This window comes from Miniopterus natalensis, chromosome 3 (genome assembly GCF_054644295.1).
Source record: "Miniopterus natalensis isolate mMinNat1 chromosome 3, mMinNat1.hap1, whole genome shotgun sequence".
NCBI classification, from domain to species: Eukaryota; Metazoa; Chordata; class Mammalia; order Chiroptera; family Miniopteridae; genus Miniopterus; species Miniopterus natalensis.
The window spans coordinates 74,211,999-74,272,946 of NC_142083.1; the positions used below are offsets into that span (position 1 = coordinate 74,211,999).

The following is a 60,948-nucleotide window of genomic DNA, read 5'->3' on the forward strand; positions in this document are numbered from 1 at the left end:
GCCCCCTGCCCGCAACACCCGGTTTCGGGAGTCTCTGCTGCCCGCAAAACCCTTCCTCCAGGACCAACCCCCCGAGCGTGGTCCCCTTTCTCCGACCTCCAGACGACAGGTAAGAGCCTCCGGAAAAGGACCCGGAGCTGGCGGCCCTGGGGACCGGGTCCGAGAAACTGATAGAGGAAACTGGAAACCCTTGAAGTTCGGGAAGGGAAGAAACACCACGAGGCTGAAGAAACATGGAGGCTGAAAAGGAGCAGAGCGAGGCCAAGACGGGTCGAACGGGTCCCGGTTCCCCCGGGCGCAGATCAGCCTTGTCCCCCAGGTGCACACGTTGGCTCAGCTCACACTCAGCCGCTCGCGTCCCAGGGGACAGGAGGCAGCAAGGCTCCCGCGGGGCAGCGCGCAGAAGGGAAGCCTCTCGGGTGCATCCGTGTGCACCAAGCACGTGCACACACACCTCTGCGCACACGCGCGCGCGGGGATCTTAGCCCGCGGGGCTCGGCACCCGGGGCCCACCCAGGTGGTGACAGGAAGGATGGGAGGGAAAGTGTGGACCTGGAATCCGACAGGCAGCACTGCCCCTGACTCTAAGAAGCGGTCGCCCAGCCTCTTAACTCTTGAGCCCCCCCTCCCCCCCCATCAAGTTAGATAAATACGCCTCCAGTTGTACCCTGTAAAGAGCCAAGAAAGTGATGGATGTGAAAGCCCTTTAGTAACTGTAGAGCTCTGTAGGGGGTATTAAGGTCAGCTGAGGATGGGACCCCCTCCTGTGTCCTCCTTCTAGGGCCTGCCCAGCTCCCATGCTCCCCACTTCCCACCAAAGTTGATCCCTCCCCTATCTCATTCCATTTTTATGCTTCCCAATGTGGTGACTCCATGACCTGGTAAACTGATCCCATTGATTGCATGTGATAAGATGGTGGATCATGTTCCTTCACTCCCACCCACTGCCTGGTTAAAGGGATGAATCTCATCTCTTGAATTCTAGCTCCAGGTCAGCCAATAAAGTAATTGACAAATCACTCAACAGTTTTTTTAATTCTCACCCAAGAATATTTTTTCAATTTCCATCACAGAGTGGAAGGGAGAGAGATAGGAAGAGAGAAACATCAGTGTGAGAGATACACATCGATCGGTTGTTGGGGATGGAGCCTGCAACTGAGGCACATGCCCTTGCTCGGAATCGAATCCAAGACCCTTCAGTCCACCGACTGACGCTCTAACCACTGAGCCAAACCAGCTAGGGCTCAACTTTTTTTTCTTTTTTTTTTTTTTTAATAGAACACCGCCCTCCCACCCCCCATTTCTGATTCTTGAAACTGCTAACATGGTGCACATCTCACAAAGCATCTCAGTCAAGGTAGATATGCTCAGTTGTGTGAAAGAACCTCAAAAAGTTAAAGGTATTGAAGGAAATAGTCACTAGTGACAGAACAGAGATGCAATCACATTCCAATCCCTCCCCTTTCACCAGAAGCTTCACCTTCTGCCATCAGAAACTCTTGGACTGGTCCAACATTCATGTACTTCCAGTTTCCTCAATCAGACTTGAAAGTTTCCCAAAGTCCCAATTCCCTCATATCCATTAGTCAAAGCAAGATGTCACTGCTCACTAGCCAGTCAAAAGCATCTGGTTCTAGTCTAGTCTCAGAGTGTTGGCCTGTGGACTAAAGGGTTTTGGGTTTGATTCCAGCCAAGGGCATGTACACAGTGGTTGCAGGCTCGATCCCGACCCTGGTAGGGGCTCATGCCAGAGGCAACCAATCGATATGTCTCTCTTTCCCTTCCACTCTCTCTGAAAAGCAATGGAAAAAATATCCTCAGGTGAGGATGGAAAAAAAAAAAAGCCATCTGGTTCTAAAACCACCGTGCTCAGATTTCTCCATCTTGACTGTCCTGGAAATAGGGGGCAGTGGTGGTAAGAAGTTGAAAGATGACTGATTAATCTGGCTGCCTCCCCAGCAAGAGAGAACCAAAGGCATTCAGCATCCTTGTCAAAAATATATATATTTTATTGTTATTAATTTTAGAGAGAGAGGAAGAAAGAGGGAGAGAGAAACATTGGTGTGAGAGGGTAACATTGATTGATTGGCTGCCTCCTGCTGAAGATGGAACCCGCAACCCAGGCATGTGCCCTGACCAGGAATTGAACCAGAGACCTTTCAGTGCATAAGATGATGCTCAACCAACTGAGCCACACCTGCCACGGCAGCATTCAGCATCCTTAAATGCTCTGCAGATGCAGGGACGAGGGCCATCACCCTGTGCTACAAGTTTTGAAATCTGCCAAGGTCAAGGCCATTATGGAGTGGAAGAATGATCTGCTAGTTGAAAGGCATCTCAGGCCTGGGTTCCAGGGCCACCCTGTACTCACTACTGGTTTTAATATGTGTGAGCCACAGAACCATTTAGCATATTTGCAAAGCACTGTGGCTTAATCCTCACAACACTGTAGGATGGGTGGGATTGTTTTGTTTTTGTTTTTTTGTTTTTTTTATCTTTAAATATGTCTTTATTGAGTTCAGAGAGAGGAAAGGAGAGGGAGAGAGAGAGATAGAAACATCAATGATGAGAGAGTCATTGATGGGCTGCCTCCTGCACACCCCCGACTGGGAATCGAGCCCGCAACCCGGGCATGTGCCCTGACAGGGAATCAAACCTTGATCGCCTGGATCCTAGGTCGACACTCAACTGCTGAGCCACACCCGGCTGGGCCTGGTGGGATTGTTTACAAATGAAGAAAGTGGGTCTTGAGAGGTTCCATGACTTGGGCTAGGTACCATAGCTAGCAAGGGACACTATCAGTTCCTCTGACTGTAAACTCACACCCTACTGACCACTCACCCCTCAGAAATCAAGTGTCCTTTGTAAAAGCATGAAATCACTTTGCAAACTATAAAGCACAAAACAAATGCCAGTACCATTAATGCTGGAGATTTCCATTAGTCACTCTGATTTTGTAAACACCTTGGGCTCCTGCGTATTGGCTGTAACCCTCATGCTGGGCTTGTTTATTTGGGTCTTTTACTTGGAGAGCTTATTGTTTGTCTTCCCTCTGGGCCAGGTATGTCTTACTGTCAGTAGGGTGCTACCTTTGATCTGTGTCGTTTGAGTTGGGTCCATTTTCTACTGCAGGGCCCTCCCCATCCCCCCTTTACTCTCCCATCCTTTCCCCACAATAGATCACCTGGATCTTCTTCCCAGGTTTTCTGAGCATTGCTGCCTCTTGGTATTCTAGAGACTAGGACTTCTTCCTCCAGCTTTGTGAGTACTGACTGTTCTCTCTGACCCCTCTCCTCCCAAGGCTCAGTCCCCTGCCCTCCCCCTGATACAGTGACCACAACTCCCTCTACATGGGCAATTCCCCAATCCTTATTGATTGGGGAATTGTCTTAACTTTCCAGGGCTTCTGCAGTTGTCTGTGGAACCTCTGCACTTGGATGAGAACAGTGAAATAAAATACATAAAAGTGCTTTACAGGAACTGAGCTAGATACCTCATATACTTTATGTTGTACAACCTTCATGCAAAGCTCTTTTTTCTGATAGGAAGGAGACCAAAGATCAAAGGGTTAAGTAATTGGCCCACAGTCACAGAGCCAGTGAGTGCCTAAAAGCCTTGCTCAGAATTATAGCACTGAAGAATCATCCGGTATTACAGATGCCACGTACTCACTGGTGACTTGTGGTTTCCTCATCTTTCAAAAGGACATAGTAGCTAACTTCCAATAAGGATTGAATAAGATAATGTTTGTAAAATGTCTGGCATAGCATAGAAATTCAATTAATGGTAGGTATTATGATCTAGCCAACTGGAGAAGTAATTCTCAAATGGGGTGTATTACAGCTTGTACACTGGAATTCAGATATAACCAAAGACTCTTGTTTATTATTCTTACAGGACTGTCAAATGCTAGGAACTTCATGAATCAGGGAACAGAAAGATGGGAAACTATTGAGCGTGACTATAAATTCTTTTAGAACAAGATTGACATCACAGTTATCTTTATATTGAAGTAAGTTATCTGGTACTTAGTTCAGGTCTTGGCACATAGTAGACAATAAGTATGTTACAAACGGATGAATGAATGATTTCAGTCTATTTCTGCAGTTGGGGAGAGTAAGACCAGACTGATTATTTATTAAAGGTCACTCAATTGGGGATAGCAGGGTTTTGGTCAAGATGACAATAAGACACTGTACTTACCTCCTCCTATGACCAAGTCAAAATTACAACTAAATTATAGAACAATCAACCTGGATAACCATCTGAAGATTAGCAGAACAGAAGTCCTATAACTAAGGCTATAAAGAAGAAGCCACATCAAGACTGGTAGAAAGGTCCAGCCGGCATGGCTCAGCGGATGAGCATAGACCTATGATCCAGGAGACAGAGGTTCAATTCCCGGTCAGGGCACATACTCAGTTTCGGACTCAATCTCCACCAGGGGGCATGCAGAAGGCAGCTGATCAATGACTCTCTCATCACTGATGTTTCTTTTTTTTTATATGTCTTTATTGATTTCAGAGAGAAGAAGGGAGAGGGAGAGGGAGAGATAGAAACATCAATGATGTCTCCTTAAAGAGTCTGCACACAAACTCATTTGCAGGCACTCACCCTGGGCTCCAGAGAAAGGACAGTACAAGGGGGGAGGGGGTGTGCCAGAGACCTACAAGGAAAAACTGAGTTTTGTGGCTTCAGGGAGAGGTCTGGAGGGATGGCCACCACTGTCCCTGTGTGAAGCCCTCCTCCAGAGTGGCTGAAAGACCCCATCTTTCCTGTGTTGAGCCCTCCCCACTCCCACATGCCCAAATCTAAATCTGCATTAACCTAGAGATCTCCACTTCCTCCACTCTGATGACTCCCTGGGACTCAACCCCACCCCATCCAACTCATCCATAATCCAAGGCTTTTTCAGTGGCAGCAGGCTGGGCCTGTTGCAGTCTTTTGTTAAAAACAAATAAAACACACAACAAAACAAAAAACAACTCTCAAGGAATTCTGGTCAAGATTGTGGGACAGGGGTGGGGGTGGGCTGCCAGAGACATACAGGGAGAAACTAAATTGTGTGGTTTCAATGGGAGGGCTAGAGGGATGGCTACCATTGTACCTGTGCTGAACCTTCCTACTGCAAGGCCAAATCTGAATCTGCATTAGCCTGGTGTATTTCACAAGCTCCACCCTAAAGGTCTGCAGGCCCCAGGCAGGTGGGGGCTGGCCTCAGCGTACCATGAGACTTTTGCCAAGTGGTCTCAATATTAGCACTGGCACCAAATCTGAACCTGCATTAACCTGGTGAATACCACTCGTCCTATCCTGGTGACTCCCTGGGACCCTGACTCACCAAACTCACATACTGAGGCTTTTTCAGTGCTAAGCCTTATAGGCAGCTGGCAGGTGGTGGCAGGTCTTGGGTGCCTTGTGTTTTTGCTAACCTGCCTTTGACCTGACCTGGGGTGGGTAAGAACATAAGTATGAATAATAAAATGCCAATGACTATGTACCATCTACAATCACTTTAAGTATAAATTAATTAAATGCTCAATTGAAAGATATAGAGTAGCTGAATGGATAAGAAAACAAGACTCAAACAAATGCTATTCACAAGAGACCGACTTCAGATTGAAAGACACACAGAATCTGAAAGCAAAGGGATGGAAAAGGGTATTTAATGCAGCTGTAAGCCAAGGATTAATGGCCAACTCCAGGAGCTAAAAGAAGAAAAGAAAGATTTCTCCTACAGATTTCATGGAAAGCATGGCCCTGCCAACACCTTCATTTGACCTCCAAAACTGTGAGACAATAAATTTTTGTTGTTTTAAGTCTCCAAGTGAGTGGTATTTTTTTTATGGCAGCCCTAGGAAACTAATTTAGCACCCTTTCTTCCCAAGATGGATCCAGCCCCATTTCTAGATCTGTGAAGGAAACCTCCATTCACTCCCACCCCCAGCTGGGTATCTGATACAGGGCACAACCTGCAAATTACATGGCTGATTCCCTCTCACTAGATCTACTGGACTCATTTCATTCGTTCAGCACTCACCGCACACCAGGCATCATGATCACCAAGACATGGTCAAAACACAAAAATGAACAAGACACACTTCCTGCCCTTAACACTGGCATTTAATAATATAAGATAGAAGATAACAAACAAGCCATATGTTGGTGTAGCAAAACAATGGTTTGCATAATGTGATAATTCACACAATGCAATCACATAATGTAATTCTTGTGATGTGGTTGTGGTAAAAAAAAAAAGATTTTGTGGAAGAGCTGGGTGAGATAATATTGAAAGTAGCTAACATTTATTGAGCACCCTGCCAGGCACTGTGCTAAGTATTTAATTAAATTAATTTAATTAATTAATTTTAAAAATGTATCTTTATTGTTGAAAGTACTACAGATATCACCCTTTTTTCCCCATTGATCCCCTCCACCCCGAATCTGCCCCCCCAGGACTTCACTATACTATTGTCTGTGTCCATGCGTTATGCATATATGCATATAAGGTCTTTGATTAATCTCTCCCCACCCACTCCCCCACTCCTGCCTTCCCACTGAGATTCATCAGTCTGGATCTATTTTGTTCCTCAGTCTATTTTGTTTATTAGATTCCATATATGAGTGAGATAATGTAAAACTGAATCAGGAAGAATCAGAAAACCTGAATAGGCTAATAACTGATGAAATCGAAGTAGCAATAAAAAAGTCTCCCAGCAAACAAAAGCCCTGATCTGGAGAGCTTCACAAGGGAGCTTTCTAATTCTTTAAGCTGTAAGGTTAGATAGTTTACTAAAAATTTTTCTTGCTTTTTAAGGTAGGCCTGTAGTGCTATGAACTTCCCCTCTTAGGACTGCTTTCTCTGTGTCCATAGATTTGGGGTTGTTGTGTGGTCCTTTTCATTTGTTTCCAGGAAGTTTTTGATTTCTTTCTTGATCTTATTGGTAACCCATTAATTGTTTAATAACATGCTATTTAGCCTCTATGTGTTTGAATTTTTTTGAGTGTTTTTACTGTAGTTGATTTCTAATTTCATGCAATTGTAATATGAGATGCTTGATATGATTTCAGTCTTCTTGAGCTTGTAGAGACTTGTTTTGTGTCCTAACATGTGGTCTCTCTTTGTGAATGACCCATGTGCACTTGAGAGGAATGTATATTCTGAAGATTTGGGGTGAAATGTTCTGTAAATACCAATTAAATCCATCTGATCTAGTGTGCCATTTAGAGTCACTGTTTCTGTGCTGACTTTTTGTCTGGAAGATCTATCCAGTAAAGTCAGTGGGGTGTTAAAGTTCACGACTATGACTTTATTGCTGTTGATCTCTCCCTTAAAGTCCTTAAGGTTATTATTGATAGGTCCTTACTTATGCCTTTTTAATTCTTTATGCCTATGTTTCGCTCTCTATTTCTTCTTGTTATTACAGCAGTCCCTTTAACATTTCTTGCAATGCTGGTTTAGTGGTGATAAACAACTTTAGCCCCGTTTTTTTTGTTGTTTTTTTTTTTTTTGGTCTGGGAAGCTCTTTATTTCACCATCTATTTTGAATGATAGCCTTGCTGGACAGAGTAGTCTTGGTTTCAGATCCTTGTTTTGCATTACCTTGAATACTTCATGCCATTCCCTTCTGGCCTGTAGAGTTTCTGATGAGAAGTCAGCTGACAACCTTATGGGAGCTCCTTTGTAGGTAACAGATTGCTTTTCTCTTGCTGCCTTTAAGATTCTTTCTTTGTCTTGAATTTTTGCCATTTTAATTATGATGTGTCTGGGCCTGGGCTTCTTTGGTTTTTTCTTACTTGGGACTCTCTGTGCCTCCTGAACTTGTGTAACTTTTTCTTTCACCAGGTTAGGGAAGTTTTCTGCCATTATTTCTTCAAACAGGTTCTCTGACCCTTGCTTACTTTCAACCTCTTCTGGCACTCCTATGATGTGAATATTGTTATGTTTCATATTGTCCCACAGCTCCCTTAGACTGTCCTGTTTTTTAATTGTTTTTTTCTTTTTGAATCTCTGATTGAGTGATTTTTTTTTTACCCTGTCTTCTAATTAGCTGATCTGATCCTCAGCTTCCTCTAATCTGCTGTTTATTCCTTCCAATGTATTCTTTATTTCTGCTGTGTCATTCTTCATTTCTGACTGGTCATTTTTCATAGTTTCCATATCTTTTTTCATGCTGTTGAGCATCCTTATAATCAGTATTCTGAGCTCTATATCTGATAGATAATCTCCATTTTATTTATCTTTTTTTCTGGAGACTTGTTCTTTCATTTGGGGCTTGTTTTTTGTCTCCCCATTTTGGTTGCCTATTTGGATTTATTTCTATGTATTAGGTAGGGCTTCTAGGACTCTCAGTCTTTTTGGAAGGTTTCTGGTTCAGGCCAATGTCAGACAATGTTTGTGACTGGCCCAGAGTACCCTGTTTGGAGCTATCAACAACCCACAGCTTGAGGTCTCCTCTGTTGGGGCTGGGTGCATTTGGACAGGACCAAGATGCACACCAAATCTGCTTTCCAAGGCCCAGGTCCAGAAGCAGATCAGGCAAAGACTCAAAGCACTCTAAGGTCTGCCTCTGCCTGCAGGCTGATTAATCTGATTCTCTTAATGGGCCTCAAGCTGTAGAAACTCCACAGGGTGAAGTGGCTGATTGTTATCAGTCTTTTAATGAGTCTCAGGGCTTAGGAGAAGAGGTTTTCCAGCAGGGTGGGTCAGTTGCTTCCCCCTCAGGCAAAAGCTGCTTGGAAGGTAAATGTCTGCCTGTGAAAGATGTCCTCTGCAGTATGGGGGAATGATTCAGCACAGGAATCCATAGGGGTGCCCTCTGAGCTCTATCTCCAGAGCCCACAACTCTAGATTCTCCTCACACAGTTCCAGTCCACTTTGCCCTCCCTTTGCTGGAGCCCAAGGTGAGTGGCTGCACATGAAACTGTGCATCGGCCCTTTAAGAGGGTGCCTGCATTTCCAGCCATTTCTCCCTGGTAGACAGAAACCCAGCTGCTTTTCACAGCCAGATGTTATGTGGGCACCTTTCTCAGTCTGGTGCTCTGGGCTGGGAAGCCCAGGTTGGGGTTTAGGCCCCAGAGTCCTCATGGGAACCCCACACAGCTGAGGTATCCCTCCAGACCTCCACCTGCTGCCTATGGGAGCCCAGCTAGCCCTCTCCCACCTCTGCACTTCCTACCAGTCTCTATGTGGTCTCCACTTTTCCTCCTTGCTTATGAGGGTACTCTCCAGCTCATCTTTACTTGCAGTTGATTATTTAGGATGGTTTTTCTATGTTTTAGTTGTAATTCCAGTTTGGTCCTGGGAGAGTGTCACTGTAGCTTCCACTCAATCTGCTGCCTGTGCTAAGTATTTTACATACACATCTCATATAAAGCTCATGATGTAGGTGAATAAGGCTTAGAGAAGTCAAGTAAGTCTAACAAGGTCTACACCTCTTAAGCGCTATATACTGGAGTCAAGCTGTGACTTGATGGTCGGAGTTCCAAGGATGGTAGGCAGAACTCCAGTTAGGAAGGAGAGTCAAGTTAAGGATGGATAGGAAACTGGGCTGGGCTCTGGTTGTGGGATACCTTAAATGCTGTGCTGAGGAGTTTACACCTTCTAATAATGAAGATCCAGTGACAGTGAGTAGGAAGAATGACATGATGAAAACTGTTTTAAGGAAGAGCACCTTGACAGCATGAAAAGGTGTTAGCTAGCAGATGAGAAGCAAGGTCTCTGATCTCTGAAGAGTGGTCCCAGAGGGAGTCCATGGGAGGACTGGGAGGGGAGAAGCTAAAAATAGAAGAAAAACAGAAGAGACCAGGAAGTCTGAGTGGGGTTCTGGAAGGTGAGGAGAGAGGAAGGAAACAAAGGTGATTCTAGCATCTCCAGTGTGTAACTAGGCAATAATAAACTCTGGTGGCAGAAGGCAGCTCAGGATATAGAGCTCATTGGATACACAGATGAGATAAGATGACCTTTCAGAGCCAGAGGGGTGAGCAGGTGGGGAGGACTCACAGGGGTGGAGATCAGGAGGAAGGACCAGCAGAAGGACTGGAGAGGAGCCCACCTCTGAGACATTATGGCCAGAGTCCCAAAGCACATTAGGGTCTGCATAGGCGGCAGGTGAACAGGGATAGCACAGGGATAAATCTTCCAAAACAGTTGCAGTGAGGCCTAACCTACCCTAACTTCTTCCAGCCTGCTGGGTCGACTCCCCTACCAGTTCTGAGGGCTCCTCCCTACCCCAGCCCTCTGCAGTGCTGTACTTTCTCCTTTCTCCAGAAAGATCTCCAAATGTTTTCTCCCAACTGCATTTGGGTGACTGGGCACCCAGCAGAGAAATTCAGGGTAGAAAGTGGTGGGAAGCCAGTGGATGACAGTTTTCCTCAACCTTAACACAAAGACATTTGTGCAGTTGTCCCATGAGCTTTCATGCATCTTATTCACTTCCCAAAATAACCCTGTGTGTGTTCCATTGGTGAAAATTGGAGCTGTGTCCTATGATTTGTGCACTTGTCTGTGTTGTATTTCAATAAAAAGTTTTTTTAAAAAAACAACCACCACAACTCTGAAGTAGATAACCCCATGTTACTAGGGGGAATCTGAAACTTGAAAAGATTAAATGACTTGGCCAAGGTCAGGGTCAGTAGCTGAGATTCAAAGCCAGGTATGTGGGACTCAGAGATGGATGTTCTTCCCCTTGTAACCACTCATTGGACCCTTCTCACTGCTGCTCCTCTGAGGTGCTAAGATAGCCATTGTCAACTTTGACTTTTCAAACCCCGATTTTGTGTCAAGTCTCCCTGTGAAATGTGTGCCTTCCAACTCTGTCCTATTTCTGTTCCCAATAAATGGCCATTGTTACAGCACCAGGGCAGCCCTTTGGCACATTTCTCAGTCAGGACCTAGGATCTGGAGGAAGGAACTGAAAGGGACAGGCCCTCTGCTCTTAGGGCCTGGGCTTGAGCTCCTGAGACTTGATTCCTATTAGGAGCTCCAGTGTTGGTCAGGGTCTAGGCCTGACCCCATCAGCCAAGCTCAGCCCAATGGCCAAGTTGACAGTTGAATTTTGGGGACTTAGTTCTAGTATGGGATTTATTTGGAACCCATATAACAGCAGCTGCTGGGAGATAGTTGATTGATGTGCAAAAGGCCCTTCCAAGTGTTTCACCTGGTATCTCAGTCTAGCAGGCCGTACCCATTGTCTGGACATTGTGATCTGGGGTCTGCACAGATTGGTGGCAATTGTGTGACATGGACATGGCACCTGGACTCTGTTCTTCTCCGTATGAGGCTCCAGCCTCTTAGACCAAGACCTGCCCAAGACAAATGTTTGATGAGGGAAGGCTAGAAAGCCAGATGACGGGAGGAAAATGGGGACCAGAGGACCTTTGCCTCAGTGAGGCTAGGACCTGAGCATGACAGCAGAGGTCACCTGGGGAGGCCCAGTAAAGGATGGGAGTCATGCAGGGACTTCTGAACCCTAGGATTTCCTCTCAGTCTGGGCTGGCTTCCTGGAGAGGACATCATACTCAGAAGATGGATGCTGGTGGAGGGAGCCTGCCTGTGGCCTGTCACAGTGGACAGGAAGATGCCAAGCTAGCATGATGAACAGGGAATGGCATCTCGCCTAATGGACTCTGGAAGGGTATCAACGGAGGGGCACTCCTGTCATTGTCCAGGGGTATCATTTCTGTCTGTCTCCTGCCCTGCAAACCTTTCCACAACCCCGAGCAGTAACAACACATTCTACTTTCCTCATTTCACCCCCAACACTCCCATATGGATGCCAAGACTCTCTCCCAGAGACAGAAACCTGATCGTGATCTTCCTGTATATTTCTGGTTTGTGTTGTGGTCTTTCTCCCAATCCAGATGTTTCCACGTGGAAGATAATGTCCCTTCCCAATTCTTCCTCTAATATCAGACCTGGCACCTTCCTTGAGAACCTTGCCTTACTTTCTTCACAGGCACAGAGAGCACTTTGTCCTTTTAATCATATCTCTGGCTCTTGGGCCAGACCCATTTCTTAACTGGGCTTCTTGGCTATTCTTATTTCTCTCCAGCCTCAGGCCAATCTGCTTCCCTGACCATGAATTCATTGATCTTGGATTTCAGACAGAGGCCTTATGGAGAATTAAGTCTCCTTTTCCCTGCCCCCAAGTCCCACACAAAGGTCTCATTCCTCACCTACCACCCAGCCCAAGCCCACCACCTTAAAGAGAGGTACCCACTGCTCACCAGGAAGCAGAAGAGCAGGGGACTTCTTGGTGGAAGGCCCAGAGTGACCTAATCCCCACACCCCCAGCTCTTGGTGGCCAGTTGGTGCTTTTGCTTCTCAAGGGAAGAACCCAGAGAAAAACACACATGATGCTAACACTGAAGTTTGGGCTGAGGTACAAAGATACAATAAATAGGTTCTCCATTCCAAAAGGGGCCAGACCAGACCACATGCCATTTTTTCAAGCAAATGGTTGAAAAGTGACTCTTGAGCCCCTCACCCACAGCAAGAATCTGTTTGGGGATGGAGAGGGGGGTTGGGGAGGACTTTTATTTATTTTTATCTTTATGGAATTTTTTTCTTTATTTTGATTGTTGATGCTATTACAGATGTTCCCATTTCCCCTCTTTTGTCCCTCTCCACCCACCACCCACCCCCCCTTCCTTCTGGCCATCACCGCACTCTTGTCTGTGTCTATGGGTTATGCATATATGTTCTTTATCTAACCCCTTCACCTACTTTCATCCATTCCCCACCTCCTCTTTGGGGCAGAACTTTTAGATTGCTGCAAGCCCTGCCCCTAGACAGGGAGGCTCACTTCAACAAGATCTGTGAAAAAAGCTTCAAGACACAAAGAGCTTGGTATGTCCCAGCTCTTGGGGGATGTGCCCACTGGAGAAATCTAGTGGCCAGATTGTGGCTGACTGGACATTCCATCCAGGATAGAAGGAAAACAAGTGGCTGCATTGAGGCTGGCCTGCACTCCAAGGGTATAGGGGCCAAGGGTGTTCAAGGCTGGAGCTGGTTTTCTCCATCTCTCTCTCCAGCCCCTCACTCCCCAAACTAGAAGAGTGAAGGAACTCCTACAGAGAAACCTATGTCGAGTGCATGGGCAGAAAAGTATGGACAGGTGATAAGGTAGGGAAAGTACAGAAGCTGCCAGAGGGGCCTTAAAGGGAAAACTCCGAAGAATCCATGAAAGTGCCACGGAGGGAGACTTTGAAGATCTGGAGGCCCAGAGAACACATTGTTACCTTATAGTGTAGTCAAGAACTTTTGGGCCCCCTTTCTCCTCTTCTGCCCACACTCAGTAACAGCAGCTAGCAAGGGAGGGGAAAGAAAGGTTAAACCCCATCCCTTTCTACTTCACCTTCCCCAACTGCCACTTCTGGGCAAGCAGGCAGCCCATTTGCAACCACCCCTTGCTGGAAGGGGACAATTCCTACCCCTAGATGAAGATCTAAGTGTTGATTATGAACTAAACATTTCTATGTACTAACTTAAAGTGAATAGAAATTAGCACCTGAGAACAACCCAGATAAGTCATGGGACTGCCCAGGTTTTCATCCGGAGACAAGAGAAAATTCTTCCACTGAATAAATTTAATAGGAAAGTGGGAAACAAATATAGTTGCATTCCAATTACATTCCAACAAGTTATTCTTATTTAAATCCTGGATACAGACACAAAGCCAGTCAACAAATAGGACTGACTAAAGACCACATAAGGACCCTTAGGCTGTTTAATCTGACCCTTTCATTTGACGGATGCCATGCCTATACTAAGACAATGATGATGATGATAGCAAACTCTCATTGGCTCATGCTTTGCCAATTTCTGTTCTAAGCCCCTAAATCTTAATTCTTTAATCTTCACAATAGTCCTATGCTTATTAAGCAAATGAGTAAATGGTGACCTAATACTGGGCTTTGCAGTAGGGCTTAATGATGGTAAGACAAATCCTTGCTTTCTCTGATCTCCCAGCCCCAAGGAAACAATCTATGTATTTAACTGTCTTTTCTAATACTGGGGATTATTCCACTCTCCATACTTGGTCAGGTACCCTTGACCAAGCTCAGTTTTTACTCAGAGTATTCCACTATCCACACTTTCTTCTCCACTCACCTAAATCCTGCTTACCCTTCAAAGTCTAACCCACCTGCAGCCACCTTCCCCAACTCAGTCTGAATGTCCTACAGCTCTTAGCTAAGCAGATGCCTTCATTTTCAGAGGGAGAAGGGGCCCAGAAAAGGGAAGAGACTTATGCAAGTTCATGCAACAGAACTAATTCTTGCTGGAAGGAGAATTTAGGGTCCTGATACCTAGTCTAAGGCAGCAACTCTGTAGCACGTTAGGATGGGGGCTGACTATGCCTAGGCATGTAACTCCCAGAGCCAGAGCCTCAGCACTGCAGACATCTGATTCTACAAAGTAGTGGTTGGAGAGAACTAGCTTTTATTGGAGGACTAGACACGGCAGTGGGGGCCGGGGTCTCAGTGCACTGGGATTAGCAGCTTGGGAGGTGGGTGGCAGGGCAAGGCCAAGGCTATGTGATGATGAGGTGAGTAGAAGCAGGAACATCACAGCTTTCCTGTGCTCCTCAGTTGTTCCAGAGCCTTCATGTAGAGCGTGTGGTAGGGGTCAACTTCCTCGTTGGTAGGGTGGAGGCACTGGGGCACCAGGACGGGGTGGCCCACTGTAGGAAGAGGAAAGACAGGCGAGGAGAGGCCTCTGCTGCCCACGCAGCTGATGGCAGCTTTCTTCCCTGGAGGTGAAGACTCACCCACAGTGGTGATGCGCACAGGGAAGGGCAGCAGGACCCAGGATTTGGCTGAGAAGAGACTGCGGCCCCAGAAGATGCAAGGAGCAAAGCCCAGGAGTTTCTTGATGATGGTCTGCCACAGATACTGCCAGGAGTCTGTGGCAAAAACCTTATGTCTGTAGATATCATTCTCCCCAAAGGAGTACACAGGCACCAGGGAGGCCATGGGAAGGAGAAGCAAGAGAAGAGGGGTGGTCAGGCCAGCGGCTCTTGGAGTACCCCAAGATGGAAGCCCCAGAGAACAGCATCACTCTCCCCACACCACATAATTCCACTTCCCAAGGCTTTTAAAGCAAATGACAATGGCTACAAAGAAAAATCTGGAAGAAAGTTCTCATATTTCATGAGAAATGATTGTGTACTGAATCTTCAAGTATACATTTCCTCATCTAGTCTTTACAACCAAGTCATCGCAAGGCAGGCATTAACCCTTTCACAGGTAAAGAAACATGCCTAGGTCTTGCTTTTGAAATAGTGTCAGAGAAGGGTTCGAACCCTGCTATTTGCACTATGACCCTGACTCTCTTGGAGTGAAAGGAAGCCTGGAAGGTGGACACAGTGCTTGGCACAGAGTAAACACTCAAGTACTGATGTGAGTGCCTTCCAGGTATAGGACCCAGTGTGGATTCTGGGCCCAGAACCACCTACAGGGATCCGGGTGTGTAGGGACGGAGAGTGTGCACCAGCGGGTGCACTGTGAAGTTCTGACCATTAAGAGCTGCCTCCGACTGGGCACTAGCACCCCACTCACCCATGCCTCAACACCAAGCGTGTAAAGCCTTTGTGATTCTTGAGAATGAGGTGATGCTCCCCTGGGAGTGCATACAAGGATTCTTGGGCACCCCCAACCACGATGACAATGGCCTTCCCAAGCTGGGGCTGCGACAGAATAAAGTCCAGGCTCTGGTGCCTCACAGAACACAGCCCTACAGGCATGAGGAAGTGAGGAGCAGTCACCACCCCCTCCTTGGCTCCCAGCCCCTCATCCTACCCTTTAGTATCTAAAGGGTAAGCCCCATATCTCATTCCTTCCAACCCTCCCCCCCCCATGCCCATGTCTCTGTGCCCTATAGTGTCTGTTCCAGCAAGGACACCATAGGACACTTGCTCCAAAGCTCTTCACTGATGCCCACTATGAGCCTGGCCAGTTTTTAGGCCAGGTCCCTGAGCTAGGTGAGTGGAGGTCACCTGGCCAGAGAGCACCTTTCCCACTCAGCTGGAGGCTCACCTGTGGACATGAAGTAGTCTCGATAGACTGGGAGGTGGAAGAGTCCATCCAGTGTGATTACTGAGGGCCCAGGGAACTGCTGGGAGAAGCTGGTGCTCTTGGTGGAGAAATTACAGAAGGTTCCGATGCCCATGATCCCATGTGGGTGAGAACCGAACACATAGTTCCGGTCAGGGGGCAGCTCTGCTGTTTTCACCAGCTTTGGGGTGTTGAGCAAGATGAGGAAAAAAAGGCATATAAGTCAGGACATCGGCTCAAATGTTGCCCCCACCCTAACAGACTTCAGAGTTTAAGGTCCTAGGATGAGGTCAAGGGCACAGGGGGCCCACTCTTGAACACCACTCCACCCCCTGCCCCATCGCCTTAGCTTAGGCAGCTGCAGCTCAGGCTCCAGCACAAGGAGAGGTAAATGGGGGAGGGGGGGAAGAGAAAGGAGGCAGAGTCTCTCTGGAGGGTAAACAGTCACCTTGATAGGATAAAAATCCCTTAGGTGTTTCCAAATGGCCCAGTCCCTCACCCACTCAGACCCCTTTCCACCTTAGGGTAGAGAGACAAGGGTGGAAAAGGCCTTGGAGGCACCCAGCTGCCATGGCTCACTACATGGGCCCCTTTCCAACACCCACCTTGTCTGGGTTTGTCCCAATCTGGGAAGAGCCATGCCAAGCAGAGAACAGACAATGACCAGAGGGGTGTGGAGAGAAGGGAGAGGTCAAGAAGGAATGAGAAAAGGCCTATGTGAAAGGTGAGAAAGAAAAACAAACTCAGTCATTTCACACGGGGGGCTCCTCTGGGCCCTCACAGATCCTATTCTCCAGCCACCTCCCAGCCCCAGCCAGCCCTCTCTCCCTCTGCCCTTGGGCATCCAGGTAAGTGGTGCTCCGGCCTTTCTCCCCCCAGTCCTTTCTCCCCCTGCTGACCCCAGGCACCCATGCGTCTCCCACTTCTCTCACCCACGAAAAGGAAAATGAACCCGTGTACGTGGGCACACACTGCTTCCAGCCACTGCTTCTGCAGGGTCTCCATGGTGCAGGCGGGCGGCAGGAGGGTGGAGACCCCTATCCCAGTGGCTGCTCTCTGCCAGCAGGGCTCCAGGACCCCGAGAAGCGATGAAAGTTTCCGCAGGTGCCCGGGAAGGCTTTCTGGCCCGAGGGGCCGAGCCTTTGCGACCCCCGGGATTGCGTGTGGGGCGGGTGGGGCGGGACGGGGGACTGAGGACCCCAACATCCTAGGACTCGGACGTCTCCGGGCTGTTCTCAGGCTGATCTTTGAGTGTCCTGAGTCAGTCGGTCCGGGCCGGCTGCAGGGCGGCTCCGCGAGGAGCGAGGGTCTGCGAGAGGGAGGTGAGGCCCCTACTGTGCGAAGAGACAGAGAAGACGCTGGGGCGCCCGCGGACTGGGCCCCACGAGCTGGCGGAACCCAGAAGCCCAACTGAGGCCGTCTGAACTCGAGGGCGCCGTTGCAGGCCCCTGACGCGTGCCCGGGATCTGTTTGTAGGTCTCGGGCAGTGTCAAGGCCACCGGGAGCCCCAGCCAGGCCGGGAGGGAGGGGTCAGGGGGTGGAGCTGAGCTGAGTCCCGGGCGCAGACCTCCCCTCTGGGCACAAACACACACGCACCCAAACACCGCAGCCCCCCCACCCACAGCCGCCGAGGGGGCGGGGACCACGGGGAGGCGGTGGCGCGCCTAGGTGAGCACGAGGTGCGGGTCTGCAGGGACCGCGTAGCGCCCCTGTGCTCTGGGAACAGCTGTAGAGCGCGTGCCGCGGGGCCACCTGCGTCCGGCTGGGCCTTGGGCTCCGCGGCACCGCGATTGGGGCCCCTACTGTGCGCGGAGTGGGAAGCGAGGGAGCGGTCGCTGGGACTCCCCGTCTCCTTCCCTCCCCGCGCTGCGAGCGTCCGGAACAGAGGTCACAGCCCGGGTTGTCAAAGGCCAGCTTTGGGGGGTGAGGCCGGCGTGTCCCACACGTGGCCGGCAGTTAGGATTTCAGGCCCCAACCGGCGACCTTCACCGCCCGGGCGGGAAGCAGGCGCGGGACTGAGCCCCGAGGAGCGGGCGGCCCGGGCTCACCGGCGGCGCAGACGGGCCGCGGAGGGGCGGCGGCAGCGCCTCTCTCCGCGGCCACCGCGGCGCTTCCTGAGCCCTGCGCAGAGGACACCAAACCTGGAGGGGGAGGCAAAGGCTGGGGGGGGGGGGGGGCTGGCGCCCGGGTCTTCTGGAGGAGAAGGGAGGGAGGAGAGCACCGGGAAGGTAGAGCTGGGTCCCCAGACGGGAGGAAGGCAGGTAAGAGGTGATAGCAGGGACGGGGCTCCTGAGGCCGGGCTCCCCACACACACCGCCCCGCTCCACACGAGGTAGTCCCTGAAGAGAGGAAGGTGAAACCAACCGGGCAGCAGGAGCAGGCGGGGGCAGAGGCCAGGGAAGATGCGGGGGAAGCCTGTGGCCTCTGCAAAAGTTGCTGAAGGCCCCGATGACCCGGACGCCATGAGGATGGAAGCCGAAGAGATAGTTGTGGGAGGGATCCAAGCAGCTGAGGGGCAGAGGGTGCGCACCCCACGCTGGCGGTGAGATTGGACTTTTGGGGGAGATTATCTGAAGCGGCTATTCTGTATTACTGTCCCCAACGCAGCAGGCGGTTCCTGGGGCCCTCACCGAGATGGGGAAGTAGTCCCAGAAATGTCTTTAGGTGGCACAGTTTCTGACCCAGGCAAATTGGCGACTCCTGTCCGTGGGGTGTCCCTGTCTCCATAGAGCCAGAGCAGGTAGAGGACAGCTAGTATCCAGGCTCGGCCTAGGAGTGCAAGGATCACCACAGCCAGGCACACCTGGGCTGGAGAATGGGGGAGGGGGGTCTCAGGACCCAGGCGTTTAAGTTCCAGGTCTCCCCTTTGCCCCCACCCCCTTCCCTGTCCCACCTAATTCCTTCTCACTCCTTCAAGGACCAGGGAGGTCTCTTCCCCACCCCCCTCCCTTGTGGTAATGGGGGAGCAGAGCCACAGGTGTGTGTGAGGAGGTTAGGTCCAGGGCTTCAGGGACTCACCCAGCCCCAAGAAGGAGAAGACCCATTGCAGGACAACAAACACTTGGAGACACCTGTGGAAGCGGCTGGAAGAGGCCGGCATTCTGTAGAGGGGCGTTAGGGGAGTCGTACAGGGGTCACCCTGGCTCTTAAACACACACCCTTTTGGCCCAACCCATTGGCCCTGACCCCTGGCCCTGGTTCCAACCCATTTTTGGTTCTTTTGCTGACTTGCACACTAGGCTCTGCTGAGCCTAGGCAAGGAAGTGTTATGGGTGTTGGGGGTGGTGAGGAAGGTGTTTGGACTTTGTGTTTGTCTGGATCTCCCACCTCTGTGAAGACCGGGGTAGCAGAGGTCTGGGAAAGTGGGGATTTTGCCAGAGTGGTGTGCCCCAGGAGTGGCAGGGCTCTCAACATGAGTAAGAACAGCTCGAAAAAGCCTTAGTCAGCCTAGGACTCTGTGGAGCTGCTCCAGAATGAAGGGCTTTGTGGGAAATGCTAAGGATTGGGGAGCTCCTCAAGAAAGGGCCCACTATGCAGTGGGCACACCCTCCAAGTGGGCTGGGGCCAGTCCTCACTGTCACCATGGCCCTACCCAACAGTGACCAGAGAGGCCTGTGGGAACTGGCACCTTCTTTAGGTCAGGGAATGTCACTTGTTTTATTTTTTTATTCCAGGTGTGCTAATGCCCACATCACTACTATATCTGAATCTGGTTATGGTGCTTGCTGTGTCTTTTCAAACTGTGCTTTTTGCCTTTTAATATGCCTTGCAAATTTTTGTTGAAGGCCAAGCATGATGTACTGGGTAAAAGGAACTATATAGTAAATAGGTCTTTAGTGATTTGGTGGCAAGATGCGGGGAAGGGGAAGCACTCTATAGTCCCGTGACTAAGGTCTCAGTCTTTTAGTGAGCCTGTATCCCTGGACTGTGAACTCCACACATGCTTCTCAGTCTCCTCCAGGTGGAACAGGATGGCCAGAGGGGGCCGAGTTGTACATTTCCCTTTCTCCATGTTTGTCAAGCTCTGATAAAACTCCAATATGTTAGACTCTGGTAAAATAGCTTCTTTTGAGGTCAGGCCTTGTTAAGGACAAAATGCGCTGGCATAGGGGGTGTCACTTCTTTAGGAAAGTCTGACACATATCCCATCAAGTGCCTCTGTCACATGCTCTCTTCCATTATGGTAATTTTGTGATTAAGGTCTCCCCTAAACTGTAAGCAACAGAGGCAGGTAATGTACTCATCACTGCAGCCCTTTTGGTAGGTGGCTGCCAGATGGGAGATGCTTTGTAAATGAATGGACCCACTGTAGGAGACAGCTTCCAATGCCCAGGACCCGAGGACTGATGGCTCAGGCTGGCACACCCTTTCTGTCCCATTCTTGTGCAGGTTTCCTCATCCAGGGACCTTACCAGGAGGTATTTTCTTCTGTCCCTGCTCAGCCCACTTCCATCCACGGAGCATGTGATGAAGGTGGTGGGGACCAGGATGAGATGAGCTTAAAAGTCTGGCTAGAGAAATGCTCAGTCCACATGATAAAACGACCTATCCACTCAGGTAACCTGTCCCACCCCCTAAGAAGGAAGGCTTCATAGGGAATTTTTCCTGGGAGTCTGGACAGGAGGCAGGAATAAAGTGTGGATGGCAAGTGAGGTATAGGAGGCAGGAAATTTCCTGGGACAGGTGAACAGGCCTGTTTGGTTTTTAAAAGCCTCCTTCTGCAAGGGAACAGTAGGGAGATAAATTCAGAAGGTAGGCTGTTGCAAGGCTGGGAAAGACCAAGCTGAAGGGACATGGCTGGCTGCCCTCAGGGTTCCTGTGTAAAGGGGTCTTGGCAAGGGCTTAATGGTCCCCTAGAGGCTGGAAGCAAGACCTGCTCACAGGAGGTCTCTTCCAAGGCTGCTTCATATTCCTCTTCCAGGAAGCTTTCCTTGAAATGACCCACCAGGGCTTTCCCTTTCCTCAACTCCCCCTCCCACACACACACTCACTATAAGCTTAGGTCCCAGCAGCGACAGTAAAGCCCCTGCCTGCCCTCCCTCATAGGACACGTGCCTCCAGGGAGCCTTCTTTCTCTGAGCACTGTCCCTGGAGCCCAGCTCAGAAATATGCCACCCCACCCTTCACATAAAGGAGAAGATGCCATCAAGTGATGAAGGATGCCATCAGGGAGAAGAGTGTGGGGCTGGCTTTCAACTTTACAGTGAAGTCCTTTTGGTTTGGCCCTTCTAAAGCACTCCTCCAGCTCAGGCAATAAAGGGCAGTGAGAAATGGGATCCAGTGAAGCAACTAGGTTCCCACACATTCTACTTCTGCCTTTTCCTCTTCTCTGTTCTTTTTCTTTGGAGGAACTCCAGTCTCTCTCTACTCTGGGTGGCAGGAGGGGTACAAGGTCAATAAGTAGATGAAAGACAATAAATGGACTCAAGAATTAAAAATCCTCCTTTATTGGGAATGAGGCTAAGAAACAATAAGTTATCACATGGGGAACCCCCAGAAGATCTCTCCCCATGAAACTTTAGGGGCTAAGGAGAGGGACAAGGGGGCTCTAGGAGCTTCTTGAAAGGGCTCTGTGTGTTAGGGGTGGTGGTGAGGTGAGACATCCAGTCCCAGACACACCAAACACACTCAGTAGGTGAGGAGCCAGATTGACCCCCTCCAAGGAGTAGGGCACAAGAAGGCACAATGGCAGAAGAGGTTTGGTAGAGTGGTTGAGTGTCAGGGGTCGACAAAGGACACCATGATGTAGCGCGTGCCCCTTGTGGTAGGCAGCCCCTCATGGTAGTGAGTTAGACGGCCAGGGTGCAGGAGCCCCCAGCCCTTCCGCGGAGCTGAGATCACACAGTCATAGCGCAGGAAGCGGCAGCCACCTCCCTGGGAAGGGGACAGAGGGGACAGTGAGCAGACACTGGGTTGGGGGCAGACCAAAGGGATAAAGGAGGGGAAATGAAGGGGGTTGGGGTGTTAGCAGATGGGGAAACACAGGAAGAAGGGGGAGGTAGCCAGCCTGGAAGTGATCCAGGAGAGGACACCAGCAAAGTAACCGGGAAATGTGCAGAGGGCAGGCTGTAGGCAGGAAGGGCGACTGAGGGCTGTGTGCAAGGGTTGTAAGGGGGTGGACACAGGGTTCCAGTGGAAGAGTGTGTGTGTGTGTGTGTGTGTATGTGTCTGTGTGTGTGTAGGGGTCCTGGTGGTGCCCTGAAGTAGGAAGATGCTAGGGACTCACCTCATAATCTAGGCCCTTGTGGTTGAGAGCAACATTGAGAGTAAAGGTGGATGAATCGTGATGTGGCCGCAGAGAGGGCTGTTCATCTGGCCGATAGCGGACCACAAAGTTCATCACTGCCCGGGTCTGTGGAAACAAGAGAAAAGAGTCTGAAGGTGCCTGGCCAGGGTGGATCAGTGGTTGAGAGTCAACCCATGAACCAGGAGATCACCGGTTCAATTCCCAGTCAGGACACATGCCCCAGTTGTGGGCTCAATCCCCAGTAGGGGATGTGTAGGAGGCAGCTGAAGTTTGTATTTCTCTAACCCTCTCCCTTCTCCTCTCTCTAAAATCAATAAAAACATATTTAAAAAGGAAGGGAGGAAGGGAGGAAGGGAGGGGAGGGAGGGAGGGAGGGAGGGAGGGAGGGAGGGAGGGAGGGAGGGAGGGAGGAAGGAAGGAAGGAAGGAAGGAAGGAAGGAAGGAAGGAAGGAAGGAAGGAAGGAAGGAAGGAAGGAAGGAAGGAAGGAAGGAAGAAAAGTGGCCGGAGGGATGACCCTTAGGTCCTGGGGCTCTTCCAAGGAAGTGATAGCTCCTGTCCAGGGAGTGGGAGTGACCACAAGGGTCAAGCAGGCTCCCCCCAGGGCTGCACTCCTGTATCTCTTTCCATGGGGCCCCAAATGCTACAGGGGCTGAAAAGGTGCTGTGTCGAAACTTCCAGTTGGTACTGGGGTGTGGGAAGGTCAAGGGAGCAGGGGTGGAAGGAGCAGTGGCCCACCTTGGTGTGGTAGCCTGGGAACAGGTTCTCGGTCATGGGCCCCACATACGTCCTCAGCAGCTGCAGCCACTGGTCCTCATAGCCCACCTGCTTCATGTGGATGTCCACGGTGGGCACGTTCTCGTAGCCTCCAGCCAGTCTTGAGTCCTGTGGACAGTGGGCACTTAGCCCCTGACAGAACAGTGCCAGCCTCCCCTCTCCTCTTGCTGCCAGGCCTTAAAGCCTGTGTTCCCTTATCTGGAACAGCCTCAACCAATTCTTAGCTTGACTAACTCTTATTGTCCCTTTAAGTCTCAGCTAAGATGGCACCTCCTCTGTGAGGTCCCTTGGTCCCCGCAAGTCTGGGCCAAGGGGCCCTCCTGTGGCTTCCATAGCACCTGGACTGCTGCTGCTACTGACAGCGCAGGTGAGAGGGCAGAGTTTGGCCTGCATAGCTCATCAGTGCACCTGCACCGCCTAGGTCAGTGCCTGGCATTGAGGACCTGCCCAGCAAGGATTTCTTGAATGAATAAATGAATAAGTAAATGCAGTTGTGACCCTGCCGGCCCCATCTCCTTGGGGACTCCTCTCTGTTCCCACTCTCCTGATACTATTTTCCCTCCAGACCCAGCACCTCCCTCTTCGTGGAAGGGGTCCTCCCTCCTCCCCTGCCCTAGCCCCCTCACCTCATGTCGGCCTCCTGACCACTGACCATAGTGCTCCATTTCCTCCACCAGCTCATCACACATTTGGTCTGACAGCAGAGGGAACCAGTATACATCTGGGCATGGCTGAGGACAGGGCAGGGGAAGAACAACAGGGCTGGGCGACACCCGGCGGGGAGGACAGGCAGCCAATGAACGAGAGAAAAAGCAGGGAGAAGAAAGGGAAGCCAGGAAAAGAGGGAAGCTAGGAGAATGGGGATCTGAGCGAGGGGATGGGCCACAGCAAGGGCTCGGCCAGGAGAGGCTGGGCCAGAGGCAATGGGAGCAGCACTGAGAACACAACACAAATGGCAGGAGTCCTGGAGCCCCAGATTCTGAGACAGTGCTTTTCAAACTTCTCTACAAAAATGTCATTTTGCCTATAACACTAATATACCCAAAGACAAGAGAGGCTCACTGACTAATGCTGGGGTAGGACGCTGAAAGCCTGTCTGATCAGCCTTTGCCTTCATCTTGCCCAAGCAGAAAACCCTAAGGCACCTGGGGGAAGTCAGTTTGAAAACCACTAATCCAGATGGTGGACCCCAGGGGTGACGGCCATCAGAGCAGTCAGGGATCCTGAGTGGGGCTCACCTGTTCCACGAATCCCTCCCCTTCAAGGGCCCGGCTGTAGTTCTCATGAATATACTGCTCCTTCCAGTCCTGGGGAGGAAGCAGGAGAGCCCACCGTGATGTGTGTCCACTTCATCTGGTCCCACCCATAAGCCCCAGCACTTGGATGGCCCTCCCTGGGCAGCAGCAGGTCCTGCAAGGGTGTGCATCCCCCTGTGCGTCCTTCTATAGTGAAAGGCATTCACACTCTTTGAGCGAGGGGCCCCCTACTCACCAGGGGATTGTCAAAGATCTGCCAGAGGTCGGGATGCAGGTGGTCTGTGTCATACCGGGAAGTGGCCAGGAGGCGGCCAAATTCATGTTGATTGCTGAGATGGAGGAAGATGCCCTGGAGTGGGGAAGAGTGTGTGAGAAGGAGACACAAGGTGGCTGCCTCCCAGCACCCCAGCATTGGGTCCTACTGCCCTGCTCACCTTCTCCCTCAGGCTCTTACAGAAGGCCATGTCTGGGTCAGTGTCGCTGCTGGAGAATACTTCCCTCTGGGGCAGCTCTGTCCTTAGGGTCTCCCCCCGGATCACATACGCCTGGGAAATGTAGGGCACATTCCACACGCCCCTGGAGGTACCCACACTTGGGTCAGCCAGGTGGGTGGCCCCCCAAATTCTGCTCAGTTCAGCCTGAGAGCCCCTTCCCTCAGAGCACCCCATTTTCTGAGCTGGGAGGCCTCACTTCCTCTGTCAAGCACTGCTGGTCACAACCCACTAGTATCCTGCTCCACAGTCAGTTTCTACCCCACAACTGTGCCAGAAGATCTCTGAGACTGAGGCTTTGGGAGAGGATGTGGGCATCCGTTCAGGCCCAGGTGGGAGGAGGAGAGGGGCTGCAGCCCTGGGAGGACTCACACTCGCTTCCGCTGCACCAACTCCACGTAGTCCTCGGAGCGTGCGTAGTACTCGTCAGGGCTCAGGGCTCCCCAGAAGTTGGACCACAGCTTCCCATGGCGGGACAGCATGGGTGCTATGACCTTCCTATAAATAGGTGGATGTGAGAACTGGGCAGAGGCAAGCCCTGTGCCCAGGGAAGGAGCTGTGGGTCCCCAGGAGACTACTTGGAGGCCCTCTGGGTGAGCCAGGCAAGCAACCTGTTCTCTTCAATGAGGATGCGCAGGGCCTGCGGGTTGGTGATGACGGCATCAGCATCCAGACTGAAGTAGAATTCACACTTGGGGTCCTGCCGACACTTGTCCCTGGAGATGACAGGCCAACAGACAAAGGAGCTGAAACTAAAGCAGGTAGGAGGAGAAGGGTACTGCAGAGTGGGTGAAACTCCCCCTCACTCTGGGACCCCCAGGTTGTCCAGTGTGTGAGAGAGGGGCAACGGAGGGACAGCACATATGGTGGCTGGAAAGTCAGCACTGTGGAGGCCATGGAGTAGCTGAATGGTGGATGGAGAGGGAAGGGTGGTGTAGTGGGCGGCATCCTCACCACCTCCCACCCCTTTACTTCCACCAGTCCTCCCTGCTCAGGTCTCACTCACATGGCCATGTCCCTGGCCTCGCCTGGGGTCAGGGCCTCCTCTGGCCCCACCAGCTTCACAGCTGAGAAGTGATCCTGGAGCTGGGGCCAGGAGTCTGCAATGTGGGGCTCATGGTAGACCTCCTGGAGATGGGAGGAAATGGGGGAGGGTGCTGAGAGTGCAGAAAAGATGGCACCTGAGAGGTGGGATGGAAGGGGTCAATGGGAGAAAAAAGGGAACATCTGTAATACTTTCAACAATAAAGATAAATTAAAAAAAATAAAAGATGGCACCTGAGGGATGGGATGGGAAAGGTAGTAAGGGAACAGGGTGTAGGAAGCAGTCTAGGGGTGGGGCGGACTTCTGATCAGGGCAGATCACTTGGAAGGGCCCACACAGAGAGGCTGCCAGGGTGTCTCACGTTGTTATGCAAGAAGAGGGTGATCCTGTCGGGCGGATAGTCCAGGAGCATCAGCCGTTGCAGGAAGCGGGGTAGGAACGGGGTAGGTTGTTCCACAAACACAGCCAGAAGCACCCGGGGGGGAGGCTGGAAATACATGACAGGGCTCAGAGGAAAGCCTGTCCTCTACAACCCAGCCAGGTTTGGGAGTTCCCAGGAGCTCTGCCCCCTACTACTGCCCAGCATGCTCTCCCTGTACCCCGTTTAGTGTGCTCTCCTGCCCTTCCCCGCCTCACCTGCCCCCCCGGGAGTGTCCTCCGGTCCTGGTCACAGAACCCACAGCCTCCCTCAGGAGTCCAGCCATTGGGGACATAGTTTCCCAGGTAATTCAGCTGGAGCTGTTGGGAGAGACAGGGAGAGAGGCTGAGGCAGAGGAGCCCAGGACCAGAGATGAGGGTGGTCAGGCAGACAAACAGGAACAAGGAAGGGAGCAGTGGACACTTAGAACCTCTCCTAGTACTTCTGCTACTGGGGCTGGGAAGGACCAACTGCTCAGAAGGGCTGGGGGTACCCAGAGGCTGGGACTAGGTCTGGGGCAGGGACAGAGGTTGTGGGGCCAAGCCTGGGACAGGGGTAAGGGGCTAGGGCTGGGGCTGGGGCCAGGTATGGGGCAGGAGCTGGCGCCAGGCCTGAGGCCAGGCCTGACTGGGGCTGAGGGTATGAGCCTTTGGGGTACCTTAGTGGGTCCATTCCCATGCACCACAACAGGAAGTGTGTCATAGGCCACGTTCCGTATACGCACATGATTCCGATCAAATTTTAAAACCACCTCATCTGGGGAAGAAAGACCAGAATTTAGACTTGCTTTCTCTTGAAGCTGCCAAGCAACAGGTGTTTCTAAATATGAGGGTATCTAGCTACTCTGATGCCACCCTGGGGATCTCCTCCAGTGTGACCTGGGCAAGTCACTAGCCCCTCAGAGGCAGTTTCCTCATGTGTAACACGTAGGTAACCACAGATCCCAGTCCTCCTATGTAGGATTATTGTGTTAATGAAATTACAGAAGTAAAGCCCCTGGCCAAAGGCCTTGGCACATAATATATTCCACAGATGTTAGGTATGACAGCCACTACTTTTACTACTGTTAGCACCATGCAACTTTATCAGCCATTCAGACATTTGATGAAGTTAACATGAAGGTGAGTTGAAGACAACTCCAGTTCCCCCAGAAGCCCCTCTCTAATTCAGGACCTTCAGCAGCCTCTCTCATCTCCCCTTCTGATTGCCTTTCTCCTCACCTAAAGCCCCGTTGAGGTTCTGAAAGATCCGGGACTTATGATCCAGATTAAGGCTGAGTTTCTCCTGGATGGGATAAGATGGAGCAGTTAATTCAAGAAGGGGTGGGACATCATTTTTCACTCTTTTCTCTTTACATCTTCCCCAAAGCCTCTTTATCCCTTTTCTCCCATTCAGCTAAGGCCTGCCATCCCCACAGAGTTGCGGGCGCTCACCCCTCCTCTTCCCCTCCCTACCCTCAGTCCTGGGTCCAGGTAGAGTCGAGTGTAGAAGAGCTGATCATCATCATCATCCTTGTACTTCCACTGGCGGACAATTTGGTGGATGGTGGGGGCAAATCCAATGAATCCTGTGCGGGGAGGGGAGGAGCTGACTCCAAGACTCCCTGGATCCCATGAGCCTGTCTCCACTCCCTCTCTGGCCCCCAGGCACCTGGAACACTCCGTACCCCACCACTCTTGGCCCCTCTGCCTCAGGCACTCTGCCACTCACCACCAGAGTTGAGGAAGCGCTTCCCCGTGCCCACCTCAGGGTACTGCTCTGCCAGCCCCCACTCAGGCCAGCAGAAGCTCTCTGCAGAGAACAGCAGGCGGCTGCCACTCTGGACGAACTTCTTCAGCAGTTCTGAGGGGCTGCCAGCCAAAATCACATCATAGCTGGCAAGGAAGGGGAAAAGAAACAGGACAGCGGCTAGGAACCTTAGTATCCTCACCCTCTTCCTCTTGTTTGCCCCAGCCCTCTCTCCCCGCCCCCAGCCTCTTTACCTGTCCACAAACATGACGACCATATCCTCTCGGTCTGCATATTTCTCCATTTCCTTCTTTAGCCACCTGACCTTCTGTCCTCCACCAACTGTTCTGGCCACATCACCCCCTCGCCACTCCTCTCTCAGACCCAGGGTCTGTGGGGGAGATCATCCACGCCAGGGAGGGATTCAGCTGGCCAGGCTCACCGTGGGGCCCCAGGCATCCAGTCCTCAGCCCACCCCTCCGGCTGGAAAGCCCACCACCTCCTCCTAGCGGCCAGGAGGGCATTCCTCTCCTCACCCGCACTGTGTAGTTGAAGAACTCCGCGGATCTCAGGAAACGCCGGTATCCCTCCGTCTCGGCCGTGGCCACGGTGATCACCAGCAACTTCTCTGTTACCAGTCGGGAATTAGCACTCCGGACCCACTCATCCAGCTCACTGCCCCACGTGCTCCACTCACCTCGGGCCCCCTTCCCCTCCTTCAAACTCTGCTGACGTCCCTTACTTTTTGTTTCCCCATTCCCTCTTAAAATCTTCCCCCAAAGAAACTTCGACCCCAGTGAGAGCGGTATGGGAGTGACACCCAGGAATTCGGGGTCAGCTAGCATGGGGAAGCTGGAAACCTTAGTTCAGGGTGGAGAGTGAGCGGTACCGTCCCAAGGAGCACGCCGGTGCGAGGGGGAGACCCCCACCCCCACCCCTCCCCCTTGGCCCCTGCGGGCAGACACGCCAGCCCGGAGCTCACTCGGCTCTCCCTGGGGTTTCACCTGGGTTGACCGGGTTACCGACGAGGGGACGGTCGGAAGCCGAGGCTACAGGAGGCGGCAGCAGCAGCAGCAGTCGTAGCAGCAGGAGCCGGAGTCCCGCGCCCCAGGAGGCCATCGCCCGGAGCTGGAACTCGGGCCCGCACCGGGCTCCGGCTGCGCACCCGGATCTCAACTACCGAGCGGGGGGCTCTAGGAAGGCGACCGGGGCTGCCGTGCGGCCAACCGCGAGTAGGAGCAGGGCTGGGGGCTCCGCCCTGGAAAAAAGGCGTATCCGGAGGTTACAGAAAACTCTAGACGCCGGCGCTCCAGACAAGGCGAGGATTGTCCCTGGGCGCGGGCGCGCGGGCGCGCGGGCTGCGCGGAGCGAGCAGAGGGGCTGCTGGGCCGCGGGGCGAAAGAGGGGTGGGGGCTCGGGCTGGCGATCCTGGGCCGAGGACTTCAGTCGAGACAGCCCAGTCCAGTGCTCGCCAGACATGTGAGAAAACTGAAACCCGGAGAGAGGAAGTGACCCCTTGCGAGTCCGACCAGACGCGGAGGCGGGCCTGCCACAGCCGTGCCCCAGCGGCGGGGCGGAAGACTGGAGAGCGAGGCTGTGAGGCCCGCAGAGCTGGGACGAGCGGAGGAAGAGGGGAAGGGAGGGAGGAGACGGGGACGTCTGAAGCCCGGGAGGAGCTAGGGGTTGAAGTGTCTGCGGAGGGTCATCAGGGGCCTCTCGGGTTGCCCACTCAAGCCTGCTCACAGCCTTTGGAGCCCCTTCTGTCTTCTCTACTTCCCCGGGTAAAGCTCTACGGGCTGCCTTTGGGACAACGGCATCTAAAGAAAGACCGAAGGAGCCCGGCCGGGCGTGGCTTCTCGGTTGAGCATTGACCTAGGATCCAGGCGATCGGGGTTCGATTCCCGGTCAGGGCGCATGCCCGGGTTGCGGGCTGGATCCCCAGTCGGGGGCGTGCAGGAAGCAGCCCATCAATGACTCTCTCATCATTGATGTTTCTATCTGTCTCTCTCCCTCTCCCTTCCTCACTCTCTGAAATAAATAAAGATATATTTGAAAGAAAGAAAGAAAGAAAGAAAGAAAGAAAGAAAGAAAGAAAGAAAGAAAGAAAGAAAGAAAGAAAGAAAGAAAGAAAGAAAGAACCGAAGGAAAATAACGTTTCTCGAAAAGACACTGGCACCACATCTTTAAAACGACCCATTTCAGGGTTCCCACAAAATACAAAACTACACTGAGGCCGGAAGTACTTTTGCCCCCATGAAATATGTCAGAAAGCTTGCTCGTCTCCAAGGGAACATTACGTAATTAGGCAAAGCGTAGTATTGCGCACGCGCAGAAGCAAACACCGCCGGAAGTGACGGTGCCCTTACCAAGGCGGATGGTTAGCACGCGTGCGCAATAGGCTCTTCAGTTCGCTGTGTTGTGGAAATGGTGGAGAAGAAAACTTCGGGTATGTGAGCCCCCGGGGGTTAGCTCCCTTCCTCCTCTCAGATCCGAACCTGGCCTAAGATTTTCTCACCCAGTTATTAGTCTCAAGTCCCTTCCCCTGCCCTTGGGTCCTGGCGTGGGGCAGCTCCCAAACCATCCATTCACGTTTTATTGATGCCTGCTCCAAGCCGGGCGCAGGGGATGGAGAAGGGAAAAAAGGTTTTTATCTTCTTAGAACTGGCCTTTTGGGAAGGGGGCACACTTGCATACGTGCTATGGCAGAGGGATGCACAGCTTCTGGAAAGGAGGGGGCCCTGAAGGGTTGGCGGGGAAGAACGCCTCAAAGTCGAGTTAGGTTTCTCTCGGTGCAGATGCGCTGGGGCTCATTCCCCGCAGCGGGAACCGCACTTGCCAAGGCAAGAAAGCAAGAAAAAGCAAGCCGCTTAGGAAGCCAAGTTCACAGTTCGGGGTTTGCGGAGGAATAGTAAAAGAGGGCCAGGGAAAGGAACAGTTGAAAGGCATTATATACCCTGCCTAAGAATTTTAACTTAGGGCAGTGGCGAGCCATCAGGGGCCTTTAAGCCAGGGAAGTGACCCAAGCAAACTTATCTTTTGGGAAGCGCAGTTCTGGCTTCATTGCAGAGCATGGGTTGGAGGGACTAGAGCAGCGCTGTCCGGTAGAATTTTCTGGGATGATGGGAATGTTCTTAATCAGCACTGTACGTCGTGGCAGCCATTAGCTACTTGTGGCTGTTGAGCCCTTGAAATGTGGCTAGTGCAATCAAGGAACCGAATTTAAAATTTTATCTTAATCCACATCTAACTTTAACCACATGTGACTAGTGGCTACTTTACTGTATTGCACAGGGAGAGAGGTTGGAAGGCCAGTTAGGAAGTTACTAAGTAGTCCAAGTAAAAAGAGATGAGGGTCAGAACACCTCCAGATTGACTTGTAATAAATCCAGTTATGTCACTCCTTTCTTAAAGCCCCTCACTGGGTTTCTATCACCCTCATCATAAAATCCCCAAATCTAAATTCCTATAGGTACCTGACTTCATATCCCCCCACACACACACACTTTATACACCAGCCATAGATAACTTTTAATTTATTGAAGGCACCACAGTCTCCCACCCAGGTCTTCTCTCATGCTGGTACCAAGACCTGAGACGCCCTCCCCTCTTCCCCAACCAAATTAACTTCTATTCATCAGTCAGGCCTCAACCTGGACTCACTTTCCTCCCAAAAATCTTCCTAACTACTCCAGGCCAGGCTAGGTGTTTCTGTCGTGTGCTCTGTAGCACTTTGTACTTCCTTATGCTAACATATACTATGCTTTACCATTTTTGTTTTATTGTTTATTTTCCCCACTAGAATGTAGGCCCTGGTTGTATTCCAAGAGCCTAGGGCATAACCTGGCACTTGGAAGGGAGGCAGTATGCGCAGTGATCAAGAGCATATTTTTTGATGCTGGGCAGTTGGGGGTTTGAATTCTGACCTAGCCACTTACCAGCTATGCAAACTTCAGTAAGCTGGGGATGATAATGATACCTGTCCCACAGGGTTGTTGTAAAGGTTAAAGGATTTCTTAATTAATTAATTAATTATATTTAATTAAATTTATTGGGGTGACAATGGTTAATATGAACATATAGGTTTCAGGTGTGGATTTCTGTGCTACAAGATCTGTATATTGCTCTGTGTGCCCACCACCCAAAGTCTTCTCTTGTCACCATATATTAAGACTCCCTTCACCCCCACTCCTTTCCCTCTGGCAACCACCACACTGCTGTTTGTGTCCCTGAGTTTCAGTTTTATATCCCACATATGAGTGAAATCATATGGTTCTTGGCTTTTTGTGGCTGACTTATTTCACTTAGCATAATGTTCTCAAGGCCTACCCATGTTGTTGTGAATGGCAGTGTTTCATCCTTTCTTATGGCTGAGTAGTGTTCCATTGTGTACATGTACTACATCTTTTTCATCCAGTCCTCTATCACAGGACACTTTGGTTGTTTCCATGTCTTGGCCACCATGAATAATGCTGCAGTGAACATAGGGGCGCACATATCTCTGTGAATACATGTTTTCGAGTTTTTCAGGTTTATACCCAGGAGAGGGATTGCTGGGTTGTATGGTAGCTCTATTTTTAATTTTTTGAAGTATCGCCAGACTGCTTTCCATAGTGGTTGTACCAGTCTACATTCCCTCCAGCAATGAATGAGGGTTCCCTTTTCTCCACAACCTCTCCAACACTTGTTATTATTTGTCTTGTTGATAGTAGCCACTCTAACAGGTGTGAGGTGGTATCTCATTGTAGTTTTGATTTGCATTTCCCTAACTGCTAGTGAGGGTGAACATCTTTTCATATATCTATTGACTGTTCATATGTCTTCTTGGGAGAGGAGGCTGTTCAGGTCCTCTGCCCACTTTTGGATTGGGTTGTTTGTTTGGTGTTGAGTTTTATGAGTTCTTTATATATTTTGGATATTAAACCTTTGTCAGAGCTACTGTTTACAAATATCATCTCCCATCTGGTTGGCTGCCCCTTTATTTTGTTGTCAGTTTCTTTTGCTGTGCAGAAGCTTTTTAGTTTGATATAGTCTCATTCACTTATTTTTCCCTTTACTTCCCTTGCCTTTGGGGTCAAGTTCATAAAATGCTCTCTATGACTAAGGTCCATAAGTTTGGCACTTATGTTTTCTTCTATGTAACTTATTGTTTTGGGTCTCACATTTAGGTCTTTGATCCATTTTGAGTTAATTTTTGTACATGGGGACAAACTGTAATTCAGCTTCATTCTTTTGTATGTGGTTTTCCAGTTTTCCTAGCACCATTTATTGAAGAGACTACCTTTACTCCACTGTGTGTTTCTGGCTCCTTTGTTGAAAATTATTTGCCCATATACATTTGGTTTTATATCTGGGCTCTCTATTCTATTCCATTGATCTTTGTGTCTGTTTCTGTGTCAATAGCATGCTGTTTTGATTATCGTAGCTCTGTAGTATAATTGGAAGTCTTTTCAACATAATTTGGGGTCTTATGTGGTTTCATACAAATCTGATGATTTCTTATTCTATTTCTTTAAAAAGTGACATTGATATTTTGACAGGGATTGCATTAAATCTGTATATTGCTTTGGGTAATATGGCCATTTAAACTATGTTGATTCTTTAAAGGATTCCATTTATGCAGAGCTTAGTGTACTGCCTGACTCTTAGTACGTAAGTGCTAGCCACCGGCACTGATGCTATTATTATGGTTACAGGCACTCAATCAATATTTGTTTAATGAATAAAGAAGCATTTTGTGTAGAATTATCAGAACCTGGTGAACAGCTGATATAGTAATGAAGAGAGAGGTTTAAAATAACTGCTAGATTTCTGGTTTGGATGTCTATGTAGATGGTTCCATTCAGTTAAAGAAAGTCTACAGGAGGAGAAGCAGTCTTAGGTGGGAAGATTTTTTATTTTGAGTTACAGCGTCAATGGGGTCAGCAGGTAATTTCCTGCAGTCAGTTGAGTAGTCAGTTTTGGAGCTCAAGAGAAGGCTCTGGATTGAGAGAATCACTTTTGGAGTCATTTGCTAGTGGGTGAGAAAGCTCTGTGTTTGGATTAGAAATCTCAGGAAGAGTTTATAGACTGAGAAAGAGAACAGGGACAGCCATCTCCTTAGAGGAAGAGAGAGAAAGCAAGGTTGGAAATGGAAGCATAGCCAGAGATGGGGAAGGAAAACCTGGAATCATGCCAAAAAGGCCAATGAAGGGACTCTTTCAACCCGAGGAAGATGGTCAACACAGTCTCAGAGTGTAGAGACCTCAAGTAAAATGCACCCTGGACTTGGCCCAAGGAGGTTACCAGTGTCCTGAGTGAGTGGTTCCCATAAAAAACCAGCCTGTTGCTGGGGGTCGAAGGGTGGATGGGGGATGAAGAAATGAAACATCACGTGGACCACTCTGTCAAAGAAGAGTAGCTGTGAAGTTGGGTAGACATGAGAGAGTTTGGTAGGTTTTTCCATTGAAAGGAAAGTACCAGCTGAGGAGGAGAAATTGAATTTGCAAGCGGGAGGGGAGGACTCCGCTGAAGGTGAAGGACTAGTTTAACAGTGAGCCGTGGTGATGGGGGTGGGGTTGGGTACCCAAGCAATTATGATTGAAAGTAGGCTAAAAGATGAGTGTCTCTATGTGTCAGTGGCCCATTTTAAGGTAGGAAATAAAATTGCTGAGCATGAAGGCCAAGTGCATTAAGGTCCTAGTGGAGCCTGGAAGCCCTGAGTTTATAGTGGTCTTGTCAGCATAGTTGTGTGATTTCTGCCAGCATTTCATTGGTTGAATTGTCTGGGATTGGGAGGAAAGGCTGTGGCCAAAGGGATAGAAAACAGGCCTGAGTGACTGAAATGGCAGTCTTAGTTAGCTGGGAAGAAAGCAAACCAGAGGGGCTGATATACAGTGCCCCCATTATCCCATTAAGGGGGAGTAGTTCCAAGACCTCCAATGGAGCCTGAAACTGAGGATAGTACTGAACGGTGTTTTTCCCTATATGTACATATGTTTTACGACTTCTCTTTGGCATATCTTTGGCATCACTACTCTTGTGGCTTGGGGCCATAATTAAGTAAAATAAGGGTTACTTGAACTCAAGCACTTCAGTACCGTGACAGTTGATAAGATAACTGAGATGGCTCCTTAGTGGTTAACGGGCAGGTAGTGTATACAGCCTGGATACTTGGACAAAGGGATGATTCATATCCCAGGTAGGACAGAGTGGGTTGACATGAGATTTCATCACAGGCTCTTGTTCTTGCTGGCCCTGGATGCTGTAACTCTTGGGTGTTACTAGAGCTTCTTACACCCACACCCACTCAGAACAGTATGCAATTTAAAACTTATGAATTGTTTATTTCAATTTTTATTTAATATTTTCAGATCACAGTTGACCGAAGGTAACTGAAACTGCAGAAAGCAAAATCTCAGATAAGGGGAGACTACTGTATTGGTAGAAGGTATAGGGCTGAGGGCTCAGTGACTAGATCAGAGAACTTTGGCTCCACACCCCATGGACATTATCCACACACTGCCCAGAGCCAGGGTCACCCCAGCTTCTCTCTTCTCTGCCCCTCTTCCCACCCTCCCCAACTCTTCTGGCTCTGCCCCATCTAGTTCGCTCCCAGGACCCTGGACAGCGGCGGGTACTGGACAGGGCTGCCCGGCAACGTCGCATCAACAGGCAGCTTGAGGCCTTGGAGAATGACAACTTCCAGGATGACCCCCACGCAGGACTCCCCCAGCTTGGCAAGAGACTACCTCAGTTTGACGATGATGCAGACACCGGTGAGGCGGGTGGGGCTGGAGAGACAAGCTGAAGGAAGGAGAAAGAGTCTGACCAGATTAGGGTTGTGGAAGGACATTGGGCTGGGGGCGGATGACCCAGGAGCTCCTCTGGCTCTGCCAGGGACTGGCTCTGGTGACTTTGAGCCAGTTGCTCTCCCCATTCTGTGCCTTAGTTTCCTCTTATGTATGTAAAGAAGATGGAGTAGGTGAGCTCTGAACTCCCTTCCAGTTCCAATATAAAGTCTTAGATTTAGGGAGTGTAGAAATGAAGGAAGGCTGGGATTGGAGAAATTGGGGCAAGGGAAAAGGATGGTAGACGGAGGCCTTCTTAGAGCCCAGGTGAGCATGTGGGCAGGGAAAGGGTATGAGGGCACTGGGAATGATGGGGCAGAGAAAGATGGTGTCTTTCTTGGAACTTGGCAAGTAACTCATTGCTCTTGACCTCTAGGAAAGAAAAAGAAGAAAACTCGAGGTGATCATTTTAAACTTCGCTTCCGAAAGAACTTTCAGGCCTTGCTGGAGGAGCAGGTGAGAGAAGAGGAGCTTGTGGGGAGGAACCCACAGAGACACTTGTCCCTGGCAGGTGTTTGCTATGTGGGTGGGCTGAGGAATTGTGGAGCCTTCCCCCTTGTATCTGCAGAACCTGAGTGTGGCCGAGGGCCCCAACTACCTGACAGCTTGTGCGGGACCCCCATCCCGGCCCCAGCGCCCCTTCTGTGCTGTATGTGGCTTCCCCTCCCCATACACCTGCATCAGCTGTGGCGCCCGGTACTGCACTGTGCGCTGTCTGGGCACCCACCAGGAGACCAGGTTAGCTTGGAATGTGCCCCAGGTCCACACCCTTTTCCTCATATACTCCCAGCCTCCCAGACCCTCTCCTCATCCTGTGTTTCTCTGCTTATAGGTGCCTGAAGTGGACTGTGTGAGCCTGGGTATTCCTGGAGAGGAAGGACCTCCATGCATCACCCTGGCCTTGGAAAGGACATCAACCAAAAGGAAAGGTGCTCCCTTGGACCAAGAGAGGAACCATTCACTCACCCAAAAAACCTCCTCCAGGGAAGACCAGTCTTACTCCCAGGGATGTGGCAGAGAAGTGGGCCAGCCCCCAGAGTACTGTCGTAATAAAAGGTCTCATGTGAGGAAGCACCTGCCTTTTGGTCACATGGTGTTTTGGGGGTGAGGGTGACGGGTCATCTGTTTCACCTACTTACTACTCTGTCTTTTTCTCCTACCTGTCAATCACCGCTCCCACTCTGCCCCTCTAGGCCCCTGATTATGAAAGATTTTGTCTCATTCTCCTACCACTCCCATGTCTCTCATTTCTTGGCTGCTTCTTTATGTCACTTTTTTGGTTATTGATTTAGTACATTTGTTTTTACTTTTTGTTTCTCTAGTTTCTCTGAGTTTCTTTTGAATACAGCAAGGCCCCAGGAATGGCCAGTCTGAGGAAACAGTTGTTCTGAGGAAGCTCTTCTTATCAAGGGCTGTGGTATGTAAAGTTATTAGCAAAGAAAACTGAGAAGTTTCTGGGTGGCATGGAGGAATTCATGGTATAGAGGCTCCTGTTCTTGGTGGCCCTGGATGCTGTAACTCTTGTGTGGTACTAGAGCCTCTTACACCCACACCTCTTCTAAGCAGGTTGTGATTTATAGGCACCTAAGCTCCTTGAAGTTGCTGTCCTAGTTGCCCAGGACCCTGTTAGAACATAGCCAAGCAGGGGCTTAGGAAGTGTTTGTTGAACATATGACCTCAATAAGATACTAATGGTAGCCAGCAAAGTCAGTGTTAGGTACCTTGTTAGGCTTGTCTTCCCCAGTTCGGGGACTTTCTTGGGGCTGGCCCAAATGTTCCTGTGTCCTCCTTGGGAACTGCTTGCCCTTTCTCTGGAGACTTGCAGTTGGGCAAGTGGTGTTGGTGACAGCTTTGTGTTGAATGGTGGTGAGAACAGGGTTACAGACAGTCCTAAGTGTGTGGTTTGAAAAGATGGCTGTAAATGTTTTGTCTGTTCTTCCACTGAAGGCGGGTCCTTATCCCTTCCTCCGATATCTGGGTCGGCTTCAGCCTGCTTCAGCCAAGAAGAGTGGCGGAAGGGAAACCATGTGACATTCAAGGCTAGGTGGTAAAAGGCGGTGCAGCTTCTGTCTTGTCCCTAGGACACTTGTGGTTTTTTTAAAAAACATTTTGGAGTTTTTTTGTATTAAGTTTATTGGAGTGCCATTGGTTAATAGGATCATATAGGTTTAGGAGCCTTCATTCGCTTTTGGAGCCTTCAGCCACCATGTAAGAAATCCAACTTTCTTGAAGTTGCCATGCTCTGAGGAAGCCCAGGCTACATGGAGAGGCCACGTGCCGGTGTTGCCAGTGACAGGTCCAGTTAACCAAGCCTTTAAGCCAGCCCAGCCCAGGCTTCCATCATACGAGTGAAGATGCTTCCTCATGATTTCAGCCCCAAGGCACCAAGTCAGCTTCAGCCATTTGAGTCATCCTAGCTGTCTCCTCAACATCATGGAGCAGACACAAGCCATCTCTGCTGTGCCCTATCTAAATTCCTGATCTACAGAATTTGCGTGTATAATAAAAGGTTTATGCCACTGAGTCCCAAGTCTTGGGATGGTTCATTATGCAATAGTAACCAGGACATCAGGAATCCAACTTGCTGGCTGCTAACTCCTGCCCTAGGTTTATTGTCTCTCTCAGGAGGGGAAACTTTCCTGGGTTCTAACCTTTTTTCCTCTCTACCAAGAAGTACACTCAAGAAAGAAACTAGAAGAAAGGATGATTTCCTTGCAGAGAAACACCACCCGTGCTTCACCGTGATCAACCTGCATTGGAATTCCTATCAGATTTCCACTGAACCAGCACAATCTCTTTGGTTTATTTTCTAGGTTCACTAACTTTATTTCATATGTTGTTGTTATAAAAAGAATCAGACGGACAGGTTCTGCTTGGTGTAAGATTTGTCTACTCAGTGACACACTCAGCCTTCCCCAGCTGATCTTAATAGGACAGAGCCTTCCCTTCCTCTGATGCTGATTGTCTCTACAACTTATCCACTGACATTCTCTAGGAAAGGTCTCCACACTCCCATTTAAAACCATAGCTCCTCAAGAAAAGCCTTGAACAATTTTTGCCAGCTTCCTGTATACTAGTGGAGACTTGGTCCCCAGCTTGGGAGACACCCAGGCCTTTGGGAAATCTACACTATACCAAAAGCTTCTAGAGGCTAGAGCCAGGGTTTTGTGATGGGGGCACCACAGCCCCTTCCTGGGCACACAGGAATAGAAGAGGGTCAATGCTAGTGTCTGGAAGGCTAGAGGCTTGGGGGGCTCACAGCTAAAGACCTCAGTGAGCACTGACTTTAACTGATGTGAATTAGTTTGGAGAGCCAGGAATTCTGGGAAGCAGGCCAGTTGTGTCTTCAGTCTTGGACAAATCTTGGTACTACTACTTACTAATTGTGTAGCTTGGATAGGTCACTTTACCTCTCTGACTCTGCATAGCCACCTCCCAGGTATTGTGAGGCATAAGTGAGGCAATGCACCTAGCCCAGTGTCTGACATCTGGAAAGTACTCAGTAAATGATAGCTGTTGACCTCATTGCTCAAGACCTAAAGCAGTTTGTTGTGAAGCTTTTTCACAGCCAGTTCCCTCAAAAACTAGAGGATTCTTTGGAGTAGCCCTAACATCTTGCCCATTATATGGTAACTAGCTGTTTATATTTCTCTTTGCTCCTATCTTGTGAGTTTTTTTAGGGCAGGGGTCATGTCTTAATGCTCTAACTTCTAGAAAAGAACATGTTAAAAGGGTGTGTTGACTCTGACCAATGTGGCTTAGTGGTTGAGCTTAGACCTACCAGCCAGGAGGTCACGGTTTGATTCCCAGTCAGGGCACATGCCTGGGTTGCAGGCTCGATCCCCCATGGGGGGCATGCAGGAGGCAGCTGATCAATGACTCTCTCATCATTGATGTTTCTATCTCTCTCCCCCTCTGAAATCAATAAAAACATCTTTTTTTTTTTTTAAGATAGCCCTTTAGAGCCACGTGACCATTACTGATGGATAAAGAAAACCTGGTGATCATATTAAGGCACTTATTTAAACACTCAAATGTGAGACCTGGCTAAGGCTAGTTTTCCTGAAAGGGGGAGGAGATGAGAAGAGGCAGGATGGAGTGTGGGAAAGGAGGTAGAAGCTGTGGAGTGGGGTAGGGGGGAATTTGGGTTGGAGGTGCCTGGGTGGCAGCATCAGGAGTTGTGGTTGGCTTCTGTCCTTCACTATGGGCTAAGCAGGCATCCCTGTGCCATTTTCATGGCCTTTCAGAATTGTAAGGCCCTTTTAAAGATTTGTGTCTTATCCAGAGAAACTACAATTGGTTTGCTAACAAAGCAAGTCAGATGGCCCGGTACTTGCTATGGTAGATTGTTACACTAAGGGCCCCTGCAAAACATACTTCCCACTGTCTGCACTCTGTGCAGTCCCTTCCATATGGGCTTTGGTTTTAGCCCGGGGACTGGCATGGCCATGGGACACCCACAAATTGTCCAAAAGAAGAGTATGAAGGGGGTAGGATATACAGATTTTTGTGGGCTCAAAAAGCACCAGTGTTTCTGGGGGGAGCCCAGTGGGAAGCCTTGATGCAAATGTGTGTCCGAGGCCAGTGCAGCAGTCCAGCTTGCTGGGAGAGCATGGTTGTACAGAGGAATAGTAAGAAGTGGGGCTAGGAAGATGGGCTAGGGCGAGGCAGTGTGCCAAGGTCTTAAGTGTCTTTCATGATTTTTCTGAGGCACCAGTGAGCTTCCAGGGCAGGACAATAAATGATGCTCCAGTAGAGGGATATGGACAAGAAGCTCAACTGAGGAAATTCTGTGACTAGTCTGGGCATTGGAGGATGAGGGCCTGACCCAGGACCAGGCAGTGAAGGGAGAGGAGTAGTTGGATGTGAAACACTGGAGGGAGAACCGATAGGATTTGGCAGCTGAGGAGAGGGGAAGTGAAGGGAGAAGCCAGAGAAGACTGAGGCTGTAAATTTGTGTGACTAAGAGAATGGCGATGGTGGTAATAGGAATGACAGGAACTGTGGCTTTGGGGAGAATTAATGAATTTGCCCAGCTTGTGAAACATAGGGGGTGCATATACTTCTGAAGCTCCAGAGAGAGGGCCCGGTTAGAATGCAGATGTGAGTGTCTCTGCATCCCAGGGGAGAGTACAGGTGAGCAGATGGGATGAAAGGGGAAAGGGCTGAGGTCAGAACCCAGGCCACCCCTGGTCACCGTAGTCAGTGCTACAGGGGAAGGTACCAGGATAAGGATCTATCACCTCCTTCCGCTAGAAGCCAGGCTTCTTTTTCATGGTCTCATTTCCAAGTCTTAAGTGGGTGCCAAGCCTTTCCGTGACCCAGTGCTGTCTGAGCTAGACACCATGGAGTCACACATTTCACTGATACTCAAGCCTCTGTGAACAGACTTCCAGAGCTGTTTCTTGAAGTTATTGAACCTTCCCCAGAAAAATGTACTGTTACCAAACCCTTGATCTGACACAGTTTCAGAAGGCTGGCCAGTTTCTGGTACCCACTCTCAGGCCCAGGTAAAGAAACTGCTCTAGTCCACCTGTATCCTTGTGCAGCTGTGAAGAAAGGTTGAGAGTATGAGTGACTCGTTATCTCAGGCTGGCAGTTTCCTTGATCTGGGTCTTCCTGATCTGTTCCTTGATGACTCTTATCAGTAATTATAAGAGTGCCACACTCTTGAAATAACTTGCACCTGCCTGTTTTGCTGGATAAGATAGTCCAAAGGTCATGGAGATGGGGAAAGGTGACAGTCTGGTGTCCGAGAACTGAGATGACTCTGGGTGCTGCCTCAGCCAACTCTTGCTTGGCCAGTTGCTTCATGACACCCTCAGCCCCTCAGTTTACAATACAAATTTATTTATGCATGTATTTATATAGAATGCAAGCACTCGGGGACGCCCCCACCCGCCTAACCGCTCAGTCCCCAGACGCAGAGGATAAAGAGAGGTCGGGTCCAGTCTCAGGAGTCTGAAGTGAGTCCTCAGGAGGCGGGTTCTTGGCCAGAGGGAAGCACGGCCGGGGCGGAGCTCCGGCTGAAGAGGCGGGGCCTGAGCTGGGTGTGGCTTCCAGGCCCAAGGTGGAGCCCGGGGCGTGGCTTGACCCTGGGGCGTGGCTTGCTCCTGAGGTGGTAGCACCAAGCAGCGGCCTGCGCCTGCTGCCCGGGGTTCGAGGGACCCCTTTCCGCTGGGGGCAGTGGGAAGGGAATAGGATCCAGAGGCCAGGCCTTCTACACGTAAGCGTTTTTCCCGTATTTGCCGAAGCTGATGTCGCCTTCTTCATCCGAGGCTGCGGGGCGCAGGTGGGCAGCGAGGCTAGTGGACCGCGCTGCCGAGGCCTTGTAGGGGAGCCGGGTGCTGGCGAGGGAGGGGCAAGGGTCAGGAGGAGGCGCAGCCCTCGCCGCCCTCCCAGCCCCCTGCCGCTCACCCTCCTTTACCTGGTGGCGCGGTCCTCCTCAGGAGGACAGCAGCAGTTGGAGCAGAGGCAGACGCCGCCCAGAATGGTCAGCAGGGAGGCGCTCCAGCCCAGGTAGAGCGCAGGGCCCAGCTCATACCTGGGGACAAAAACAAGGCGGGACGGGGCGGTGCTAGCTCGGGGACATGGCCGAGTTCCACCCCCGAGGGTGGGGCTCCCACACTCACTTGGTTCCAGAATACGTGGGGTCGAAGAAGTTCCGGGTGATGTTGGAGGCGTACCAGGTGATGGCCACCATCCCGCAGCAACCTGGGGCAGGGAGAGAACGGCACTGGAGCCCTAGGCACCTAAGGACTAGGGGGAGGGCCAGGCAGGAGTAGCCCAGAGAGTAGAAGGTGGGGCAGCAAGTCCAAGAGCAAATTTCATTCCCTCCGTTTCTTCCCCCACCCCAGCTCACGACCCTTCTGTTTCCTGGGGTCAACTGTAAACTTCTCCATCTAGCCCAAAACCATACTCTGCTCCTCAGCCAGCCCTTGCCCCCTCTTTACCCCTGAACTGCCTTGTTCATCCCTGCCCTCTAGCACCTTGATCCCTTAGTTTCTTTACTTGGACTGTGCCCCATCCATCCTAGAAAGCCCAGCTGCTCTAAGCAGTCTTCTGTCCTGACACTTGTGTCCCTTGGCCTCCCAAAGCCCTCAGAGCCTGTGATATGACTTTGCCACTCTGAAGTGAAAGCCTGAAGCCAGTGAGATCTCTAGACTAGAGGATCAGCCTTGTCACTCGCTGGGGGCTTGTCCTCCAGTAAGTTGCCTGACCTTAGAGTCTATTTCTACATCTGGAGAACAGGAAAAGACCCTCCCTACCTCACAGGCTTATGAGGTAATGTGTGTAGATATGTTTTACAAACTGAAAAGGGATGGCCAGTCATATATTGTTTCTGTGTGCAATGTGCATGTGTGTGTGTGCACGTGTGTGTACACACGTGTGTGTGTGTATACCCTGACTCTGATCTTCCCAGCCAGGCTGTAAGCTCAGGAGGACAGACCCTCACTCTCACCTTTGGAATCTGTCCCACACCTCACTTATGCCTGGCTCCAGTGGGGGGTTCAAGAAACATTGCTAATGGACTGATTTGTAGCCAAGGGATTTGGTGAGTATAGGTGAAGCTGAGGTGAGCTGGAGGCGAAGGAACAGCTTAGCCTGGGAGGGCAGGTGTCAATGCAAAGGGGAAAGAGTGGGAGCTGAAGACAGAGACCCCCGGCATCTGTTACAAAGGGCCACCCCCAACCCCCCACTATAGCACAGGGCCCACCCATCACCTTCCCTCAATTACCAGCCAGTATGTATAGGGCCCCCGCAGTGGCCGCCAGCTTGGCTTTCCTGGAGAGCACCACGCCCCCAATGTTTGTGCAGCGCAGTCCCATCATGCCCAAGAAGAGGCCCAGGAAGCCCAGGAGGATGGCAGTGATCATGAGTGCCCGGCAGGCCTGGATGTACCCTGGGGAGGTGGGTTGCAGCCATGGGTCCCTGAGCCAGTGCCTTACCCCTCCATCTCCTCTCCCCTCAAAGACAGACAGTCCCTTACAGCCTCAGTCCCTATAAGTCCTCAAATCCTCTTCTTTCACCTTTGGATCCATCTAGCCTACAGGCTGAGGGGTCTCACACCCCTCCTTCCCAAGAGTTCACCTCAATCCCAAGGAGTCTCAGCCCCTCCTGCCCTGCCACCTGCACCGGTACATTTTGCCCATACCTCCTTCATAGAGCTTCTGCTCAGCACTACTGACACTTTGGCTCAATAATGTTTTGTTCTGGGAGCCATCCCCTGTGCATTGTAGGATGTTTAGCAGCATCCTTGGCTTCCACCACTAGATGTCAGTAGTCTCCCCAAGGCCGGGGCAATTAAAATGTATAGATTATCAAATGACCCTTGTGGGGGCAAAATCGCCTAGTTGAGAGCCACTGCTCTGTTAGATCACCACCAGTCTCAGCTGTGCATTGCAGAAACCACACCTGGGCACCCCAGCCCCTTCCCCACACCTGCTTCTCTCCAGGTCCCACCTAGTGCATAGCATTGCACCTGGCATCCTGACCTGATCTTCCTGGAGTGACCAGTAGGGAGCAGCAGTGGCCCATGGGGTCACTGGGTCCAAGGCAGTTTCTAATCTGGGAGGTGGGATACCTGGCCCCAGGACCAATCCAAGTCAGTTTAGCGCATGTGCTTTCGGTACCTCAGTTTCCCCTTTCTCAAAGCTGAAGGAAATGGCTGGCTTCCTTCCTGGCTCCCCTTCCCCCTTCTCTGACTTTGATAGTTGCCAAGCACCCAAGGACCTTGCACTCCTTTCCCAGGTGGGGCAGTGCCAGCAAGGCTGAAGGGGAAAGGCTGGGTCCCTGCCAAGAGGATGTTTAGTGGCTTGGAGCTGGGGGTAGGGAGGAGGGACAAAGTTCTCTGGGAGCACTTTCTCGCTCTCAGCCATTCCCTCTGGAGTTCCCACCCTCTTCTCCTACCCCATATCCTATCCCCACCCATCCACTTACCCATCTCCACCTGGGGCAGACAAGCTCTGATAGACAAAGATTACTGAAGAGCCTGTGAAAGCATGGACCAAATGGCTGGAGGCTAGGGGTGCACAGCTGGAAGGTGACTAAATAACACTCAGGACCCCTCTCAGGACCAGAACTGGCCTTGGAAGTCAGCCAGCTCCGGACTCAGAAACAAGTCAGGATTCTAACCCCTCTACCACCTGTGTGACTTGGAGCAGGTTAATACTCATCCCTGCAGTTTTCCAGGTTCTGTAAAATGAGCTTACTAACATCCCCAACAGCTGAACTATCGTAAACAGCCCTAAAATGGTGTATGTGAAGTATCCAGCACCACACCCGGAACCAAGATGCCCTTAACACTGCGCAGCTGCACTCTGCCGTTCCCTCCAAGCCCCTTCTTGTCCCTTCATTTTTCATGCACACTCATGGTCTCTTATGGAGGGGAGGGGAATTGCCTTGTTAAGTCCTAGAGAGAGGGATGAAAACATGAAGCCTCTGCAGCTGCCTTGGGAGATTCTGGGAATAGTGGGAACACAAGAGACCCGCCTGGATCCCCTAACTGCTCAGAGCATCTTTGACATTGCTGGGGGACCTCATGTAGCTCTGCTCTAAACCCAGTGTTGGCCTCTGTTCCTTCACCCTTCCTCTGGCAACTGCAGAAGGGGACCTAGAAGAGCCAGAGGGCTCTGGGAGAACCCAGTGAGGCTGCGGGAGTGGCACGGCAGAGGGTTCCTGGTCATCCCCTCTTGATCTTTGGCATGGGGCCGACTGAAGGGAGACTCCCCTAGGGAATAATGGGGGGGGGGGTTACTCACAGGATGAGCAGGAAGCAGGAAGATGCTACGGCCACCAGGGAGAATCTTCCTGGGCCAAAAGAGCTGTAGGCTCTAGCTCGCAAAGAACCGAAAAAATACACTCCCCCCAGAACCCCAAACACACATGCACACTTCCTCACCTGCTTACATTAGACACCCAGAATCTTTAATAAAAACAGCCCTTTAGTATTCACCACAGCATTGGTGTCCCAATAGAAGCCTGGTGAGGCTACTGAGATTGTCTCAACTCCCAAGAATCCAAGATGGGGCCTCCTCTTCGCCCCACAAACTCCAGCACTCTCAACCCAACACTAAAATGCTAAAATTGTTTGAGTGCACATAGATGCTAACATCATGTTAACATTTTGAACCTTTTATTTCATAAAGTCCCCACGACTACCCTATGAATGGGTGCTATTATGATCCTAATTTTACAGATGGGTCAAATAAAGCTCATTTTACCATCTGCCCAAGGCTCAGAGCTAGGACACCGCAGGCACTGGCCTGGCAGTCTAACCCTGGTGCCTGCACTTGTAACCACTGAGACAGAGTGGCCCATTAGGGCAGGGGGCCACGTGTGACCAGGTCACCACTGCAGCTCCAGACAGGGGGCTACCCCTAGCACTCCCTGCTGCAGGAGCTGATCTCTGAGCTTAATGGCGCCCAAGGTCAGAACACAGGCAGCACCTTAACTCCCCGGAGCTCTCTCCAACCTCCCACCTCCCTCTGCTCCCTTCACCCTCCACCCTGTACCGGAGAGGGCCAGCATGGACGGGAACTCCCAGCAGTTGTGGACTCCCAGGGAGTCGGTTGCGCAGCTGTACCAGAGGTTCTCGAAGATGGTGTTGGTGGTGATGACATTCCCGTGCACAGTAGACACTCGCCAGTAGCTGTGTGGCAGGGTCACACCCAGCATCAGCAGCCCCACGGCTGCCATGAAGAAGCCAAAGGTCTCCACAGCCACTGACATGGTGGTATGCAGGCCCTGAGGGGCACCTGGGGCCCCAGAGGGAGAAGGGCTGAGCCCCAGGGGACCTTGAGGGGCTTTGGCTAGGGAGAGGTGTTAAGGCAGGGTGGGAAGAGTGGGGAAGGGCGGAAGACCAGCTGCAGCCTCGGCCTCTTCCTCGGCCTCAGGTCTGTCTCCAAGTTTTTGCCTTCCTTCCCTCTTTCTGGGTTTCTGCTTCCCTGCAGGTCAGCAGTCAGAGGAATGAGCCAAGAGCCTGCGGCAGATGTTGATGAGATGTAGGGAATAAACGAAACCGGCCAAAAGTCCACTGCCTCCAGGCTGCCCTGGGCTCCCCGCCCCACAGGGTGTGGGGGGGGGACTTACCGGGGAGTGACTAACGGATGCAGCCAAGGAGGGGCCCCCATGGGAGGCATTGGGAGCCAAGGGGAAGCGTGTCTCTGACTCAGCTTTCACTAGGGGCCAGAGAATGGAATAAGAGGGACAAGGAGAGACAGAATGAGCACCGACAGGCCACTGCAGCCTTCACTGGGGAAGGAACAAGGAGCAGAGCCACTATCTGCTGATGTTGGTGAGAACAATTCAGGAAAATCAGAAGACCTAGGGATTGAGCACTGGGTCTTCCAGGAAGATTAAGGTTGAAGAAGGGAACAGGGTCTGTGGGAGAGAGATGGCTCTGGAGTCCAGCCAACCTAGATTCAAACCAGACCCCATCATTTACCAAAATGATAGGAATAAAATTGGAGCCGTCAGTTCATTTCTGCTTCTGTGAACTAACACTACTACTACTCACCTCATAAGGTGTAATGAGAATTGTGACAGATCAATGCTCCCCACGTGTACGAATTACTCGATACTTGTTGATTGTTCTGGGTCTGGGTGCGGCAGACCCAGGGTGAAGCCATCAGGGGTTGCTTTCCTGCAAACTTCAACTTCCTGAACTTGATTTTGCCCCTTTGGTGGGTTGATCTTTGACCCTCAGCAACAACCTTGATCTTGCTGCTAAGGGTCCCTGGGGGGGGGGGGGTATACCTCAGGCACAGGTGATCCCGTGGGTGGTTAATCTAAGCAGCTCATTGTTATCAGAACTGTCACTGGCTCTGTTAATTATGATGGATTAGAAACCTCTGGGTACCCACCCCAAACCAAAGCTGAGCACCTGTCCTGGTGCAGACGTCTCATTTCCTGCTCCAAGGCTATAGCAGGACAGCCCTAGTTCTCTTCTGGCAAGTGTGGCTGAGGCTTAGTCTCCAAGGGGCTGACACCACACCCAGGCAATCATACAATACATCACTGGATTGAAGCGTAAACCCCCATTGCCCTCCTTCAGGTATCAGGCTCCTCTGTGCTCCCCTCAGGGGCCTCCACCCAACCCCCCAGCTGGACTGGCCTGGCTGTGGAATGAGAGGCATGCAGTGAAGCAAGACAGGCCCAAGCCGAGCCTGGCACAAGGTGGGTATGAGGCAAAGCAGGCTGGGTGGGGACTGGGTCCCCACCTTCCATCTCGGAGGCTACAATTGGGGTGTCCTGGGTTCCTAACCTCTTCTAAAACTCCTGCCAACTCCATGCCAAATACTTGTTTCCTCCCCCCACCTCCCAACAGCGCCCCCTCTCCTAAGGAGGCTAGGGTAGGAGGAAGAGCAGGAAGCCGGAAGACAAAGGGAGGGGAAGGGCGGAGGTTTTGGAGGAAACTGAGTGGGGGGGCCCCTGGAGTGGAAAACTCCACGTGCTGAGAGGCAGCTGAGTGGGTCAGAGGAGACAGGAGACATAAATCCAAGCCTGTCCCTTCAGCTCTGCCCTTCCCACCGCCTGTCGCTTTCTCTCAGGATCCTAGGGCTGTGTGAAGGCCATGTGGCTTTTGGTGGGGAGAAGGGAAGAAGGGCGTGGGATCTGGGCAGCTCTGCAGATAAAGGAGAACCCCATACCAGCATGAAGGTAATAGAAGAACACAGAACAGGAAAGGACCATGCGTTACCCCCACTTCTGGGCCCAAGGGAACCTGCCCCTTCCTCAACAGACACAGAGGTTCCCAAGTTAAAGCCCAATTTTATTTACATTCATCCTAAAGCACATGACCTGGGGCTAGAGGACAGATCTCAGGGGAGAGGAGGTTGAGGCCATGGAGGACAGTGATAGGGTGCAGGAGAAGGGACAGCGAGGATGGATGGGCCCCTCTGAGTATCTTTCATGGGCTCCCACGTATCCCTGGGCAGAGGTGCAGTCTCATTCAGGTTTTGGACTTGGATACAGCAAATCCGATGAGTCCAGCCAGTCCTGCCACACCCAGGGCCATGCCTCCAACAATGGCCATGCCCACCAGTCCATCTGGGGAGAAGAAAAGGGAGATTGTCAGGAGTTGAGCCCCAACCCACCAGGACCCTATCTACTATCTTCTTCCAGCCAGCCGCTCCTCAACAGATGTGCCTCCCCACTTGGATGACTGAGGTGAGGGACTCCAAGGGCTGGACAACGAAGGCTTCCGGGGATGTGAGGAGGAATTGCTGGGAGGGTGTCATTTAAAGAGAGACCAGAGGGCCCAGATATGAGGTGGGGGGAGAGGAAGAAGACTAAACTAATAGTTGAGAAGGACCTGGGGATGATGGGAGCCAGGGAGACAGGAGAGTGGGGATTGGAGCAAGACAAAGGGAAAGGAGTTCACCTTTCTTCATGGCCTTGTCAATGAGCCGTTCCAGTTCCTTGGCCTGGTTGTTTTGGGGCTCTGTCTGTAGCAGCCCTCGCACATACTTTAGGGCCTTTTCATATTCCTACACTCGGAAAACACATACACACACACACCCTTAGTATTTCAGCACTGCTTCTGCCCATCAGAGGGGCCTTCCCTTCACTTGCCCTGGGGGCTCCTCCCTCTACCTCCACCCCCTCCCTCACTCCAGCCCCACCCAATGGAGTAGAGTCCACAAACAACTCCATCTGTGTGGGGATGATAAGCTAGGGGAGATAACAACCCAAGGCCCGGGGCTGCACCCCAATCCTGACGTCACCTTTTCCCCACACCCTCAGCACCCTGATCCTCTGTCTCTCACCTTCCTTCAGCATCCTGACCTATCACCTTGCACCTCTGTACCCAATATCACCCCCTGCCTACTGCCCTCTTTAGGCTCTACCCTGGGGAAAAGGAGAGGGTGATGTGGCCCACTGAAGTAGGATGGAGTGGAAAGGGAGCTCTCTGCCTTACCTTGAGCCGGTAGTTCCCCACAGCCAGGTAGAAGACATAATCCCGCTGCTCCTCTTTGCTCCCTTTGGGCAACAGCTCTGGGGAGGAGGAGAGAGGAAAGGATGAAAATCGCTTCTCTCTTTTCCTAGTACTTGCGTCCCAGAGACTGCTCCCACTCTCTGAATCCCTATGTAATCCTGGGAGAAAGTCACTGTCCTGAGTGCCTGTTTCAGCTCAAGTCACACTTGACTTCCTGGTGAGAGCTCTGGGAAGCATAAACCCAGGCTGCCTAAACACTCTGGTGATCAACACCCTGGTACCAATACTACAGTGAACTGAAAAGAAATCAAGGCACTGGAAAGGCCAAGAGGCATCTCTACTCAGTTTTGACACCTGTTGTGCTTCAACTATAGTATCTAGTTGCCCCAATAAGTGTTAAAAATAAGTTTGTACTTCCCACCCCCTTTAAAAAAGTCTGCTGAAAACTGACCTTCAGTTAGCCTTTCCTGAATAACCCCACCTGACTCTTAATTCAGTGACTTTCCAGAGGCTTATGTGTTCAGTTGTACTCTGTGCACTAGAATTTATTGCTAAGTAGTTGTGTGGGTATTTATAAATCTTCCCAAGTGTCTGTACTATCTCCTCAACTAGACTGGCAACCCTTAGAGACCACTTCTTCTACAGCTGTGCCCTGCTGTAAAGGAAACCTGAAAAAATCTGAATTGGCAAATCAGACAAATATAGGGTGAGATTATTTGCATTAAGAAGTTTTACAGATTTGCAATAGGCATCTTTTGCTAGTACACTACTGTTTGCTTATATACGATTACTTGACCAAGACAGAGGGGGTTCAGAGAAATTTAAAGGTCAAATATTGTGGCCTTTGACAAATGGTGACCCATCCCAAAACAATGGGAACTAGGATTCCAGTCAAAAAAGCATCATCTGCTCACAGGTTTTTGGGACTGTCTTCTGCACTTCTTCCATGCCACTCTAACAAAAGGTTTTCAACAACAGCTGCTGAATAAGCAGCATGGTGGGGGGCAAAGAGCACAGGACTGGGACACATAAGACAGGAACCTCTAGTCCTAATTCAGCCATTAATAGCTGTGGGACTTCAAACAAGTCACTTTCTTTATGGTTAGACTACCAGATCACCAACCTCCTGTGGAAACTGACATGGTTTGACTGTTTGGCAAAACAATGGTGAGATGGTAATGAGCCCAAAGTACACTGGGAGAAGCCAGGCTAATGTGTATAGCCCTTTGTTAGAGTGAGTTTATTGTAAAATAACTGTGAGGTGATTGTAATACAGGGTACCATGTTGAAAAAGAACCCCAGCACTTGAGATGGAGGAAGAGAATGATCAATGGCAGTAGAGAAGGGCAGACTCTGACTGCAGTTGGGAAGGGGAGAGTAGGGTAGCCTAGCGCCTCACCCTCCAGCAGTGCAATGCCTTTACGGATGTCATCGTTGTACTGGCTCCGCACCAAGCACCAGGCATACTCAAACTGCGTGCTCTTGGACACCGAGCCTGCTGCCTTCTCAGCCTGAAATTTCTTTTCAAACTTCTGCCATAGGAGAGGAGAGGAGTCATTTAGAAATGAAGGAGGCAAACCATTCTCTATCAGGACCCAGAGTCCATTTCCCAGTTACAATCCATCTTCCCCAGTCTCTGCAACATTTCCCTCACGGGCCATCATACCTGGCTCCACAGGTTCTATCTCCATCTCCGGGACCCAGGCTTTCTGTTTTTTGTGGGTGAGGTGTCTCCTTGGACAGTCTCCCCCACTCCCACTCCCTCCCCCTAGTGGTACTGAGTGGAGATGCCACCTGGTGGTGGTTCCGGGCACCGCTCCCAGAGCAACTGAACCCGAGTGGCTAAACAGTAAACATGCTGTTCAACTACAGTCATAACTGCTCAACAGCCCACAAGGTCCCTTGTCGGAGACTGCTTCCCCCATCCTGCCCCACCTTGCCGGGTCTGGACTTTTTCTTATCTGCAAAATGGGAACAAGATAGTGCCTACCTCTTTTAACTCAAAGATTGAGATATCGCCTGCAATGCACTTAGCACTGTGCCGGATACAGTGAGTAATATATAAAACTTTATGGTGGTCGCTATAGTCCCCCACCACTGAGGGAGTACTCAAAAACAGGTTAGGACTCTGACCTCCTAAGTGTTGCACGCACCCAGAACCCGTCAGTCTTCCCACGCCAGACTCCAGGCCTTGAGTCTGAGGCGTGGCGGCGCAGGAAACTACAACTCCCATTAGCCTCTGGGGCAAAGTGGAACCTCTCGGCAGGAGCCGGACACTGCAAAGGCTGCCGGGAGCAGTAGTTCGACGTTCCTAGGCAAAGCTGATGATGAGAAAAGGGTTCGGCCCCTATCCGATTCTCCTCAGGACCCGCCCGCCCGAATATTTTCTCTCCTTCTCTCGGGGCCAGGCCTCACCACCAGGTCTTCCACAGACACCAGCTCGTTCAGCACGGCCTCCATGGCCGCCGGCCCCGCAATCCTCACACCTCAGACGTTACTGTGCCACCAACTCCATGGCCCACTGGCAGGAGAGAGCAACTTCCGGCGTTCAGCGGAAACGGGCCCCTCCCCTAAGCAGAGCCAATCACGTCACGTAGCCCACGCCAAGCCCGCCCCCGGCCAGCGAGTGGAGCCCCGCCCCTTCCTCCCCGCACAGAGAGCGCGCTGGTGGGGTAATTCGTTCGCGCAGAAGGGTCCCACGGTCAATCCCACCGTCCGCGGGCTGTGTACATTACCACTCCTGTCCCCACGTTCGTCTTCCTGAGTGCTTGGCATGTGCCTTCCTCCAAATAGCGGAAAGAGGAATGTGGAGAGCCAGGCATGGATCACATAATCTTAGGGACCAGTCTAACCCTGCCCGTCCCACCCTCTACCCTAAGATGAGCTATAGGACCCTCCCAGAAATCTGGGACCCTGGAGGCTCTGTGACTCTCAGTGCCTGCAAGAAAATGAGAACTACCACCAGGGTTTCCAGGGCCTCTGCTACTCCTACAGTGCAAGAGGATAGAAACTGGATCTGTTAATCATACACTCAGAGACTATAGTAGACAATAATAGGGGAGACTATTGGGAATTTAAAGAAAAGCAGTTGCCATTACTTGCAAAAAGAGTCCGATTTTTAAAATATTACTTAGATAATATTCCCCCCGAGGGTCAAGGGCAATGAGGAGCTTGGCAGTGAGGAGGAAAAAGCATAGAAAGGGGAAATGCTGCTGGCTTCTCTGGCATCTGTTCTATGCAGTGATGGGACTGGGTAGCTAGTGACTCAAATTCTTTTTACCTTTTTAAAAAATATATATATTTTTAATTGATTTCAGAGAGAGGAAGGGAGAGGGAGAGAGAGATAGGAACATCAATGATGAGTCATTGATCTGTTGCCTCCTACATGGCCCCTAATGGGGATGGAGCCCAAAACCCAGGCATGTGCCCTGACCAGAATCCAACCATCACCTCCTGATTCATGGGTTGACGGTCAACCACTGAGCCACCCCAGCCAGGCTTCTTTTTACCCTTTTAAAAAGAAAACCACAGGCCCAAAATAGCATCACTCAGTTTAAAAACCATGCTATTAAAACTAGGTTTAATGCCTAATTTAATTGAAGATTCAATCTCTCCTAGAAATGTAATCTTAAATCTGGAGTTTTCTGGTCAAGCACCAACACGGTAAATCTGTCATGTGCCCCCTATACCCCCCAAGAATGAAGAGGCAGTCTGCATGATGAAAACCCTTGCCATTCCTTTCCCCCTAAAAGAGGTCCTGGTCTAAAAATAATCCTTTCTTTTCTTTTGTTAATAGCTCCATTTCATACAACCCCCTAGGAGCACCCTTCTAATTGCTACATGGGATGCTACCCAGTGAATCATTTAATAAAGCTAATTAGATCTGCAAATTTACTCTGTTGAATTTATTTTTTTAACAACGTTGACCCACAGTGCTCCAGTACACATTAGAATGTAAGTTCTATGAAAGCCGGGACTGAATCTTGTTTATCCTTGCATCTTCAGCTACTGGTGCAGTAGGTAGGTAGACAGGCATGAGCAGAGTAGGAATACCCCTGGTTCCTACCAATGGGCAAAACTGGGGTGGGACCTTGCCCCCCAGGGTGACCTTCTCTCCCCTAGCATATCTGGTCATGCGGTTCAGACCTTCCCCTGATCTTTCCTCCCCTGGCATGTCACTAGTCATGAGGTAGACAACACCCTTAGAGGAGGAACAAGGGAGCCAGAGAATAGCATCATGACTCCTTTGAGCATTAAGCCCTGGAGATATCATCTAGGCCTCAGTTGTGTTTCAGCTCCAGGCCCAGAAAAGCAGCAAGGCCAGGCAGGGCGATGCCAAGGTTGTTATCACGACCAGCTATGATGACTAATGACCCCCTGCCCTGGCACCATTAACCAGTGGAGACCATGATGAGAGAGGACACACCTAGAAAGCTGATCAATATTCTGTTCAGATCCTCCCCTGAGACTTCCCCTAAAATCCCTGCCTTTGGGAAACAGGTAAAACCCCTTAAGACAAACAACTCTCGACCTAGCTGGTTTGGCTCAGTGGTTAGAGTGTTGGCCTGCTTCTGGCCAAGAACATGTATCACGGTTATAGGCTCGGCCCCAAGTGGGAGGCAACCACCCGATGTTGCTCTCTCTCTTCCTTCTACTCTCTCTGAAAAAGCAATGGAAAAAATATCTTTGGGTGAGGATTAAAAAAACAACTCAGAAAAGACTCAGCGTGTTCTCTTTATACTTCTGCTTCCCCCTCCCCACACCATTGAGCATGCCTGCCTTTCCCCACACCCTTCTTTCCCCAGCAGTTGCTCTCTGTAGCATGCCAGAGCCTTTCCCCGTCTCCTTCCCACAGGAGCATATATCCTTGCTTTCTTTCTTGTAAGTTCCAAGGGCTCTTCTTTTGCTTCTGTAATTTGTTTCCTGAGCCCATGCAGCCCAGCTGGCTCACCTTTTTTACCTCTGTGACTTTCTAAATAAACTTTTACTAGTATTTGAATCTTGGCTCTGAATTCTTTCTTACCAGAACTCAAGTACTGAGGATGCTGAACCCAGGTCCAATTGCTGGTAACATACTGGTGCTGTTTTGATGCTAACACTAGCACAAGATCAATGTTCAATAAATATTTGTTTAATAAACATGAAATAAAGCCAACACTAGTACAACCATACCCTGCTTAATGATGGGGATACATTCTGAGAAATGAATTGTTAGGCGATTTCCTTGTGTGAATATCAGAGTGCACTTACACAAACCTAGACGGTATAGTCTACTATACACCTAGGCTATATGGTATAGCCTATTGCTCTGTAGGGGAGAGAAAATAATTTTCCCTTTACCCTTCTGGGTTCTTGACTGAGACATCCCTGTAATAAGACAGATTAGTAGTATAAAAACAAATAAAAGTTTAATAACATGTATACCTCCAGTATACTTGGGAGAGACCCAGGAAAACTGAGTAACTCACCAAAATGGCGGAAGCCACCACCTTAAATATCATCTTCAGCTGAAAAGATGTTGGGAGTGGGAGGAGTCAGTTATGGGAGATTATAGCAAAAGCACAGTAAAAAAGGGTAAGTCTGTTATGCAGATTTAAGTCTTTGCTTTCAGAGTGGTAAGAGTTCCTAAAGAGAACTCCTGGTATAGCAAGGGAGGAGCCCTTACAAGTGTAAATTTCCCTTACAATGTAGTAAATGTCTTTTACAAAGGGTAACTTCTACATGGGTTCTCAGAGTTTCTCCCAAGTCTGCTATTTCTTAAAATTAACTGGCCTAAAATAATCCTTATGCCAAATAGACATATTTTGGGGTGACAAATCCTATTCCCCTACAGTACATGCCACAAACCTGTACAGCATGTTACTGTACTGAATACGGTAGGCAACTGTAACACAATGGTATTCATGTAATGTGTTATGCTATGAATTATCACTAGGCAATAGAAAATTTTCAGCTCCATTAAAATCTAATGGGACCACCTTCATATACGCATTGCAGCCGGTGACTGTAAAGAGGGCGGTGCAAATGCAGAGATTATCATACAAACCACCTTTCACGTTTGCAAATCCCCTTAATTTTTTTTTTTCTTTTCCTCATAATAGCCTTATGAGTTAGGTAGGCATGTTATTCTCTGTTTGGCTTGGGTAGTTGAAATGACTGACATGAGCTCGGTAAATTTTGACACAAACTTCAGTTTGGAGAACTGGCTCCTTTATGACCACTAGCATAATAGTCAAGGAGAAAAATTCATGATCATTCAAAGTTGCATTGAACCCTAATTCTGGCTGAGCCTTGGTTAACCCAAGAGGCCAAGTACTAGCAATGCAGGGAATAAAGGAAGGCCAAAGGTATTATTTTTATTAGAATGTTACTTCTGTGGGGTGGCCTGCTGTACCTTAATCATCTTTCTATCTCTGCAACTCTTGGCACAGGCCTAGCGCCTAGTGGCAAAAGCTCCATCAGAGTTTGTTGAATATCTATATGGGGGGAGGGGGGGAGAATGCCTTAGTTGGCTCAATTCTGTGCCAATGAAGAGGTCTTAAGTTTGAGTTGGTATCTTTTTGGGTCTAGTTAGCATAGCTGTCCACCTTGGATCATAAGGTTGGAAATAGTGACTATTAATTTTACATCCAAATTGTTTGTCCATCTTCTTCAACCAGAATGCAGAACCCAAATGCAAACCACTGTCATTTCTGCCTAGATGACTTTGACAGTCACCTCACTGGTTCCATGCATCCATTCCCCCCCCCCCCCCCCACTGTCCATGTGTCCATTCTTTTTATTTAGTAATCCTGGCCTGAGAATATTTTTACCCCACTTCAGAGAGAATGGAAGGAAGGGGGAGAGAGAGAGACATGATTGGTTACCTCCTGCACAGGGCCAGGGATCAAGCCTGCAACCAAGTTATGGGCCCTTTGCAGGAATTGAACCTGGGACCCTTCAGTCCACAGGCCGACACTCTATCCACTGAGCCAAACTGCATCCATTCTTGGCCCATTACTATTGATTTATACCACCCAATAGTCAGAAGGATCTTATAAAAACATAGTTCTCAATTCACCTGAAACATTTTAATGGCTGATCTCACTGCCGTTAGAACAAAGGCCAAATCTTGTAACACAGCCTGCAAGGTCCTCTATAGTCTGATCCACGCTTAACTATCTGCCTCATTTCTTCATCACTATAGTTAAAAAACAAAATTCAACTAAGTAAACTTGAAGATCTAATTGACTTTATTATGACATTCATGAACTGGGCAGCATCCCATCTAGCAACTCCAAGTGGTTGTGCAAAATGGAAGGCTTTTATAAGAAGAAGGGTAGGCAAGGGAGCTATTAAGACAAAAGATTATTTTGTCTAGGACATCTTCTTTTGGGGCTGGAGGATGGAAATGGCAAGGACTTTTATCATGCGAGCTGACTCTTCTTTCTATGGAGGTCAGAGGGAGTACAAGTGACATATCACCTTCATTGTGCTTGGTCAGACAATTCCAGACTGAGTGATTAAGATTACATTTTTAAGATTACATTGAAGCTGCAATTACATCAGGTATTAAATCTAAGTTTGATATCACTGGCCTTAGCACAAGTGATACCATTTTAGGCCTGTGGTTTTCTCTTTAACACTACCTCTCCTGGTTTGTAGCCCAGCCCCAAGGGGCTTCTTTCAGTTCTGAAAACCCCTACTGGCACAGGCCCTCTGCACAGACAGTCCCCTCCATCTGGAACATCTATCCCCTCCCCTTTCTTATTTGGCTCATTCATTCATTCATGATTTAATTCATTCAACATATAGTGGTACCTCGGTTTTCGAACGTCTCCATTGACGAACACTTCGGTTTATGAATGCCATAAACCCGGAAGGAAATGCTTCGGTTTTGGAATACACCTCGGAAGTCGAACATGCCACATGGCTTCCGCTGAGTGCAAGATCCTGAGGCCTAGCTGCTGGCTGTTGATCCCTCAGTTTTCGAACGTTTCAGAATTTGAACGGTCTTCTGAAACGGATCACATTCAAAAACCGAGGGACCACTGTATACTTATCGAGCACCTACTATGTGCCAGGCACTGGCACTAAATAAAATTAAGTTCCTGTTCTCATGGAGCTTGCTTTTTAACGGGGGAAACAGAAAAAATAATTGAACAAGTAAATAACTAAAAACAATGTCAGGAATTGAAAGTGCTATGAAAAATAAATCAGGATAAAGGAATTGTGAGAGAAGAGGAGTGCCCAAAGAAACTCTCACTGGCCTGGCCGGGCGTGGCTCAGCGGTTGAGCATCGACCTAGGATCCAGGCAATCAGGGTTCGATTCCCGGTCAGGGCACATGCCCGGGTTGCGGGCTTGATCGATGACTTTCTCATCATTGATGTTTCTATCTCTCTCTCTCCCTCTCCTTCTCTCTCTCTGAAATCAATAAAAGATATATTTAAAGAAATCCCCACTGGAGAGCTGACACCTGGGCAGAGAGCACTGAGTGAATGAATAAGCCATGCAGGTAAACAAGGAAGAAAATTCCAGGCAGACAAAGCAGCAAGTGAAACATGTTGAGGAGGGAACGTACATGGGTTATTTGAGTCCCGCCAGGAAGTCAATGTGACTGGAGAGGAGAAGGCGGGCAAAGGAAGAAGTGACAGAAAATGAGGGCAGAAAGGTAGCCACGGGAATATATAGGGTCTTGTAGACTTTGGTAAGGAATCTGGATTTAATTTAACATGTGATAGATAAGCATGGAAAGTTTGAGCAACAGAATGAAATGATCCACTGTGCAAGGATCCCTCAGGCTGCTGTTGGGGAAAAGGCTGTAGGGGTGAGAATGAAAACAGGAAGGCGGCTAGGAGGCTGCTGTGGTGGCCCAGGCAAGAGACAGTGGTGACCTGGTCTACAGCAGTGGTAGTGGAGGTGAAGGGATTTAGGATATGTGGCCAGAAGTACAGTAGGCAGGGCTTGCTGATGTCCCGGATGTGTGAGAGGACAGGAAGACAACAGATAGGTTTTGCCCCGACCCACCTGAGCTCTCAGCTCTAAGACTCTCCCTTAGAAAAGACCTTCTCTGTCATCCAGACTAGGTGAGGGCTCCTGTAGAGAGGGTGAATGATACCTGTCCTACATTTTCAGAATATGAAACTGGAGCCTGCACATTCCTGTCTTTGTTAGCAGTGGTTTTTGTGAGCCATGCAAATATTGGTTTGGGTACGGTGATAAAACCTGCTGGGTTCAGGGACTCTATTCTGTTCTCATCGATTTTTTTCTACATAAATGCTCAGCGGACATGTGGCCAAAAATTACACCAGGAAGGTGTGATTAGCACCATTTGACCCATGACGAAACTGAGGCTCAAAACAGTTAAGCAATGTGCCCAAGGTCACAGAGCTAGAAATGGAAGAGCTGGGATTCAAATCCGAGTCCTGCTTCAGCTAAGAGACAGAGCTATATGCTCAGAGTAGAGGAGGAGTCAGTTATAGGATAAAAGGAGGAAAGAGGAGGAAAAGTTTGTAAGTACACTCTAGTTATTCATCTTTCTGTTGTTGTTAATCCTCACCCAAGGATATTTTTTCCATTGATTTTTAGAGAGAGTGGAAGGGAGAGGGGGGGGAGGGAGAGAGAGGAGAGAGAGAAATATCTATGTGAAAAAGACACATTGATAGGTTGCTTCCCACACATGCCCTAACCCAGCAGGGGATGGAACCTGCAACCCAGGTATATAACCTTGTTTGGGAATTGAACCCGAGACCCCTTGGTCCACAGCTGATGCTCTAACCACTGAGCCACACTGGCCAGGGCTAGTTATTCATCTTCTAAAAATTTAGGCATAAATTTGTAATTTTTGTTGTTGTTGTTGGTTTACAATAGAGGATTTCCCTTAAGCAGCAAGTGAACTAGGAAGGAACACCTCAGGTTAATTCAAAACCAAAACAGGCAAAGGAATCCTGAGAAGTCATTTTTTAAAGCTAATACAGAAGTAAATTTTTATTTATTTATTTATTTATTTATTTATTTATTTAATATATCTTTATTGATTTCAGAGAGAGGAAAGGAGAGGAAGAGAGAGAGATAGAAACATCAATGATGAGAGAATCATTGATCGGCTGCCTCCTGCACACCCTCAACTGGGGATCGAGCCCGTAATCTAGGCATGTGCCCTGACCGGGAATTGAACCCAGATCGCCTGGATCCGAGGTCGATGCTCAACCGCTGAGCCACGTCCAGCCGGGCCAGTAGTAAATTTTTAAATGCAAGGCCCCCAACCACCACCAGTGCTGCTGAAACTGTTGTAAAACTGGTTTCTGCCTCCTGGCAGAATTTTTAATTTACACTATTTGTCAGTCTGTAATTAAACACTTGTGTGATGATCTGATTAATGCCACCCTCCTGTACTAGACTGGAAGCTACATAAGGGCAGGATCTGTGTCTATTATTCCCCTAGAGCCCAGCTCAGTGCCTAACATCAGCAGATGCTCAATTTGTAATTGTTGCATAAGTGGATATTGCTGTTACCATGATTAACTTTTGGGAAAGCAATGAGACAATATAAAACAAGGCCTATAAGATGTAATATTATTTGACTAGACTCTCCTGTGGGAAAATATTCAACAAAAGAAAAAAAGGCATGAAGATATTCATTTCTGCATTCTCTGTGAAGGTAAACAACTAGTCATATGGATTCTATACATGTGGATGGTAACATTCAAAACAAAACAAAAGAGGGCATGTACTTCTCAAATTCAATCACCTAAGGGGCAGAACGGAAACTGACATATTTTTTGTTGGGGAGACTAAAACCTAGAACTGGTACTTGTTAGCAGGTTCTGGGCGCTGGGCCCCTCCCTTGACTGCAGCAGAAGCTGGAGCCTGTTCTGGACTTCTTCCCCACAGCATCTTGTTGGTGGCCAGCCTAGGAGAAGTGCTCAGCAAATACCCACTGAACAGGATTTCACTATTTGTGTTCTTCCAATCTTCAGGGATTGGTCTCCACTTCCCACTTTCATCTGCTATCCAATCAGTTAGGAAGTCTTATCAAGGTGATTTATTCATCCAACAAACATTTGTTCAGGGTGTAGTGGGTGTTAGGTACTCTTCTAAGTGCTGGTTACGAGAAATGAACTAAACAGACATAGTCCTTCTCATGGAGGTTACATCTTAGCAGAGGAGACAAGACTGAATAATGA

General features: G+C 49.9%; 5 protein-coding genes across 6 annotated transcripts; 1 reads left to right on the plus strand and 4 right to left on the minus strand.

Moving 5' to 3' along the window:
* Nucleotides 1-14,534: 14,534 nt before the first annotated feature.
* On the minus strand, nucleotides 14,535-17,203 carry MOGAT3 (monoacylglycerol O-acyltransferase 3). Its single transcript, XM_087815200.1, is given in 8 exon segments — nucleotides 14,535-14,583; nucleotides 14,585-14,684; nucleotides 14,772-14,974; nucleotides 15,562-15,736; nucleotides 16,039-16,237; nucleotides 16,505-16,575; nucleotides 16,662-16,769; nucleotides 16,989-17,203. Coding segments are annotated over 8 exon segments (978 nt in total). The 5' UTR covers nucleotides 17,062-17,203.
* Nucleotides 17,204-21,487: 4,284 nt separating this feature from the next.
* On the minus strand, nucleotides 21,488-29,850 carry PLOD3 (procollagen-lysine,2-oxoglutarate 5-dioxygenase 3). Its single transcript, XM_016198975.2, has 19 exons — nucleotides 29,021-29,850; nucleotides 28,553-28,644; nucleotides 28,271-28,407; nucleotides 27,999-28,162; nucleotides 27,743-27,855; nucleotides 27,509-27,572; nucleotides 26,947-27,044; nucleotides 26,507-26,608; nucleotides 26,232-26,357; nucleotides 25,832-25,953; nucleotides 25,437-25,541; nucleotides 25,198-25,323; nucleotides 24,769-24,910; nucleotides 24,570-24,683; nucleotides 24,317-24,385; nucleotides 23,705-23,809; nucleotides 23,040-23,186; nucleotides 22,283-22,408; nucleotides 21,488-21,930 (listed from the first exon to the last, which is right to left on the minus strand). The coding sequence occupies exons 1-19, from the start codon at nucleotides 29,133-29,135 to the stop codon at nucleotides 21,775-21,777; spliced, it is 2,223 nt and encodes a 740-aa protein (XP_016054461.1). The 5' UTR covers nucleotides 29,136-29,850; the 3' UTR covers nucleotides 21,488-21,774.
* A 519-nt stretch (nucleotides 29,851-30,369) lies between these two features.
* Nucleotides 30,370-36,913, plus strand: ZNHIT1 (zinc finger HIT-type containing 1). The gene is made up of 5 exons (XM_016198976.2): nucleotides 30,370-30,462; nucleotides 35,600-35,770; nucleotides 36,219-36,298; nucleotides 36,411-36,580; nucleotides 36,675-36,913. The coding sequence occupies exons 1-5, from the start codon at nucleotides 30,441-30,443 to the stop codon at nucleotides 36,694-36,696; spliced, it is 465 nt and encodes a 154-aa protein (XP_016054462.1). The 5' UTR covers nucleotides 30,370-30,440; the 3' UTR covers nucleotides 36,697-36,913.
* A 5,071-nt stretch (nucleotides 36,914-41,984) lies between these two features.
* CLDN15 (claudin 15) lies at nucleotides 41,985-47,563 on the minus strand. Its single transcript, XM_016198977.2, has 5 exons — nucleotides 46,357-47,563; nucleotides 43,581-43,745; nucleotides 42,475-42,556; nucleotides 42,270-42,386; nucleotides 41,985-42,189 (listed from the first exon to the last, which is right to left on the minus strand). Exons 1-5 carry the CDS (start codon nucleotides 46,571-46,573, stop codon nucleotides 42,063-42,065), a joined length of 708 nt encoding a protein of 235 aa, XP_016054463.1. The 5' UTR covers nucleotides 46,574-47,563; the 3' UTR covers nucleotides 41,985-42,062.
* Nucleotides 47,564-48,593: 1,030 nt separating this feature from the next.
* Nucleotides 48,594-52,315, minus strand: FIS1 (fission, mitochondrial 1). 2 transcript variants are annotated; one of them, XM_016198978.1, is made up of 6 exons: nucleotides 52,197-52,315; nucleotides 51,935-52,102; nucleotides 51,181-51,313; nucleotides 49,764-49,840; nucleotides 49,227-49,332; nucleotides 48,594-48,892 (listed from the first exon to the last, which is right to left on the minus strand). In XM_016198978.1, the coding sequence occupies exons 1-6, from the start codon at nucleotides 52,239-52,241 to the stop codon at nucleotides 48,795-48,797; spliced, it is 627 nt and encodes a 208-aa protein (XP_016054464.1). In that variant the 5' UTR covers nucleotides 52,242-52,315; the 3' UTR covers nucleotides 48,594-48,794. The 2 variants fall into 2 exon arrangements, with proteins under 2 accessions (XP_016054464.1, XP_016054466.1); XM_016198980.2 differs by lacking the exon at nucleotides 51,935-52,102 and having other exon boundaries at nucleotides 52,197-52,312.
* Nucleotides 52,316-60,948: the final 8,633 nt, after the last annotated feature.

Bases quoted from the DNA above. Each gene is read 5' to 3' on its own strand.
- PLOD3 (XM_016198975.2), bottom strand. From the start codon at position 29,135: ATGGCCTCCTGGGGCGCGGGACTCCGGCTCCTGCTGCTACGACTGCTG. The intron at 27,573-27,742 runs GTAGGGAGGGGA...TATCCCATCCAG, and splicing joins ACCTGGACCCAGGACTGAGG to GAGAAACTCAGCCTTAATCT. The intron at 23,187-23,704 runs GTGAGGGGGCTA...CACTGTCCACAG, and splicing joins GGTCAGGAGGCCGACATGAG to GACTCAAGACTGGCTGGAGG.
- ZNHIT1 (XM_016198976.2), top strand. From the start codon at position 30,441: ATGGTGGAGAAGAAAACTTCGG. The intron at 35,771-36,218 runs GTGAGGCGGGTG...CTTGACCTCTAG, and splicing joins TGACGATGATGCAGACACCG to GAAAGAAAAAGAAGAAAACT. The intron at 36,299-36,410 runs GTGAGAGAAGAG...TTGTATCTGCAG, and splicing joins AGGCCTTGCTGGAGGAGCAG to AACCTGAGTGTGGCCGAGGG.
- CLDN15 (XM_016198977.2), bottom strand. From the start codon at position 46,573: ATGTCAGTGGCTGTGGAGACCTTTGGCTTCTTCATGGCAGCCGTGGGG. The intron at 42,557-43,580 runs GTAATTGAGGGA...TCCCTGCCCCAG, and splicing joins GGCCCTATACATACTGGCTG to GTTGCTGCGGGATGGTGGCC. The intron at 42,387-42,474 runs GTGAGTGTGGGA...TTTTGTCCCCAG, and splicing joins CCCACGTATTCTGGAACCAA to GTATGAGCTGGGCCCTGCGC.
- FIS1 (XM_016198978.1), bottom strand. From the start codon at position 52,241: ATGGAGGCCGTGCTGAACGAGCTGGTGTCTGTGGAAGACCTGGTG. The intron at 49,841-51,180 runs GTGAGGCGCTAG...CCTCCTCCCCAG, and splicing joins AGGCATTGCACTGCTGGAGG to AGCTGTTGCCCAAAGGGAGC. The intron at 48,893-49,226 runs GTGAACTCCTTT...TCTTCTCCCCAG, and splicing joins TGACAAGGCCATGAAGAAAG to ATGGACTGGTGGGCATGGCC.